The sequence below is a fragment of the Amblyraja radiata genome, chromosome 29 (genome assembly GCF_010909765.2).
Source record: "Amblyraja radiata isolate CabotCenter1 chromosome 29, sAmbRad1.1.pri, whole genome shotgun sequence".
NCBI classification, from domain to species: Eukaryota; Metazoa; Chordata; class Chondrichthyes; order Rajiformes; family Rajidae; genus Amblyraja; species Amblyraja radiata.
The window spans coordinates 11,268,071-11,340,159 of record NC_045984.1 but is presented as its reverse complement, the minus strand read 5'-3'; the positions used below and the strand labels follow the sequence as shown (position 1 = coordinate 11,340,159).

Here is a 72,089-nt window from a genome sequence, read left to right as displayed (position 1 = left end):
CTGGTTCGGCAACTCAAATGAAGGAGGCTGCAGAAAATGGTAGACATTGCCCAGCCCATTACAGGCACTGAACTCCCTGCCATGGAAGGGCTCAATTGGAGGAGCTGCCTCAAAAAAGGTAGCCAACATCATCAAAGACCCACCAACACCACCCTGACCACGCTCTCACTTTGCTGTTACCATCGGGTACAGGCGCCTGAAATCTGTGACCACCAAGCTCAAGAACAGCTTCTTTCCAGCTCTTGAACACTACATAAGATTAAAGGTAGACAAAAGTGCTGGAGAAACTGAGCGGGTGCAGCAGTATCCATGGAGCGAAGGAAATAGGCAACGCTTCGGGCTGAAACCCTTCTTTGGACCCCAAGTCTACTTCATCCGACGGAAGATCCACCTCTTCAAAAGATGAAACACTACATAAGATTAACCTCAGTAATCATGAACGTCTATGGACTATATCATTGGTTGCGTTTGGGATTTTAGACAATAGACAATAGACAATAGGTGGAGTAGGCCATTCGGCCCTTCGAGCCAGCTAATGTGATCATGGCTGATTTTAGTTTTGCAGTATTATGGTTGCCTAGTATTACAGTTATTAATTCACTGTATTTTTAACTTTTATGTATTATTTGTGTGCCATTGGAAAATGGGACTAGTCTGGATGGGACATCTTAATCAGCAATTAAGCAATTAAATTTGGGCCGATGAACCTGGTTCCGTGTTGTGCGACCCATAACTCTATGAAGATCATAGGAGCGCAAAGTTTTGTCATTGAGGTAGGTTTTTTATGGCATCTTGGAGCAAGGGGAGAGCAATCCGTAAAAATAATTCAAGTGCTTCGACGGGGCAGGCGACTCGTTAGATCTGCTTCTGTTGATAATGTCCATATCTGGTGCTGTGAATCAGAATCTCTCCTCTGATGAGGCAGTTGGATGTAAACAAAACGATTGTTTAACATCAACGGATGCAGAAAATCCAAATAAGGTAAACCGGCTATTGAAAGATTTGACTATTGCTTGCCCTGGCAGCAAGATCTAACTTGCCACGATTTGGAATCCATCCATACTACCGATGAAAATGGGACTCAAATTAATTGCAGGGGAATTTTGCAGCGTCATTGATACAAGCATAGGTTATTTTCAACATCTACTAAATCTAATGAGGATGAGTCAGGATATGTGTAGGAAGGAACTGCAGATGCAGGTTTAAACCAAAGATAGATGCAAAACGCTAGAGTAACTCAGCGGGACAGGCAGCATCTCTGGAGAGAAGGAATGGGCAAGGTTTCGGGTCGCGACCCTTCTTCAGATCCGAACTTCTTCAGGTCTGAAGAAGGGTCTCGACCCGAAACGTCACCCATTCCTTCTCTCCAGAGATGCTGCCTGTCCCGCTGAGTAACTGCAGCTTTTTGTATCTATCATCAGTCAGGGTATGTTTAGAAATAATTTGCTATCGGAACACTTGTAGAACATTGAACATTGAGGTCACAGGCAAACTGGAGAAACAGCACCTCATACACTGCTTGGGTAGCTAACGACCGAATGGTATGAACATTGAATTTTCCCATTTCAAGTAATAACAACCCCCCCCACTTCCCCAACTCACTCAAATGCACATCCATCCCATCACTCCCCCATCTTCCACCATCCCAATCACCTTGCTCCTTCTCCCCCCCCCCCCCATAACTCCTTTCCTATCCCCGAGTCCCAAATTTATTTTTATACCGTCCTTCCCCCACGCCTTCTCACCCCTACTGCCCATATCCCTCCCTCTGTCCTTACATTTCATTCCTCCTCTTCTTTCCTTCTCTGACACCCTTCTGTCTCCTTTTCACCTCTCACCTTTGTCACCAGGGCAGCACGGTGGTGCAGCGGTAGAGTTGCTGCCTTACAGTGCTTGCAGCGCCGGAGTTGGATCCCGACTACGGGTGCTGTCTGTATGGAATTTGTACGTTCTCCCCGTGACCGTGTGGGTTTTCTCTGAGATATTCGTTCCTCCTACATTTCAAAGACATACAGTTTATAGGTTAATTGGCTTGATATAAAATGTAAATTGTCCCGAGTGTGTATTGGGTAGCGTTAATGTGTGGGGATCGTTGGTCGGTGCGGACTCGATGGGCAGAAGGGCCTTTCTGCACTGTATCTCAAAACTAAACTAAACTATCTCGACCCATCTGCCGATCACCACCTCTCCCCCCTTTCTGATCACGTGTAATCTGCCTATCATTTGGCCCAAACCCCCCCCTATCTTTTACAGCCTGTTCCCCCCCTATCCATCACCTGTCATTTCCCTCCACAATGCTGCTTGACCTTCTGAGTTCCTCCAGCACTTTGCTTTTTTTTGTCCAGGATTCCAATATCATCACTTTCTTAGCAAAATGAAACAAGGGCTCGACCCGAAACGTCACCCATTCCTTCTCTCCAGAGATGCTGCCTGTCCCGCCGAGCTTTTACTCCAGCTTTTTGTGTCTGTCTTCGGTTTAAACCAGCATCTGCAGTGCCCTCTTACACATGGCATTTTGCATGTCAGTGGAGGAAGGAACTGCAGGTGTGTTTAAGAAGAGACTGCAGATGCTGGAAAATCGAAGGTAGACAAAGGTGCTGGAGAAACTCAGCGGGTGCAACAGCAGCTAAGGAGCGAAGGAAACTGCAGATGTTGGTTTACACCGAAGATAGACACAAAATGCTGGAGTAACTCATGGGTTAGGCAGCATCCCTGGAGATAAGGAATAAGTGACATTTCGGCTAGGACCCTTCTTTAGACCTGAAGGGTCTCCTATTGCTTTTCTCCAGAGATGCTGTCTGACCCGCTGAGTTAGTACAGCACTTTGTGCCTATGTCCAATGTCGATGTTACACTTTCCAAAGGTTTTAGACATGTCAGCATATTAGTACTGAAGTTAATTGAAGGCAGTGTAACTTAACAGTTTCGCATTCATTCAGAAGCAATGCTGAGGCTAGTCAAAACAAGGAACTGCATACACAAAATGCTAGAGTAACTCAGCATGTCAGGCAGCATATCTGGAGAACATGTACAGGTGACCAAGTAATTGTTTGGTGTTCATGCTTGGTTTGAATTCAGTTGAAATGTGTCATTCCTACAAGAGCTATTTTTAAATGTATTGATGTATTATGTGGCATCTTAAAGCACTTTAGAAACGTGACCGCAACTCTGTGCAAAAGACTTTCAAATCATATCACATATTTTGCAAAATATACAGTGTGAAGGAGGGTCTCGACCCGAAACGGCACCTGTCCATGTTCTCCAGATATGCTGCCGGACCCGTTGAGTTACTCCAGTACTACGTTTCCTTTCACATATTTTTGTTCTATTTATAACTAATCATATTGTTCTTTCATTGAAAGTATCGCCCTCCAGATACTAGTATGACCCATTAACAGAAATCCTTCTGGCGAAAACTGGAATTTGTTAATAGCTGATCATTCTCTGCAGAGTATAGCCCCAATCTCCAGCATGTTATCATGCAGTTTGCCTGTAATTAATCACCTAAATCTCCAAACAAAACCCTCAGTGTGGTGTTAATTGGTGAACCTGAAAAGGTGAGATTAAGGCGTGCCAAGTGTAGAAGTGGACAGATGGTTTCAGAGTTTCACAATGTGATGTCTGCGAGCTACCAAATTAAATTGGCTTTGTTTATATCTGTTAAATAGATTCGGCCATATTTCTTGGCATTCCTTGGAGCTGAATTATAAGCCATCTGCATCATCCTTATACATAATTGCCCCTAACAATGGTGTATCACCCAGACCTAAACAGCAACACAAGCTGGGGTCACAGTTACTCCTGCACTGTTGAAGCTGGGTGGAGGCTCGCGGCTGGTGGCAGCGTCATTATAATGTTGTGAGTGTCCGGAGGGAGATGGGTTACAGTTTATGTAGGAAGGAACTGCAGATGCTGGTTTACCTAAAGAATATGTGTGTTATGATTGTGTTTATAGTTTGTTTGGTTGTTTGGTTGTTTGCCTTCTGCACAAAAGTCCGTGAGCATTGCCACTTTCATTTCACTGCACATCTCGTATGTGTATGTGACAAATAAACTTGACTTGACTTGACTTGACTTGCCCCGAAGGTAGACACAAAATGCTGCAATAACTCAGCAGGTCAGGCAGCATCTGTGGAGAAATGGAATAGGTGACGTTTCGGGTCAAGATTCGAGGGGGTTATAGTTCATTATTGTCATGCGTACCGAGGGTACAGTGAAAAGCTTTTTGTTGCGTGCTATCAAGTCGGCTTTCTGCTTTCTTTTGGTCAGTGCGCATATGACACCCTCAACGTTGAGAGCAAAGAAACGTTGATTGAAAAAAAAAACAACTATCACAGTGATGGCAATTTATTTAGTTTAGTTTATTATTGCCACTTGTACCAAGATACAATGAAAGTTTTTTTTGTTGCATGTTATCCAGTCAGTGAAAATATTATACATGATTCCAATCAAGCCGTCCACAGTGTACAGATACAGGATAAAGGGTATAATGTTTAGAGCAATGCTTAATTATAGTTCAAAAGTCTCCATCGAGGCAGATGGGAGAGAGACACAAAATGCTCGAGTAACTCAGCGGGACAGGCAGCATCTCTGGAGAGAAGGAATGGGAGACGTTTCAGTTGAAACCCTTCTTCAGGCTGAGTAAATTGGCTTTGTTTATATTTGATGGGCGGTCAGGACTGCTCTCGAGCTGTTGAGAGGTCGGTCCAGTTGCCTGGTAACATGGGCGGCATGGTGGCACAGTGGTAGAATTGCTGCCTCACAGCGCCAGAGACTCTGATTTGATCCTGACTACGGGTGCTGTCCTCTTCGGAGTTTGGACTTTCTCCCCGTGACCTGTGTAGGTTTTCTCCGGGATCTTAGTTTTCGTCCCACACTCCGGGCGTACAGGTTTGTAGGTTAATTGGCTTGGTTTAATTGTAAATTGTCCCTAATGTGTGTAGGATAGGGTTAGTGTGCGGGGGATCGCTGGCTGGTGTGGACTCAGTGGGCCGAAGGGCCTGTTTCCTTCCTGTATCTCTAAACTTTTTTTTTGTGGTTTTAAAAAAAAAATTCAAAAAATAAAAAGTCTAGAGATACAGCAAGGAAGCAGGCCCTTCGGCCCACCGATCCACACCAGCCAGCAATCCCCTCACACTAACACTATCCTACACAGGTAGACAAAAATGCTGGAGAAGCTCAGCGGGAGCGACAGCATCTATGGAGCGAAGGAAATAGGCAAAGTTTCGGGCCGAAACGTTGCCTATTTCCTTCGCTCCATAGATGCTGCCGCACCCGCTGAGTTTCTCCAGCATTTTTGTCTACCTTCGATTTTCCAGCATCTGCAGTTCCTTCTTGAACACTATCCTACACACATTAGGGACAATTTATCTCTTTCTCTAAACTAAACTAAACTAAGAAACTGTCCCTGACAAAAGGAGATATCCCTTCATGACAAAGTGCGTTACGACCAATGAAGCCATGTGAGTGGTGCAGCAAGGATATAGGCCTGTCGGCCCATCGAATCTCCTTCGACCATCTGAAACATTCGCTGTTTAGCTTTGTTTGGTTATTGTCTTTTGTGCAGAGATTCACTAAAAAGCTCGTTCTGCATGTTATTCGGTCAGATCATGAATATAATAACATCCTCTTCTGGAATAGCATGCGGAGAGCCGCCACGTTCCAGCTCCACCTTGCGGCTGACAGGCCTCTGGAAATTATCACCTTGACAGAAAGAGATTCACAATTTCATATTTTTGCACTTTTAGGCTCGGTGTCCTGGAGACACAGCTGTGAACAATGGGGTAACAGATTTTTAAATCGCAAGCTCCTGCAAACAGCAACTAAATCAATGGCCAAATCATCTGTTTTAAGTATCCGTATATAGATAAATGATGGATCACCAATGACTCACGACAATGCAATATGTCACTTATAAAGACACAAAGTGCTGGAGTAACTCAGTAGGTCAGGCAGCATCCATGGGGAAAGTGGATAGGTGATGTTTCGGGTCGGGACCCTTTGTCCCGACCAGAAACAACACCTATCCACGTCTCCAAGGATGTTTCCCAACACACTGAGTTACTCTTGCACTTTGTGTATTTTTTTGTAAAGCAACATCAGCAGTTCATTGCTTCAGGTCTTATGATTAATAACCAAGTTACCATTCAGTATGGTGTAAACAATGGTTGCTTTATTTTTTAGCGCCACACCCTAGATAGGAAGCAGGCTCAGAACTGGACTGAAAGGGGGAATATCCAGTGTCATTAAACGTGAAATGTAGCAACACAACATAACAATAGCATCACAACACTGAACGAGGCGAATCTGTAACTAACTGAGAAGCTGAGAAAATAATGGAGACACAAGGAAATGCAGAAGTGTCCCCCCTCTCTCCAGAGATGCTGCCTGATGGGTTGTTTTACTCCAGCACTTTGCGTTTTATCCACTGCTGATTACACAATGTTCAAAGCCATTCACCACAAATGAAGCAGCCCATGTCTACATTCAGTAAGGCCTAAACAATATTCAGGCTTGGGCGATGAATGACAAGTTCCCTTTGTGTCATTGAATTGCCACGTGAAGACCATTGCCAGCAATAGAGATTCTAATCATCTACTCTTGGCATACGATGGCCTTGCCATTGTTGAGTTTCCCACCATCATTATGCTCAGCTGGACTGGTTACATGAATACAGTGGTTGTAAGAGCGGCACGGCGGTGCAGCAGTAGAGTCGCTGCCTTACAGCGCCAGAGTTACAGCCAGTGAAGGGCGCTCAGCATCGTCAAGGACTGCTGTCACCCCAACCATAGACTGTTTACCCTCCTACCATCCGGGAGGCGCTACAGGTCTCTACGTTGCCAGACCAGCAGGTCCAGGAACAGCTTCTTCCCTGCGGCTGTTACATTATTCACCACTGTACCTCGGCGATTGCCAACCACCCCCCCCCCCGGACACTCCTTCCACCAGGAAAAAAATAATTGCACTACAATGACTGTATGCACGTAAATATATTTATTTATTGCTCATATTCTATGTCGCTCTTCTCGGGAGATGCTAACTGCATTTTGTTGTCTCTGTACTGTACACTGCACAATGACAATAAATTTGAATCTGAATCTAAATCAGAATCAGAGGCCCAGATTCGATCCCGGCTACAGGTGCTGTCTGTATGGAATTTGTACGTTCTCCCCATGACCTGCGCAGGTTTTCACTGGGTGCTCTGGTTTCCTCCCACGCTCCAAAGGTGTACAGGTTTGTAGATTAATTGGCTTGGTAAAATTGTAAATTGTCCATAGTGTGTGTAGGATATTGCTAGTGTGCGGGGATCGCTTGTCAGTGCGGACTCGTTGGGCGTGTTTCCCGCGCTGTATCTCTAAACTAAACTAAGCATATTGGAGGTACACAAAAATGCTGGAGAAACTCAGCGGGTGCAGTAGCATCTATGGAGCGAAGGAAATAGGCACCGTTTCGTCCCGAAACTTTGCCTATTTCCTTCGCTCCATAGATACTGCTGCACCCGCTGAGTTTCTCCAGCATTTTTGTGTACCTTCGATTTACCAGCATCTGCAGTTCCTTCTTAAGCATATTGGAGGTTAGACATCCTGCAGAGTGAGCTTGGCTCTTCTCCGTCATCTATAAGGCACAAGTCAGGAGCAAAATGGGATTCTCTCCGTTGGTCTGGATGGATGCAAACTCTAACAACACTCAAGAAGCTTGACACCATCCAGGAGAAATCAGTCCACTTAATTGTTCATGCCCTCGACCAGCCTGTGCTCTTATTCCCTCCACAATCAGCAGTGTGCCCCACCTATAGTTAAACTCCGATAATCTTTCCTTTTACAAAAGGAAACAAAAATATCCCACTGGTTTACATGTTTCATGGATTACACAAGGAACTGCAGATGCTGGAATCTTGAGTAAAATCAGGAGGACCCTGTCAGTTGCATACGAGCAGAAACCGTCTCAGAAGCAGTGATGGTGAATTTTTCATTTTCTGAGAATGCGGCTCAACGGGCCCTTAAAGTGTGATAAAGCACATATAAATATATAAATAATCAAAAACACAATAAATTAATAACTTTCATATGTTAATTGTGCAAAGTCCATAGTGTATTCAAAGTCACAGTTCATAGAAGGTCACAGTTGCTGAGGTTAGTGTTCAAGTGCCTGATGGTTGCTGGAAAAAGGCTGTTCTTGAACCTTGATCACTTGAACTTAGTGGTCATGGTTTTCAGGCTCCTGTACCTTCATCAATGAATGCATTGTTGCATATCTAATTGGCTGATAATTGGTACATCCAGGTTAATGAATTGCCAATGGGAAAACCGTGTGTTTTTTCCTGGTGGATGTGATTGAGGAGATTATAAAACAACACCATAACAAATGCCAGCAAAAGAGGAACTAATGCCAACTTCCTTCGACTCACTTCCACATCGAAACTCTGAATACACTTTCACATACATGAAGAAGACACTTTGGCCGAGATATTGGGCCAATAATATTATTTATATAGCTGAACTTCAATCTCTGCTTTGGTTAAAATGTTATGTCAGAGAAGGAATCAAAACTGTTGCTATTGGATACTCAATGGCAGTCACATAATATTATTCAAACCATTTACGTAGTCTGATGCCATTCTGAAGAAGGGTCTCGACCCGGAACGTCACCTGTTCCTTCGCTCCATAGATGCTGCCTCACCTGCTGAGTCACGCCAGCATTTTTGTCTACCAACCACTTTATTAACGATGAGGTTATGAGAATAAATGATTGAACTGTACATAACAACTTTTATTTATTCTCTTTAAAAAAATCATAGAACATAGAACAGTACAAGATACAAGATACATTTATTTGCCATTTGGTACAGTGATATGTGTGATCGCCATACAGCCATACGAATAATAAAGAGCACAGAACACGATAGTTTTTTAAACACAGACATCCCCACACAGCGGGATCAAAGTTTCCCACTGTGAGGGAAGGCTCCAAAATCCTCTGTTGTCATCCCGTGGTCGGGGAGGCTCCCGAACCCCCGCTGTCGCCGCTACGGGCGGCCCGATGTTCAGGCCCGCTCACCGTGGTGATGGAAGTCCGACGTCGGGACTGGAGGACATCCTCCGCGGCTTGGACATCTGAAACGGCCACCTCCTACTGGAGTCCGCGGCTCCCGAAGTCCACAGGCCGCGCTGGGTGGAGATTCAAGGCTGGCGGCCCTCGGCAAAGGGCCCAGGATTCCGCGATGTTGAAGTCAGGGCCGCCTGCGTTGGAAGCTCTTCAAACCACAGCTCCGCGATGTTGAAGCAGCAGGCCCAACACTCCGGGGCTTCAAACGGCGATCCCAGGTAAGGCATCGCCCGCTCCGCGTTGAATCCAGCGCTGCGCCGCCGCTGCTGGTGCTCTGGTCCGGTCCCTGGCAGGAAAGGCTGCTCCAATCCAGTTGGTAGGCCACGAGAGGGGGGGGGGGGGGGCGGGCGAGGACGCCACTCGGAGAATAGTCGCGTCTTCGCCAGGAAGTGACCGTGAAACGGTTTCCCCCTTACCCTACCCCTCTCCCCAACAAAGAAAAGCTAAAGAAACTAAAGAAACATTCTTTAAACATAGCTAAAAATTAAAAAGAGATAGAAAAACAAACAGACTGTAGGCAGAGGCTGCCTTCAATGCGGCGCCCCCAGTGGCCAAGCACAGGAATAGGCTTTTTGACCTACTGAGTCCATGCTGAACATATAAAACCAATCGTGTGTAGGAAGGAACTGCAGATGCCGGTTTACACCAAAGATAGACACAAAATTCTGCAATAACTCAGCGGGTCAGGCAGCATCTCCGGAGAAAAGGAATAGGTGACGTTTTGGGTCGAGACCCCTCTTCAGACTCCTTTGCCTCCATTCTTTCAAAGTTTAGTTAGTTTTAGTTAGTTAATTAGGTTTTCATAAAACAAATTTATCCTTCCATTCTCTACATATCCATGTGCCTTTTAAAAGTTTCTTAAATGTCACCATTTTATCTTCCTCCACCATCTCCTTTGGCAGCTGTTCCAGGCACCCACCGCACTCTGTGTAAAAACTGGGTTAGCACGCCTCTTTTTTAAAAAGTGCTGCTTAGTGGTTCAGGCAGCACCCCTGGAGAACGTGGATTGGTGATGTTTTGGATCGGAACCCTTCTTCTGACTGATTGTAGTGGGGCGATGAGAGGGGGGGAGGGGGGTGAAGCTGGAAGAGAAATGGAGGCAGGACAAGGCCTAACAGGTGATAGGTAGATACAGGTGATGGTGGGTTGGCCAGATGGTTGGACAAACCAGAGGTGAAAAGACAAAAAATGTGAGATAAGGATAGACGAGGCCAGAAATGAGAGAGCAATGGAAGCACATCTCTTCCCTGTGGCCCAGCTGGATTGGCATCCATTTCTCCCCTTCCCCCTTCCCGTCCCCTTCCACCTATATTCCTTCCTCTTGCTTCACAATTTGCACCTTCACAATTCACACCAGCTCCTCGTCCCCCCCCCATTCCCCCACAGGGGGAATAAGGTTCTGACTCTCTACCCTATCAATGCCTCATAACTTCATATACTTCTATCAGCCCCCCCCCCCCCCCCTTCAATCTCTGATATACTGTGATTTCAATGGGTTTAGCTTAGAAGTAAGGTCAACTGCCATTATCTTATGCCAAATTTCCTCGTCTAGCCAGCTTAACCTCGTATTTTGTCCTATGGGTAGGTTTACTTATTTAGTGAGAAATCCCATCCTCAAATTTCATAATTAGAATATCAGCATTGAAAATTTAGTGCAAGTGGGTACAGTTGACCCACAGTTGGGTTTACTGGACTTGTTTCCAAATTAGGAGAGAAATGGGTTTTTAATGTAAATTCAACTAAATAAACCTGGAGCAAAAGCTCATCAGCAACAATGGTGAGGATGTGAATTTAGAAAAAACATGCAACTGATTCAGTCATGTCCTTTAGGGAGGGTGGTTTGTCACCCTTACATGGCCTGTCCTGTATATATGACCAAGAAGCCTGGCAGTATGTGGATGACCCTGAAAAGCCCTCTCAAACGATTTAGCAAGTTACACCCCTTGAGTAAATCAAAGAAGATAACAGTTCCTTGCTTGCCAGAACCCAGAGACCTTGAACTGTTTAGATCAGGAGTTTTATGTGACTCATTTTCCAATGATCATCGTATCCCCGAATATCTAGAACTTTCTCTCCCCTGAAAATTCAGGTGAGTAGTGGGTAGCTATTTTTTTTCTAGAATGTTCTAGATTGGCTTGTGTGCAAACCATAACTAGAATAGGCCAAGCCAGAGTCACAGGACTGGGATGTCAGGACAATAATCTACAGATTATTAGGACAGCACAGTGAAGCAGCGGTAGTGGTGCTGCCTTACAACTCTAGAGACCCCGGTTCGATCCTGACTATGGATGCTGTCAGTACTGAGTTTGCACGTTCTCCCCGTGACTGCGTGGGTTTTCTCCGGGAGCTCTGGTTTCCTCCTACACTCTGAAGACCAAGGAGCTCATTGTAGACTTCAGGAAGTCCAGGGGCGGCACGCACACCCCCATCCACATTAACGGGACGGAGGTGGAACGTGTTTCTAGCTTCAGGTTCCTGGGTGTTAACGTCTCCGATGACCTCTCTTGGACCCACAATACCTCAACTCTGATCAAGAAGGCTCACCAGCGTCTCTTCTTCCTGAGGAGACTGAAGAAGGTCCATCTGTCTCCTCAGATCCTGGTGAACTGCACCATCGAGAGCATCCTTACCAACTGTATCACAGTATGGTAACTGTTCTGTTTCCGACCGGAAGGCATTGCAGAGGGTGGTGAAAATTGCCCAACGCATCACCGGTTCCTCGCTCCCCTCCATTGAGTCTGTCCAAAGCAAGCGTTGTCTGCGGAGGGCACTCAGCATCCCCAAGGACTGCTCTCACCCCAACCATGGACTGTTTACCCTCCTACCATCCGGGAGGCGCTACAGGTCTCTCCGTTGCCGGACCAGCAGGTCCAGGAACAGCTTCTTCCCGGCGGCTGTCACTCTACTCAACAACGTACCTCGGTGACTGCCAATCACCCCCCCCCCCGGACACTCCTCCCACAGGAAAAACACTATGTCTGTATATATGCTAATGTAAATATTTATTCAAATCATATGCTATGTCGCTCTTCCAGGGAGATGCTAAATGCATTTCGTTGTCTCTGTACTGTACATGGACAATGACAATTAAAGATGAATCTGAATCTGAATCTGAATCTCTATACAGGTTAGTAGGTTAATTGGCTTCGGTAAAAGTGTAAATTGCCCCTCGTGTGTGTAGGATAGTGCCAGCGTATGGGGTGACCGCTGGTCAGCGCGGACTCGATGGGCCGAAGGATCTGTTTCTGTACTGTATCTCTGAAGTCTAAATAAATAAGTCCAAATAAGTTCAAAGCGTTAACAGTTTTGTGTAGGAATTGAAATAATTAAATGTAATGTCAATTATTAAATAGAATATAAACCAATCCACATGTGGAACTTCCGAGAAGAACTGACGCAAAACCTATTGTTTAAGAAGGAACTGCATCACGGTGCTCCGGTGGCTGAGACCGCGTTCTGGCGGCGGCGGCGGCCTGAGGCCGGGGTTCGGCCGCGGGCCAGTGGACGACGTCGTCAACAGCTGCGTCCGCTGGACTGGAGGGCGGCAGCTTCGACCACCCCGGGCCGCGGTGTTTGAACCGGCCAGTTCGCGGAGCGCGGTGAGCCGCAGGACTGATTTACCATCGCCCGGTGGGGTATCGCCTCAGCGCAGAGGGAGAAGAGGAGGGAAGAGACTGCAGCCCTAAGATTTTTGCCTCCATCACAGTGAGGAGGTGCTTGGTGGACTCACTGTGGTGGATGTTAATTTGTGTTTACTGTCTGTTCTGTTGTCTATTATTGTATTATTGTATGTATGACTGCAGGCACGAAATTTCGTTCAGACTGAAAGGTCTGAATGACAATAAAAGAAATTCAATTCAATTCAATTCAATTCAGAGGAACTGCAGATGCTGGAAAATCGAAGGCACACAAAAATGCTGGAGAAACTCAGCGGGTGCAGCAGCATCTATGGAGCGAAGGAAATAGGATTCCTTGAAGAAGGATTTCGGTCCGAAACGTTGCCTATTTCCTTCGCTCCATAGATGCTGCTGCACCCGCTGAGTTTCTCCAGCATTTTTGTAACGCAAAACTTATATTGCCAGTGGGATAATTTTGATAAAAGGTAGTTCTCTAAACTATTTCCTTCCTGCATTGAACCTGTATAATCAGTAACAGACCAAGCAACGATTCTAATCTAATTTGATCGAAGGACAAAACATTGGATCGTATGGCAGTGTTTTATGAGTGTTGTGCAACAATAAATTGATTTGAGATGAAGTGAATCAAGTTGGTGAGTGTCTCCTGGTCAATCCATGTTGATTGTGAGATCTGGCAGTTTTCAGTACTTGGGGCAGCACAGTGGCGCAGCGGTAGAGTTGCTGCCTCACAACAGCAGAGACCCAGGTTCGATCCTGACTATGGGTGCTGTCTGCACTTATGCCCCTGTCCCACTTAGGAAACCTGAATGGAAACCTCTGTAGACTTTGCGCCCCACCCAAGGTTTCCGTGCGGTTCCCGGAGGTTGCAGGTGGTTGCCGGAGGTTGCAGGTAGTGGAAGCAGGTAGGGAGACTGACAAAAACCTCAGGGAACTGCACGGAAACCTTGGGTGGGGCGCAAAGTCTCCAGAGGTTTCCGTTCAGGTTACCTAGTGGGACAGGGGCATTAGTCTGTAAGTTCTCAGGGTTTCCTCCAGGTGCTCCACACACTAAAGGCGTACAGGTTTGTAGGTTACATTGCAAATTGTTCCTAGTGCGTAGGATAGTGCTAGAGTATGGGGTGATTGCTGGTCAGCACGGACTTGGTGGACCATAGGACCTGTTTCTGCGCTGTATCTCTAAAGAAAAATCTAAAGTTCTGTTGTGAGAACTTGAACCAGGTAATCCTCAAACGCCCATCATTAGACATATGTATCCAATTAAACTCACAGCGCCTCTGCAGGGGTTAGATTGAGAGCTTGGTGCCGTGGTTGGGTGACTGTGTTGTTATTTGTGCATGCATGGGAAGAAGTCAAGTCAAGTTCATTGTCATACTCAACAGTATTCAAGATTCAAGAGAGTTTATTGTCATGTGTCCCAGATAGGACAATTAAATTCTTGCTTTGTTTCAGCACAAGTGAATATTGTAGGCATAAATAAACACAGAACAGATCAGTGTGACCATATACCATTGAATATATATATATACACACATAAATAAGCAGATAAAGATAAAGTGCAATGGGCTATTAATGTTCAGAGTTTTGTTTGAGTTGAGTTTAGTAGCCTGATGGCTGTGGGGATGTAGCTGGTAGCTGTTCCTGAACCTGGATGTTGCAGATTTCAGGCTCCTGTACCGTCTACCTGAAGGCAGCGGGGAGATGAGTGAGTGGCCATGATGGTATGGATCCTTGATGATGTTGGCAGCCTTTTCGAGGCGACGACTATGATAGATCCCCTCGATGGTAGGGAGGTCAGAGCCGATGATGGACTGGGCAGTGTTTACAACTTTTTGTAGTCTTTTCCGCTCCTGGGCGCTCAAGTTGCCGAACCAAGTCACGATGCAACCGGTCAGCATGCTCTCTACTGTGCACCTGTAGAATATTGAGAGAGTCCTCCTTGACATACCGACTCTCCGTAATCTTCTCAGGAAGTAGAGGCGCTGATGAGCTTTCATGCTTTCTGTGGTGCATCTGTAGAAGTTTGGAATAGTCGTTGGAGACACGCTGAATTTCTTCATAGTTTTATTTGGGAGTGGCTCTGCCACAAACAGCAAGAAATTGCATAGAGTTGTGCATGTAGCCCAGTCCATCGCACAGACCAAACCCCCCCATCAATGATTTAATCTACACAGCCTCAGAAAAGCAGCCAAAAAAATCAAAGATAGACACAAAATGCTGGAGTAACTCAGTGGGACAGGCAGCATCTCTGGAGAGAAGGAAAGGGTGACTGAAGGGTCTCGACCCGAAACGCCACCCATTTCTTCTCTCCAGAGATGCTGCCTGTCCCGCTGAGTTACTCCAGCATTTTGTGCCTATCTTCGATTTAAACCAGCATCTGCAGTTCTTTCCTAAACAAAGTCAAAGAGTTGTGCCACCCCGGTCAGTCCTTCTTCTCCCGGCTGCTGTCAGGGGGAAGATACAGAATTTTGAAAGCACGAACCACCAGACTCAGGAACAGATTCTTCCCCTTTGTTATCAGGCTTCTGAATGGTCCTTCCATAAGCTAGGATACTGTCTGATTCATCTGTAGCCCATTGCAGACATTGGACTTGGTCTCTGGAACTGGTCACAATTAGACCACTGGTCCATCTTCCATGTTAGAAATGTTGACCTCGCTGTCATCGTCCGTCCTGAAAAGGACGCAAGCTTCCGGCGACAATTAGTGGGAGCCATCACTTGTTGCGATAGATGATGGTGGTAGCAGAATTAGCTCAGGATACTTCCAGTTTCCAGCATCGCAACATGCACGCTACTGCTATGGGGCCTCTGGAACTGGTGTACAAACAATGTTGAGAATTATATTCTGGAATCTGGATTTTTCCCTCTGCTCTATCTATTGGTGGGTTGATTATATTTATGCATCGTATTATCTGATTTGTTTGGAGAGCATGCAAAACAAAGTATTTTGCTGTACCTCGATACATGTGACAATAATAAAACCAAACCTATAGAACGATGAGGTACAGGTACAATCAAAGTCTTGCTTGTAGAGACATCACAGGAATATCTCAGACAATACATAAAAACATTAACTAAACATAAATTACACACAATATTTCTAAAGTAAAGAAGACTGTGCAAAACAAAATGTGTACCCTTATAAAATTTGCACCCTTCCCCCTCAACCCGTCCCCTTTAGTGCAACCTGAAACTTCACCAACCATGTTCTCCAGAGATGCTGCCTGACCCGCTGAGTTACTCCAGCACTTTGTATCTTTTTTTGGTTCAGGAACCTGATTTACAATATGTTGTACAGGTTGGCACTTTGTTGCAGCCTGTAATTGCATTTCTAATGCGCATTTAGTTTAGTTTAGTTTAGAGACACAGCGTGGAAACAGGCCCTTCGGCCCACGGAGTCTGTGCCGAACAGCTCTGCCTGTACACTAGCACTATCCCACATATTAGGGACAATTGCAATCTTTACCAAAGCCAATTAACCTACATACTTGTATGTCTTTGTCGTGTGGGAGGAAACCGGAGCGCACAGAGAAAACCCACAATCATGGGGAGAACGTATAAACTCCGTACAGACAGCACTCGTAGTCAGCATTGAACCCGGGTCTCTGGCACTGTAAGGCAGCGACTCTACCGCTGCGCCACCGTGGCGCCCTTGGTCTTTACATATTTATTACTCACCTATAACAATGGTTATGGCAAGATTGCTGGGCAATTATGTCGTAACTTTAGTAATTAGGTCCATGTCTATATCAGGGCATGAACAGTGGTGACATGTATTTGGGTCAAAGATGATAAATATTACATGGAACCTCCTCAGTTCTCCTGCAGGTGACCAGTAAATTTTATTATACTCATCAGTCGAACCTTCTTCATGGACTTTTGTGTCATGCTCCAAAATATTATGCATAAAATCCCATTCACGTCTGTGTGCCAAAATGAGGAAACTGTTATTTTTGTTAGAAATAACACTTCCTCCTTTTGAATTTCACGCGGTTGGGAAATATTGTAGTGTACAAAGTGTCTAAGGTGTTTTAGTTTGGCTTATTTTTATTCTTGTTACGTAAAATAGCTTTACCCTGACCCTGTTGTAATTTTTTATGTGCTATACGTAAAATTCCTGTGTGTGTTATTTTTAACAAGCAGGGTATCATGTTTGCGCCATTCAAGTGAAATTATTTCAAGGGACTGCAGATGCTGGGATCTTGAGCATAAAACAAACTGCTGGAGGAACTCAGCAGGCCAGGCAGCATCTGTGGAGGGAAATGGACAGAGAGCGTTGCGGCTCTCAAATTTGAAGTAAGAGAAGTATAGCAGGACTGAACCATAGATCCCGACCCAATACGTTGAGTCTGAAGAAGGTTCCCAACATGAAACATCACCTATCCATGTCGTCCAGAGATGTTGTCTCACCCGCTGACTTACCCCGGTACTTTCTGTCTTTTTTTGTAAACCAGCCCCTGCAGTTCCTTGTGTCAGTTCAGTTCAATATATTTGTGAGCTTGAAGTGAGAAAAAGAATAGTGGACCGATCAGCTTTAGGCTGTGCTTCCTAAAGATATAAGTAATGCCTTTAGCTACCAAAGGTACCATCCCTTTTAAAAATTAGTTTTAATGCAATATCAAATATAACAGGCATTTAACCTGTTTAGTTAAAATTAATGAGGTGAAATGTGTTGGAACATAGACCTGCACCAACTCATGCCAGCGGGGCATATGGAGTACACAATAAAAGCAGCATACAAGACTGCTGCTCATTGGCAGGCAGAGCCTGCCTCTTGCCTTAGTGTTCCCCAAAATGAGGAAAAAGCCTTCCTTTGTTTAGTCTGGATATAGCTCAAATATGCAGTAAAACTAATACTGGCAGCAGTTTTCTGCCTTCTCTTTTGGCCAGCTTCACAGAACTGGCCCCGGCTGTACAACAACAGCATCAATGTTTAGTAGTTTGCTTCTCGTAATACTTGCTGGCTCAACCAAAGGATTACTCAAGATCACCCCCCCCCCCCCCCCCCCCCCCCCCCCCCATCCACCCCGCCCCTCCCCCATTACATGGTGTGCCCGTGAATCATATTGGGCATGGTTCTCAGAATGGACTGAGTTTTGGGAGGTGGATAAAGATGAGGAAGTTTGCTGTAATCAACACATTTGTCAGCCCTTTAATGCATTAGCTAGAATCTAAAGGCATGTGTCCACTTAAATACGGGAGTGGGCACAGTTGGAGCAAAAATGATTGCAGCCTTTCACAATCTGTATAATCTTGGCAGTGACATGAAATTCGTTTTTCTGCCATGCTTATCAAAGAACTTTGAAGTGTTCTGCTGTACATTCCGATCAAGGCAAATCTAAGCATTTCTCTTTTCAAGGTCAAACAACATCTGTAAAGATAGGCTGTAAAGATAGGCTGGTGTAATGATTGCATTAACTTCCCTTTTCTCTTTACCTGTCCAATGTAAATTTGCTCCATTTTATATTTCTATACTTTGGTAAAACTGATGGAAGCTTTTTTGAGTTTTTAACCTTCCTTTGAAAAATTGAATGTAGTCTAAGACTCATACAGCACAGAAACAGGCCCTTTGGCCCAACCCATTCATGCTGACCAAAATGTCCATCCAACCTAGTCTTATTTGCATGCATTTGACACATATCCTTCAAAATCTTTCCTACCCGTGAATCTATCCAAATGTATAATCAAGCAGAAGACTTGCTGCCTTACAATGCCAAAGACCCTGGTTCAATCCTGACTACGGGTGGCGACTGCACAGAGTGTGTACGTTCTCCCTGTGACCGTGAGGGTTTTCTCCAGGTGCCCTGGTTTCCTCCCAAACTCCAAGAATGTACAGGTTTGTAGGTTAGTTGGCTTCTGTACATTGTAACTTGTGTACTTGCTAGTGTATGGGATGATCGCTGAACAGCACGGATTCGGTGGGCCGAAAGGGCTTGTTTCTGCACTGAATCTCTAAAGTTTAATGCATGAATTGTACTTGGCACAACCAATACCTCTGGCAGCTCTTTCCATCTACTCACCACCGTGTGTGAAAATGTTGCCCCTCACATCCCTTTTTTCTTCATCCCTTTTTTAATAGTTGAGGTGTCTGCCCACCATGTATTGATGCAAGGCCATTCCCCCCCTCTCCCCCCCCCCCCCCCCCCCCCCCACACACACACACAATAAGTGTGAAGAAGGGTCCTGACCCAAAACATCACCCATCCATGTTCTCCAGAGATGCTGCCTGACCCACTAAGTTAAGGGCCTGTCCCACGAGCATGCGACTCAATGCGGCAAGCACGACCTAAGCGACTCCATGCGGCAAGAGCGACCTAACCAGAAGCGGGGGCCGCGCGGAGGTTGAGTGAGTGACATGAAGTGCGAGTGAAGTCCGTGGGAAGTTCGCGCGTGACGTACGGCGTTGAGGCGGCTGCGGGCCGGCAGGCCGTTGCCGTGCGGAATTTTTGCACACGGTCAGTTTTTCAGAGCCCCACCCGCGCGATGTCGGGACCAGCTCCGCACAACTCCATACGGCTCCGGCGATCGAAGTGGGACCAGCCCCGCGAGGCCGTACGGCTCAAGCGACCACGTTAGGTAGCGCTTGCCACATGGAGTCGCTTAGGTCGCACTTGTCGCTTGGAGTCGCATGCTCGTGGGACAGGACCTTTACTCTAGCTCTTTGTGTCTTTTTTTCCTCCATGTTTCTCTATGACATTCTGCGGACTGTGCCTTAGGTTGCAGTATGAACTTCAGTGTTGCACTATTGTGATTACCTAGTTTTACCATTATTAATTTATTATATTGTTGATTATTACATCTTTATCGGTGTTATAAGGTCATAAGACCATAAGTGAAAGGAATAGAATTAGACCATTCGGTCCATCAAGTCCACTCCGCCATTCAATCATGGCGGATCTATCTCTCCCTCCTAACCTCATTCTCCTGCCTTCTCCCCATAACCTCTGACACCCGTACTAATCAAAAATCTATTTATCTCTGCCTTAAATATATCAACTGACGGCATCTACAGCCTTCTGTGGCAAAGAATTCCACAGATTCACCACCCTTTGAGTAAAGATATTTCCCCTCTCCTTCTTTAAAGAACATCCTTTAATTCTGAGGCTATGACCCCTAGTCCTAGACTCCCCCACTAGTGGAAACATCCTCTCCACATCCACTCTATCCAAGCCTTTCACTATCCTGTATGTTTCAATGAGGTCCCCCCTTATCGCGTCTACAGGCGAGCAAGAACGTCATTGTTCTGTTGCCAGTACATATGATGGTTGCTCTAAATATGTGCTTGGCTGATTGAAAATGGTGATGCACAACCCGAAGATTGCAGTGGTGTCACTCAATGTTCAACAGTGGGATCAGCTGTTACTTCCCCAAGCATTTGCTTACAGGTTCTAAATCTGTAACTCAGCAGTTTATGGATGAAAATGTCACCATTACATTGCAACAACCATGTTGAACTGGTCATTGACCGAGATGCAAGGTGATAATAAAGTAACTAACGTGGGATAACTATCCAAACACATTTCCACCAGCGGCAGGGCCTTATTTCACTCCCAGGTGGAAATTTGACTTAGGATGGCACAGTGGCGCAGCTGGTAAAGCTGTTGCCTCACAGTGCCAGAGGCCCAGGTTCGATCCTGACCTCGGGTGCTGTCTGTGTGGAGTTTGCACAAATTCTGTAAACCTTTCATTCATGCATGTTCCATGTAAATCCAAAGTAAATTCTTTGGCAAGAGAACATAGCTCCTGCAGCAAGTTTATCCAGTTTCTAGAAGCAAAGGTGTCATTGCTTATGTATTCCACAAGAATGAAGAGACAGCATTAATTTTCAAAAGATTATTGTTTTAAATTGTAGTCCTGACCTCGGGGCGTAAGAACGCCATTCTTCTATATTTCCAAGTATTATAGTTGCTATTATGAAACCGACTCTCAAGTTCACTGCTGTGTATGGACAGAATAGGTGCGGCATAGTGGCACAATGGTAGAGTTGCTGCCTTACAGTGCTAGGGACCCGGCTTAGATCCTGACTACAGGCGCTGTCTGAGTGAAGTTTGTACGTTCTCCCTGTGACCATGTGGGTTTTCTCCGGGTGCTATGGTTTCCTTTCCCATTTCAAAGACATACAGGTTTGTGGGTTAATTGGCTTTGATACAAATTGTCCCTGGTGTGTAGGATAGGGCGAGGATCACTGGTCAGCATGGACTGCAGAAATTAAAGAGGCTGAGTCTGCAGAGTTGCAGGGAACCAAGGTTTCCAGCGGCAGAACAGAAAACGGACTAGTAAAGTACCAGACAACAGCGAACCATAAAGAGGCAGCCATGCCTAACCTGCTACCACCCTTCTGCAGCCAAACAACGGCAAATCAAGTGGAAGCAAAAGGCTGCGAGGAGAAGTCTGGTTCAATGACATACACTCGATAACCACAGGATTAACAGCAAAGAGGATCTTGTGCAGGCTGTCAAGATTGGAAGAATTCACGATAGGATATACGGAAGAATGGCTTCTGAAAGGGGAAGTTGGGAGACCACATGCCGGTTTTCATTGGTCGGCTGGTGTGGAGAGAATTAGTAGCTTCAAAATCTGTTAACATCTTGGGTGGCTTTCACAACCCATAGATGTAATCACAAAGCAGACAAGCCCTCACCTCAGCTTTTTCCATAAGTTTAAGGGGATTAAGGGCATGTGGAGTTTTTTCTGGTGCCAAAACATGGCGATGGGTGCAAGAATTTCACTGTGCCGGGCATACATGACAAGAAAGAACCATTGAAAGTTGGGGGACATTGGAGATGACCATGCAGTAAGATGGAGACACTGCTCCTGCAACACTGCTAGTTGTGTCGGGATGGATGGGGTAGCAATGAATAGAGAGCAGGGACTTTTTAATGGCAAAGTAAGAGATGGAGAATTCAAGGTAGGTCTGGCGGTGGTGGTCAAAGTCGAAACAATTAACAGTAAGATGTATGGAAAGAATGACTTCAGAAAGGGGAAGTAGGGAGACCACGCTCCGGTTTTTATTTGGTAGTTCGGTGGTGAAAGTCCATTGGACTTTCAAACTGCTAATTCTCTCCACCACTGCCCGATCAAATAAACACGGGTGCATGGTCTCCCCTCTTCCCCTTTTTGAAGTCATTCTTCCATGTACCTTACTGTTAATTGTTTTGACTTCCACTGATGCACTGTAGAAACTAACCTAACTGGTTTTATCATGCCGCACTAGATGTTCTGGAGCAAGAGGATTTGGCTGTGATGTCCATAGTGGAGAGATTATTCTTTCCTTGGAAGTGGTGACGCAGGTTGATAGGTGGTCGAAAAGGCTTTTGGCATATTGGGCTTCATCGGTTAGAGTATTGAGTATAAGGCACAAAACGTCACCCATTCCTTCTCTCCAGAGATGCTGCCTGTCCCGCTGAGTTTAACCAGCTTTTTGTGTCTATATTGAGTATAGTAGGTGGGAGGTCATGTTGCAGTTATGTAAGACGTTGGTGAGACCGCATTTGGAGTATTGTGTTCAGTTCTGGACATAGAAAAGATGTTGTTAAGCTGGAAAGGTTGCAGGGAAGATTCATGAGGATGTTGCCAGGACTCCGGGGCATGAGCTATAGGGGGAGGTTGAGCAGGCTGGGACTGTGTTCTTTGGAGTGCAGGAGGATGAGGGATGATCTTATAGAAGTATAGTTTGGGTAGACACACAGAGTCTCTTGCCCAGAGTAGAGGAATTGAGAACCAGAGGACACAGGTTTAGGTTGAGAGGAAGGTGGCGGGGGGAGGGAGGGGGAGGGGGGGGTTAATAGGGACCTGAGGGATAACTTTTTCACACAAAGGGTGGTGGGTGTATGGAATGAGCTGCTGGAGTTGGGGGGGGGGGGGGGGGCATGTACTATTGCAATATTTAAGAAACATTTAGATAGGTATATGGATAGGATAGGTTTAGAGGGATATGGGTCAAACACAGGCAGGTGGGACTAGTGCAGATGTGGTATGTTGGTCGGTGTGGGATAGTTGGGCCGATGGGCCCGTTTCCATGCTGTGTGACTCTATTAAGAAGTGCTAAGTTAGGTACCAGAGTCATCGTCAAACAGGATGGAAAAATGCCCCCAACTATTTGAATAATGGACATCAGGATGTCTGACCACTGAGATGTGACTTCAAAATATTTGCACACTTTGACAAGCCCTTCTTTTAAAATGCCCCAAAACAGACCTTGCTTGAGAAAGATAAATTCCTGCAGATGCTGGAAATCCGAAACAAAAACACTCGGCAAAGTCAGGCAGCATCTGTGGAGGGAGAAACTGAGTTAAAGTTTCAGGTTGCAGACTCTGTCGAAGCGTCTCAAACCGTAATCATCAACTCTTAGTTATTTCTGCACCGCTGCTATCCGACCTGCTGAGTGTTTCCAGCTGCTTTTTCTTTTGCTTCGTATTGTTTTGTTGAAGAGCAGCCTCACAAGGGGTGTTCCTTGGTGAATTAGTGGAGCGGGGACATCTTTCTACCGGTTTGTCACCGCCTGTTGTTCGCTGTCGTCTGCTGCAAGCAGCTGGCAGTGACTCAGCCTTCAGTTTTGTCAGTTTATGAGGCATGGACTCACCGTGTGCTCGGCGCTTAAACTGCATGTTTTTACTGACAAGACATTTACTACATTCTTATTACTCACAGTAGTCATAGGCTTGATCAAACACTTGATCATGGGTAGAACGACCCCTTACTCATCACATAACCTCCAGTAACATTCTATCCAAGTGAGCAAATCCTACCATAGAAACTCCCAGAAATTAATCTCCTGGACCACCCTCCGCTGAGTTATGTTTTGCCCCCACCCCAATGTTTCTACATTTTAGTTCAAACATTAAAAGCCAAGTAACCCACAAACCGGATGGCAGTGGGAGGGCGCCATTTCTGCCTTGCGTAAAAGACTCTGTGCACTGAAATGTTTTTATTTGTTGGCGGGCGTGGCGTGTACTTCATGCACTGTGCAGATTTTATGGACGAGTCCTTGTTTCAGAAGTTTGCACACTATGTACAACGGCAGCGGGCGAATGCAAACTGAGCAATGTGAAAAATGCGCTTGTGTGAGGCATCAATGCCAGGAACAGTAACGCCTTTCCTGGTTCCCCAAAGTGCTGACTTTAACATGACAGTAACTCTGAGTCACTGAGGACATTGTTTAAACTAATCATAAACGTTGTTAGATAGTGGACTAAGCGTGCAAACATTAATATTTCCCCCCCCTGTTTAAACGTACAGAGAAATAATCTAACAATATTTATTCGTGCAATTGCCAAACTCCAAAGTTAAGCATTGCCGATTATTTTGACCATATTAGGAGTGCAGACGTAAAAAGACCAGGAAATCAGAATTGCGGGAGAAAAATATTTATACAAAATCCATAATTAATTTGGAATTAGTTATTTTGGTTTTTGGAAGTGTGTAATGTGTGACGTCCCTGGTAAGGATACACAGAATACAAGAAGTGCGTTGGTAATCTCCAAGGTGTGTGGTGTTGGTGGAAACTGTTGTTGTGACACTAGCCCTACCACGCAACCGCGTAACTATGCCCTTTCCCGAGAGACGGCGAAGCGTCCAGGGCGCCGCTATACAACGCTAGCCTCCCCCTGCTCCGATTAGACACGAGCTAAAAAGGCATCGGGTTCTGCTTGGCGGTGCAGGAACCGCGATTTCTGGGAGAAAAAAACAACTTTGCACGGCGGCGGCTTAAAAAACTGTGATTCATTGATGGTTGTCCCTGCCGGTGATGTCAGCGGGGCGTTATTTCTATCGAATAAGTCCGTGCATTTGAAACTCCCACCACACCCGCCTGCCGGCGTCATATCTACTCCTTAAATACCAAGACCGGTCTTCAGTCGAAGGCTTAAAGCAGCAACTGCAGAACGATATACATCTGCCCGACCTTAAAGGAATTTACAATTTGAACCTCTGACTAAAGGAACTTATTTTTGAAGTGAAGACATTGCTAAGAATAAACCCGGTAAGCGATGTCGTAGCTGGGATTAAATTGAGCCGTTTTGTGGAACATTAATCAGGTTAATGGATAAGGCTTCGACAAGGGTGCAGAGTAAAGTTGTGCACTCCAAGAATAGTCCAGATGTAATTGAGACTCCAAATACGGTATTCAGATTATTTAATGTACGTGAGGTGTTGCTATATGTTATAATCGCTGATTTTTAATATGCAGCCGCATTGAGAAGGTCTAATTTCTGTGCATGTTGTATTATACTGTGTTTTCTGAATGGACTCCCAACTTTACTACGTTATTAGATTTAACCCGGTGCATTTTCTCACGTTAGGATCAGCTTGCTGCTTGCAACACGAAATGTTAGGAAGTTTTTAGAGAATGAAATGCTCATATATAGTCAATCGTCGTTCGCTTGGATGTGCAGTACCGCAATTTATCAGAAGGTAGCGCTGTTGATCGCGTGGAGAGAGATTTCTGTTAGGACACCCACCCCCACAGCCTGCAAACGGATCTGGCTTTCTTTATGTATTAGTTAATGGTCACGATACACAGAGAATAAATATTAGAATATTTATAACGCTGGTTTAATACAAACTGGAATAATTGCAATGCAATCACTAAAGTTGGAGAATTGGCTGGGGGGATTCGTTTTTTTTTTAATGCTTAACAACAGTGAGTGAGATTGCATCTAAATAAAACACTTCCAAACTAAGTCAGCTGAGTTAAAGCTGCAGCATGCCGGCTACATGCGGTGCAAAGGCATTGTTTGTTCGCCAAATGTTGCCATCGGATGTGAGTTTTTAAGCATTTGTGAAACCTCACAGCTAATAATCGAAGAGCGAAAATATTGTTTAACTTGCATCTGCAAACATTGTCAATTATGATTTTTTTTTTAAAGATAAAGTTTTTTGCTTTTTTTTTTGCCTAAGTATTTTGGTTATAACCCCACCCGCCTGCTCACTTCCTTCTGGGACTGGTGCAGACACGTTTGATTGATTCGCCGGCACGATGCGGAGCTATTCTTATTTTGGGGGGTTAAATATTTAATTGAAAATCGAGCTTTTCAGCAGTCGGTTCTGGATTCCAGCCCGTCTCTTGCGGGGAGGGGGTGGAGGAGCATGTGAATAGTGCTATAGTAAGGAACTGCAGATACTGGGTTTACACCGAAGATAGACACAAAATGCTGGAGTAACTCCACGAATCCCACAGTATCTCCGGAGAGAAGGAATGGGTGACGTTTCAGATCGAGACCCTTCCTCAGTTTGAGGTCCTGATTAATTTTACTGATTGTATACCTCGTTGTCACCTTCCCCATGGCTAAAATTAACCATTCTACATTTCCTTGATCAAATCATCTCCTTTCGTGTTGCAAGCAGCAACCGTCAGCTGGCTCTTTAATGACATACTTTTGCGGAGTTGCCAGAATTTTTTTTTTTAACAATGGGTTGGCTCTGGCGGAACACCAGCTTGACCCTAGTTTGTTCTGGGCTGGTTGCGTCTTTCAGCCCAGGTACATAGTGCTTGGAGGGAGGGGTGGTGAATAGCGCGGTCTCTTTAATGAAATACTTTTGCGGAGTTGCCAAAAGAAAAACGATTTTAACAATCGTCTGGCCCTCGCGGAAGAAGATCAGGCCGTCTGAAGAAGGGTCTGGACCCGAAACGTCACCCACTCCTTCTCTGCAGAGACGCTGCCTGTCCCGCTGAGTTACTCCAGCATTTTGTGTCTTATCTCCGGTGTAAACCGGCAACTGCAGTTCCTTCCTGCACATCAGGCTGACTGACCCTTTGGTTTCTTCTCGACTCATTGCGTCTTTTAGTTCAGAGACACGGTGTGTATATATGTGTGTGTGTGTGTGTGCGCTTGGAGAGAAGGAGGGGGGCAGGGAAGGAAGGAGGGAAGGCAGGAACTCCAAGGCGGGCGTCGCAGACTTTTCTGAATGGTTGAAACTGACGAGCGGTTGTCCCGCCCCGGCGCCGACGTCACAATAGACCGGCGCCTGATTGGCTGGTGCCTGGGAACAGGTGGATACTTTTTGGAATGTCGAGGCGTCGCGGGGGCGCTGATTGGCTGACGCGGTGTTTTCTTTGTTGCAGACGTTCTATGAGTGTATTCTCCCGGGGACGCGGCGGCGGCGGAGTCAGAGTTAACCTCGCAGGCAGTCGGCAGGGCTGAGAGAAAGCAGCACGGCGTTTAGACCTCTCCGGACAAACCACTTGTGTGTGTGCTTTTCTTGTTAACCCACCACCAACCCCTCCATCTTTCGAAGACAAAAGAAAAAACCATCACCTTCACACGGACAAATCCAGATACATACACCGCACACGAATCGTCGATTTATCTGTTTCAGCAGGAAAACGCCGAGATTTTTTTTGTTTCCGCAACGCTAAGGGCGCCACAATATTGCATGATTCCTTTAAGAGTCTAAGGGACTTTCTTTTGTGACTCGAAGATCGATCAGAGGTAATCTAATGGACCATACAAGCACCAGGAGCTGTTCCAGAGCCCCGACTTGTGAGGCCCATCAAAACGAGCCTTCAATGCGTGTAGTCATCCATACTACGACCGGAGCCCAGTATGATCTTTCTGTTCCAGTAGACGAAACGGTGGAAGGACTCAAACGGAGGTTGTCACAGCGCTTAAAGGTTGCCAAGGAGCGCCTCGTCCTCTTGCACAAAGAAACGTACGTACATCTCTTTGTTCTGAGCGAAGCCACGGAACCCCAATCGGAGTTTCTGTGACCGGCTTCTCCGTCGAGCTGTAGCCTTTCAGAACTCCGTTTTACTTTGATCGTTTGTTAGCAAGTAAGCCTTGTAAACTTTATATTCCGATGTACTTTTGAACTCATTCGCGAAGCTTGTGCTTTGAACTCTATGTATGGTTAAATGACCTTTCATATTGGAAGTGCGTTCCTGCTTTATTAAAAATTATAATGTGTGCTTTTTTTAAATATTTGTTTTAGGCGGTTAAATTCTGGAAAACTGCAGGATCACGGTATAATAGAAGGAAGCAAATTAACTCTTGTCCCCACTGTGGAGGCTGGACTAATGGTAAGATCGACGTCTGACCCGGTTTATACAACATCAATGCATTTTATGTCTGGTGACACATTTGAGAGGAAACGTTTGCTTTCGTTAATTCTTTTTTTTTTCTCTCTTTCTCCCTTTAAGTCTCAAGCTTCACGGCCGGAACAATCAGTGATGCAGGCTTTGGAAAGCTTAACGGAAACTCAGGTAAAAATTAATTGACAGCCTTGAGCACAGTGTTTGCGACACAGCATTGTGTAGCTCGCTGAGTGGTACGCGTGGCCGCTTTATTGATATTTTACTGATGAAATTCTGAGTACAACACATTACAAGAAAATAACAATTAAGCTTCCTATGATGCCGGTGTTGTATTTTTGGTGTGGGTTTTATTTGGATTGCGGAGAGTGAGTTTATGCATTATGGTCGGTTATAATATTAAAACAAATATATATATATACATTAATTAATTAAATATACAATGGGCTCGTTATGATATTGTAGAGTTGATGATTTTTACACTGTTACATTGCAGTCTCACGCTCAATTAGATTCGGATAGTTCATGTCTAGTTTTAAATGTGAGATCCGGCATAGTTGGCCTAAATGTATTGTAAATCGAGTTCCCCAAACCTCAGAAGGCCAGACTTAGTCCTCTTTGTATTATTCGCGGCTGTGCGTGTTTCATATAACATTTGGGAGTTCCTTGGCGACAGGCTGGGTGTTTAAGCCACACAGAGAATATTGTTCAGAGCCGACTCCTCCTCTCTTCCCCCACCCCCTCCTCCCTCGGTGACGCCAGTAAGACCTCCTACCGAAGCATGACCCGATCGTGAAAAGCCTCTCTCTTTGAACGCGATTTCCTGAACCGTGCAATTCACCTTTCACCCCCTTAAATTCCCGGGCCCTGTACATTTTTATCCTAATTACATCCATTGTTCTCCCTGATCTCCTTTTTGTGAAGTTGCAACCAGCCTTGCTAGAGCTGCGAAATAACTCGCCCGGCCCTGGTAACCATTGTGTGTGACATTGGATTTCTGTGCTTCTGCCGACTCTCAATGGCTAACTTGTGCAGAGCCTTTCCATTCAGAGCGTGACGGAGTCTTTTAAACCTGATACTATCGGGCAGCGGTGAACAAAATGCACCGCTGAAACTTTTAACTCGCGTAGAACTTCCTGCTTCGCCCGATACCTTGTCTGGTCTAACCGGACACAGCGAGAGTGGGGAGGGGCAATTGTGACTGCTCAGCTGACTGGTTACACAAGTCACAGAAAGCGTCTCAAACGCTTCTGAGGTGCTTTAGCCCACCCTCTCGTTTCACCTGGTCCATCGGAGAAGGGTACACAGGAGCCCGTGAACATGGGCGCTTGTGTGTGTTCCTGATCAGTGGCCATAATTTAGGCTGACGTTCCATGAAGGAGCCAACAAATAAAATCGTTTTTAAGAGCGCCTAAGCCGGCTGCAAGAACTCATTCTAATGTTGGTAGGAGCATCAGGAAGTAAGAGAAAGACTTATCGGCCTCTACATATAATTACCTCACAGACTCCCCGTTTCAGGAAGTAGTCCTTGAGTAATGAGATACAATGAAGCCTCCACCAGCTACATATTCTGGTTCTGTTAAGCAATAGTCTCCTGTTGAGATTTCTAGAATGGACATTTTAGGGAGCTTGCTGCAGATTTCTAGACAGTTAAAGCACATTAAATTCAAAGCGTATCAGGTCAGGCTGAAATACCCACAGAATTTCTAGCGCCCTTTTTAAAATTATTAATAATGTTTTATTTATGTGTTTAATTAGGATTTCCAGGGCTAACTGATTAACAGTGGAACAGGATGAATGAGTGAATGCAAATGGCATTGAATGCAGCCAGGGCCCTTTAATCATATGTAAATTATTGTGATGCATATGGGATGTACATGGGTATGTTTTACATTGCTTGAAGGTCAGATCATTTATCATTCTGAGCCTGGCAGTATTCACTTGAAAAGTACTATTTATATTAATAGCTCCATTGATCAGGCAGTCGCTGAATCGGTTCCATCCTGCAACTCCTATGCTCAGAATGACCAGGCATTGGAGATAAGCATGTTTCCTGGATTTCCTGGGGAGTATATTTTTAAAACCGGAAATCCTGTGTTCTCTGCAATTGATCTTTCGTAGAAAGGTGCAGGAAGTACGTTTCTTGTCATCACAGAGGGTTAAAAGCAACTAACTCTTGCTCGTAAGGACTCTGTGGATGACGTCATGTGTCTGCTGATGGGCTTATACAAGCCATATTATCCCACCTTGCCCAAGATGATAATTTCCTGAAATTATTACATCTGTAGTAGCTACATTACAGCCAGCCAATCTACTACCCCCCCCTCCCCAGCCAGCATGTTCGTGGATTTGATGGATCAGAGTCAAAAGAAGATTAAACTCCAGTTGAAGTTCTGTTATCAAACAAGCTGACAATAATTCCCCCTCCTCCTCCTCTCCCCTTGGGAATGGCAGGCGCTGTGAAAATTCATAATCCGGAATTGCAGAGACATCATAGTGACGTAGGCTGAAGCTGCATCACACTTGACGAATGAGAAACGCATACTGTGTTGTCAAACATATTTGTGGTAGAAGGCAGCAAGTGCCTTCAGACTGAACGGGACTCTCAAAGCAGTGATGTGCTAGTTACAGAATGTTCCAATTGATGTGTTTTTATTAAATAAAACAAAAATCCCCCAGATTTAAATGGAGTAAAACATATTAATTTTTATATTATTTATATTTGTATTGTTGGCTCCTGGCTGTCGAATGGCCAAAGCATTTCCTCGAAATGTTAACGTTATGGCATGAGTTATTTTGCTGTGACGTCTGCATCCTCGAGAAGGAGCCAATGTCTCCTTAATCAAGACTAGGCATCCAGCTCAGTTACAAATGTGATCAAGCTAGCTGAGTCAAACCGTGGTGTAATCGGGTATACAGATCCAGTTACATTCCAATGCGTATGATGAGTGGGTACAAGATTTTAAAGCATCTATTTATATCTGAGAGTAAATGGCTCGGTGTACAAATATACAGATAAGCACCCAATTAAACATAATCTTGTTCAATAATTTTGTCAGTGCTGTGGGCGAGTTCATTAAACCAGTCCTTGGAATTTAGCACATGGCTGGCCTGGAGAGCATTACAGTTTTTTTTTTAACTGACTAATAACAATCCCACAAAACTGCCTGTTGCCCCGGCTTAACGGAATACCTTCCGGCCCCCATTGCTGTCAGTGAGTTTGTTTTACTTTTTCATTTATTTCTCTTACTGTAAGAAGGCAGCTTTTCCGCTTGACTGGAAAATGCCAAGAGATGGTTTGTTTTGCAAGCCAGTCAAATAAGTCCAAGGAACAACAGATTGTGTTAGTTTAAGGTTAGGGGGAAGAGGTTTACTTTGTGTTTAAACAAAAAAAAGGAAGGGAAACTTTCGCAGACAAATACACAAATGGGCAGAGTGATGGTGGCCAGTAAGTCTGATCAGTGCTGGCAGTTAAGCTACCAATTTAAAAAAAAAAAAAAGCTCTGTTTAAGGCCAGACTAAGAATAGAAATTAATCAAGTAAAATACTAAATCCATTGGAAGCTTTATTCTGCACACTGCATTCATGGAATTAGACTGAAGGATATGATTTCATAACCACTCTGTGGCCTTCACTAAATAACATGGTTTTTTTTTGTCCTTGCTCCTCCTGTGTCCATGGTGAGGAACCATTTTTTAGCAGCCAGACTATAAATGAAACACGAGTCTGTGCCTTTCAATGAGAAACAATTGATTGTTTTTCCAAAAACTTGAAGCATTGGAAAGCTTTTTTATCAAACACAAACAGATTTTACATAAGATAGGAATGGATCCTTCAGCCCTGCTAGATTGCACCATCGTCTGGTTAATTGGATCATTCCTCGTCTCTATCTTATTTCCACTTAGTTTAATATTCTGAATGCATGTTACTTAAACCACTGTACCATTTGTTTCAAGATGCAATAATAATAATGCTGTCATTTGAGTGTGGTATTCTTATCTTTATAACTTTGATGTGGTTGACTTCACCATCTTTATCTAAACCAGTCTTATTTTGTTCATTGGGTGGAATCCATCCTATCTCTTTCACTCCTTCCTTCAAAGATAGTTCTATTTCACCAACTCCATTCCACCACCGATGCCTGTTCTTTAAGTACCAGGGCACCAGCCACACAAATTCTCTCCCTAAATTCCTTCTCTCCTATCCTTCCCATCCATGTGAGATGTAGCTTAAAGCTCGCTTGTCCGAACATTTCCGTAAATGACTGGATATCAAAGTTACAATCAATAATGTTGATGTGAAGTGCGTTAGGACATTTTACAATATTAAAAATACTGTATTAATGCGTGTGCAGTAAATCTGGTTTAATGTGTATTGCAGTTAGTCATTTGACCAGATGAAGATTATTGTTGAAGATGACTCCCTCATTAAACAGGAGTTGAGTTTAAGACACTAAGTATAGAACTTAATTCTTAAATCTAGAGGAAGCTTTCATTTTGCGCAGAATTAGACTGAAGGATGTGATTTCATATCCTTTCTTTGGGCTTTTGAAAATAACATGAGATTTTTGTCTCCACTCTTCTATGTTCATGGCGAAGGAACTATTTTAGCAGCCATTATATGAATGAAAAATGAATCTGTGCTTTAAAAAAAAATATATATACGTGGGCTGATGTCTTTTTCTCTTAATGATGACAAGGGAGTGGAAAACTCGAACTAAATCGTGGCATTTAAAAATAGAGGCTGCATTTTAAATTGCCCACTGCAGAGTTAAGATGCACATAGACAGAATGCAAGTGACACACACACACACACACACACACACACACACACACACACACACACACACATCTGAGCAACAACACCTGAAGAACTCATTGATATTTCTTTGCTAAATACAAAACTGATCTTAAACCTGATACTGAAGTCCTGACCTGGTTTAAACGAGTGTCAAACTGAACAGCAGACATGAGGACCCACTGTCACACTGTTAGATTTCTATGCCCGGACCTTTATTTTGCTCCATCTTCCCGTTCAGAGTAAGCCTTTGGAACAGCCACCTTTGTCTCATTTGCTAATTAGTGTGTATTCTGTAGAACAGAGCTCCGATTTGAGTGTCCTTTTATTCTTTTCATGTCCACTCCATCGTGCACTCTCTGTAAACTCTACATTTTAATACACGGTGGGTGCTATACATTTTAATTGAATTAACATCGGGCAAACCCCCCTCCCCCCCCAAAACAAGTCCATTCACCACACCACGAGCCATTGAAATGGCATTGTGTCCTTGCAGCTGAGGGGCTTTTGTGGCAACGCATTTTTAGACTTTAGAAAGGTATCTATATATGGCGGTGAGAAGTACATGTGAAGCTCTTTTGTTTTTTTTATTGTGCGTGGGCGAGTCTGTAATGCCTGGTGGCTTTGCATCTGAGACGGATGGAGAATCTGCAGTCGTGACGCCTGGGACTCTGATACCGCACATCTTTTATGAGTGAAGTGGATTTTGGTCGTGACTGAGTAGGTTGCAGGGGACCACCTTCGAGATCCAATTAATGCTGTGGCTGTTGCTGCGGTTTTTTTTTTTGTACAAATGCAGCTGGAAAGAATGAGTGGGCATGGTAACAAGAGTTCCAAGAAATTGATTAAGAAATGAGAACGGCTACCTTGCCCCCTTTGAGGTTAAAAAAGCATTGGTACGTGTTGCCATTTTAGTTCTTTTCTAAACCTTTGAAATATGCCAGGGTAGGCAGGTTCTTTATTATGGTTTCGGGTTACAAAGTGCATAACACCCAACTCTTTCATGGTTCTTGTTTCGCAAGCTGGGAAAGAAAACTAATATGATTTGTAAATTGATAGTGTGCCGAAGGAAGATAGACTTTAGCACTTGGTGCTGAGATGTTCTGAGGCGTGTTGCGCAGTTGCATACAGATGAATATTGCAATACATGGCTGCAAATGAGTTTCTGTGAACTGTAGGGACCTCTATAAATGGATCTGTCAGCATTGCATTTTCAACGTCTGTACTTGAGCAGGCCTGTCGTGTGGTGACTACTAGTATATGCCTCTCAGCTTTTTTCAATTTGATCACCTTTTGAAGCAATTTGCAGTTAAAGGGAGATGGGAATTTGGGCTGCAGCTAACAAATAAAAAAGAAATTGACTAAGGCAGAAAAATCTCTCTTTTAAATGTGTAGCTACTGCACTCGCATCTCCTGTGATAAAGTGCATTTTGCTTCTTTTAATAAAGAACTTGCCATTTGTTCATTCAATTCTAGAATAGAGTTATGGATAGAATATTGATATATGTTGCTACTTACATATGCTATAATATATATGCTATAATGTGCCTACTTGCATATTATTGTATGGAGCTAGAATGACCCTAACATGAAAGATCCACAGTAACAATTCATTCATTTTTTTTTAAAGTGCTTTTGAAATTTTTTTTAACTGATGGTTATATGTTTGATATAAGGAAAATATTCTTTAGTATGGACCTGCTACCAATTAGAAATTGATTGTTGTCTTTAAAACTAGTTAGCTGCTGCTTGTCGTTGCATATGATGGATTTGTGTGTCTGTGCATATGTTGCTGCATGGCTTCTATAAAAGGAAAGGTGCAGGATGGTCAAAGTCCGTATCTTGAGCTTCAAAGAGACTCCACTTAGTCTTTGGCAGCTGGTAGGTTGAAAAATGGAGGATGACTTTCAAAGATGTTTGGGGGGTGGAATTGAGATGGGTCCTGTTTCTTATCGGCTGGGATTTGTATAGTTCTGATACTTAATCAATACATCCTAGGATACTTAAGATTTGCAGCATGCTTAGAATCCTAAGAAGGCTTCCTCCTGCCCCTGCTGGGTGATGCGGGGGAGGGGAGGAGGAGGAAATAGGTGCAGGAGGAGGCCATTTGGCCCTTCGAGCCAGCACTGCCGAAATAAGGAAAGGGAAAGGAAAGAAAGAGTGAGCCACATATCCCGTGGGACTTTTACATTGAGAAGATGAGATGTGGATTTTGATTTAGCTGCAGAGACTGAATGACTGAGTTTAGTCCAGGTCAGGTCACTTGGGCTCTGCAGCCCTTTGCTAACGTGGAATTAAAATTAAATATTTTGAGTAAAGACACTTGCAGTTCAATCGGCACTTGGTTTGGTGGTGCAGGATTCAATTTTACTGTTCCAAAAGTAGGTGGGAAAGTTGAACTCTAAAGGCAGGGTTAGTATTCTTCATTGATTAAGATACCTGCATATTTCCTGAGCTATTTTCTAGACGGCATATACAGACTTTGAAAAGGCCTCTTAAAAGAGCTAAGAAAGTAAAAGGTATCTAGCCTTAAAAGAGTGAGCACCTTTTTGTGTTCCAGCATTGTGGCTAGATGCCATTTGCATTGTTGCACTAGGCTTCACAAACCTTTTAAGTTCTGCATCCAGAGTATAGTGATCAGTGAAACACCCATTCAGTCTGGCTCACTTGATTTGTTCCTGATAATCCAGTGATTGTGTCATTGCCACAAGGACATCAGTAGGTCCATAACCCCGTTCAATAACTTTTCCTTTTCCTTATTCTCTTGCTTGTTAGATATCTGGTTTAAATTTGATTGTGTAATTTGTCATTATTTCAGTCACTTTTGTTTGTTGAGTGGAAAGATTATGAAAGTGATGTATGTTTTCCGAACTTAACTTGAAAATGTCCTTACTAAATCCCCTTGTGACATCACTGATGATATTATTGCTTAATCATTTTGGACGAAGGAGTTCAATTTGTGTGAGGTGGAGGCAAAGGTGTACTTCAGCACCTTAAATGGAATAAAAGCAAATGTGCTTTTTATTTTGGTCTGCATAGGGGAAGCTTCCTGCATCTGTCCTGTGAAGATCCATTAGCATTATATTTGTTTCAATGAGATTGCTTATCATTCTCCTAACCCAAGAGAGCATTGGGTGTTCTGCTGACCATATTGGATAAATCCCCTTCCTAGGATTCGATGGGTATCTACTTCTAGTAAGGAGGTCGGATCTGAAGCCAGTACTCCAGGTGGTCTCACCAGGGACCAAAACAAATGCATTAAAATCATTTATGAATTTATTACCAGAATTATGTCTAAAAATAGCCAGATGCCCACCTTTTAATTAAGAGGAACAGTTTCAAAGCAGAAGTTAAAATGACTTTATTGTTCATGTTTTGGGGAAGTCTTTCTCCAATGCCAGAAGAACAATGTTGGGTTAGAACAGAAAGTGACATCCACACTCTGGTTGGAAGTTTGTGCACATAATTCAAGATGCGGTGAGTTCACCACGGAAGGCCTTGGTGGAGAGAAATGTTGACTTCCCACATTTGGCTTGTCGGAAGAGAATTTGTGGAAGAAAACGTATTTGTTGCTCTTTCTGGAGCTGCATAATGTTGAGAGATAGTTGTGAATGAAATCTGTGCAGTTGGTTGAATTACATGATGATTAAATTTGATTTAACTTTGGCATGTTTGCTAAGGGATGGATTAGACTATTTCCACTTCCGCCCCAATGCTAATACTTCTGGAAAGTGGTTATATGAAAAATCTGAGTGGGAATGTCAGGGTCTTCCAAATGTTGGAGTGAATGTTAGCTTTGTCTTAATGTCGCAGCTTAACTTGATTATAGTTTTACCAATTTTTCCACCAAAAAAACAAATATGGAAGAAAATGCAGGCTATCGGACTTTACTAGCTTTAACTTGCACTAAATGTTATTCCCTTATCATGTATCTATATACTGTAAATGGCTCATTGTAATCATGTATTGTCTTTCACTGTACCTTGGTCGGTACGCATGACAATAAACTCTAAACTGAATATCGGCAAACCAGGATCTGAACATTAAGGCTTTTTTAAATCAGACTGCTTAGAAGACATCCTACTGAACTAAGATTAATCGCTAGTATCATTTCTTACGTCTTCGCCCCCTTCCTATAAACTTGGTATTTTCAGAATGTCTTTTTGGAAGTAGTTCAGGCTCTTGCAGAGATCATTGTTTTACTTCCAAATGTTGAATACAGCCCTTGAATTCAGGCAGCCCTCCTCCACAAAGGGAGGAAGGAATGTGCTTTGAAACCTTGCCTCTCCTCTGGTGAAGTTTTTGGATATACACCTGCATTGGGCCTCATCATCTTTGGATGCCTGACAAAATGCTGAGAGTTTGCTCTGGCAGAGCAGATTATGTATCTGATTTTTCAGCCATCTGCTCCCCCCCCCCCTTCGCCCCTAACAATCAGGTGACCAGACTTGCAAGATGGAGATGAATTGCCATCAGATGGTGGAAATTCTTTAGATTCCCTGCCAGCTCAACCGCGCGCGCGCACACTCACTCACTCACTCCACTCACTCACTCACTCACTCACTCACTCACTCACTCACTCACACACACACACACACACACACACACACACACACACACACACACACACACACACACACACACACTCTCTCTGAATGTAGGGCAGTTGTATAAGTGTTGTGGAGAGGGGGGCTAAGTGCTCTTAGAAAGGCAGTCGCAGTGGAAAAAAAACCGTTTGTATGGACAGAGAGCCATTTGGCATTATCTCTTGAGACCGGTGGTCGGTCCTCATTGAAAGCTCCTTGTGTGCAGACTGTACTGACGTGGGCACGAACCAGACCATTCAATCTTTTGCAGAATGCACTCCTGCCCTCCCCACCATTCCCAGCCCCTCCGACCCCATTTATATCCTGCAGCTCCCGTCGGCACGTGAATACAATTCCAAATTAGACATGTAAATATACACAGCTGGTGTAAATAAGTGGCGACTCGACTGGGTATATCAGCTAAATCAGCTCGTCACCCCAACCGGTCGGTGTAGCTTCGGCACTGAGCTGCTGCAAGCTCGCTGCATCCAGGCATTGGGTAATTTAAATAGACATGAAGCACAGATGTCTAAAACAGCTATGCACGCCTTTTAACTCCCTTGAGTATGGGCCGTATATGCTAGGCAGCAGCACGCAAGCGATTTTGACATTAAAGTATACAAATTTAATTACCGTCATGAATATTAGGCAAAGCTGAAGAACAGAAAATCGCGGAAGGATGCAAATCTGTGCGGCTGTTTCCCTGAAGCAGAAAATTAAATGAAGATTAAAAGGCACCCTTTGTTACCTCTTGATGTTGGAAGAGATTTGCTCTCATCAGTCCCGATCTTGTAAAACGCATTACTTTGGCTAATCTGTTTTTTTTTGTTAAAAAGGAAATAAATTGTTTCCCATGTTAGATCTTGGGTTAACTGGTCCAGTGGATGAGCGAGGTTACTGTGGTGTGAGGGGAGGGAAAGGTTAGTTCTTGGTTACTGTTCGCTGATCCTTAAGGGAAGCTTTTCTCCATCCGAGCGCAAGGAAAGGAAATGGGTCATTTTGCCCCTCGAGCCAGGTCTGCCATTGAATTAAGATCCTTGCTGATCTGACTGGCCTCATGCTCCATTTTCATGCCTGCGACCCATGACCTCCCTCCAGATAAAGGATCACCCTATCTTGGCCTTGAATAATCAACGACTCGGCGCAGAGATTTCTGGATATTTGTGGTTGCCCAAGAAATTCCTCCTCCTCTGTCTTAAACAAAAATAGCCCTTATCCCGAAACAATGTCCCATGGTTTGAGATTCCCCAAGGGAGAAATATCCTCTGAGCGTTCTGGATGCTACTCGAATACTGCGGGCGTAGCTCGTTTGGCTTCCCTTTGTTCTGTGGCTGAGTGCTCTGTCTGAGCGGCTAATGGTACGGCAAAGGCAAGCTGCCCTTTGCCACTGTACTCTTAATGTGAAGTGGCTCCCTTCAGGAGAGCTGGCAAAGGTTTGTGAGCATCAAAGGTATCCTTCCCCCACATAACATTGATTTTTTTAAATTTTATTTTTTTAATCAGCGGTCCTAATTTTAACTTTTCTGAGGTAGAAATTTCACTGCATTCATTCAATAGCTGCGAGCAGTTCTTGAGTGCCAACAAAATGTAGCTGAATCTGCAGCCAGTCAGTGGGGGGACTGGGAGCATTGTCATTGGATTTGTACATCAAGGACTGGGGTAACTCCTTGAATATTAAATGTGTGTGCAATTTGGAGCTTTAAGAGAGAATGAAGGTGGAAAATGTGCCACGCATACATTTTAAGGTTTAACGTGTCGTCTTCGTCAATTATCTCTGAAACTGATGCAAGAATAATTTGTTTATTGCCATGAACCTTGAGCTTCATTGATTTGCTTCACCAGCTCAGTAAAGGATTGCCACTTTAGCGTAGCCTTTAGACTCCTTGCAGCGGGACTCCTTTGTGAAGCTGGCAGTTAAATTATTGCTGCCTTTGATGTATTATTGCCGGTAGTGCAGCAGTATTTTGTGCTGCATTCTGCACTTTTAAAAAAATATTTGTATACCGTCTTAAAAGCGTTTTGTATACTATTTTAAAACAGTTGGGAAATGCTTTTATGACATAAAATATCAACTCGCGAAGCAATTCAGTTAAACGCTTAATTCCACGAGAACAATTGAGCTCATTCAAATCTGGTCTTCCAATAAAAGTTATCTACAAACTTGGCTGAAAGCTTTTCTTTCTGCACAAAGTCCACAATATTTGTTTATTTTCCTTTGCAATTGGCTAAATCTGAAGTGGGGGTGGGAGGGAGGGGGCTGCACTTTGAATATTTGTGCTGTGCTGTTCTCATCTCCTTCACGGTGCATCTAAAGCACTTTACAACCTTTCTGATGCTGCCACTATTGAATTATTCCCGGGTAGCAGTCCGCATGCTTTGATGGCCAGTGTTTTTATGATGACCATAATATTTGTACTGGTTACATGAACTGGGAGGAAAATATATTGGCCAGGTCATTTGGGGCAGCACAGAGGCACAGCGGTAAGGTTGCTGCCTTGCAGCACCGGAGACCCAGGTTCGATCCTGACCACGGGTGCTTTCCTCTATGGACTTTGTCCATTCTCCCTATGACCATGCGCGTTTTCTCCAGGTGCTCCGGTTTCCTGGAGCTGGTGTACGGGTGGGTGATTGCTGGGTCGGTCTGGGCCGAAGGGCCTGTTTCCATGCTGTACCACTAAGCGGAACTAAACTAAACACTTGGGACTAACTCCATTGTATTTCCGAGACATTTTGTTTTGTAAGCACACACGGGAAGGTTACGAGCAGCTTCGGAGCTTTACATGTGCCTGCTCTTTTTTCCTTACAGGTCAATGACTTTCTGTCGGGACGGTCACCTCTGACCCTTGCCCTGCGGGTAGGCGACCACATGATGTTTGTTCAGCTGCAGTTGGCGGCGCAGCAGGCTGGCAGCCAGCTCCAGCACCGGCATGTCATTGCCAGCCGGGAGAGCAGCAGCAGCGGAGGTACAGCGGCGGTGGCAGCAGCAGCAGCGGCAGCAGCAGCAGCAGCGGCGGCGGCAGCAGTGGCGGCACCAGCGCCCAGCTTTGCCAACACTCAAGGACTTCACAGGCAAGCGGTGGGAGCCTCGAACTGTAACCACATAGCAGCCTGCCAGCCAGCGATGGCCATTCCGGCCCCCACACCCCCTGCCCCCGCCACCACCTGCTTCAGCCCTGCTCGCCCGTCATCGGTCACCGCTGGATCCTTCCGCTCACACGGGGCCAACACGTCGACGAGCGGCCACAACATCGCTGCTTCTTCTTGTACTGAGGTACGGTAAACCTACACCGGCGGAAGGTCAAAGATTGCGTTCCCACGAAGCACTAGTTTAGTTTAGATAGACACTAAAAGCTGGAGTAACTCAGCGGGTCAGGCAGCAGCTTTGGAGAGAAGGAGTGGGTGACGTTTTTTCGGGTCGAGATGTTTCTTTACACTGAGAGTCAGGGGAAGGGGAAACGAGAGATATAGACAGTGATATAGAACAAATGGCCATTGTTAGCTGTTTGGTAGGCGAGAACGAGTTTGGTTTAGTTTAGAGATACTGCGCGGAAACAGGCCCTTCGGCCCACCGAGTTCGTGCCGGACAACAATTCCTGCACGCTTACACTGCCCTATACACGCTAGGGACAGTTTACTGTTATACCAAGCCTATTAACCTACAAACCTGTGCGTCTTTGGAGAGTGGGAGGAAACCGGAAATCCTGGAGAAAACCCACGTAGGTCTTGGAGAGAACGTACAAACTCCATACAGACACACCCGTAGTCGGGATTCAAAACTGCGTCTCTGGCGCTGTAAGGCAGCAGCCGTTGCGTCACTGGGCGGCCCGGCACGTATATACGGTCATACAGCACGGAAACGGGCCCTGAGGCCCAATACCTCCGTGTCAACCAAGGTCCCCCATCTAACCGAAGCCAGTCTCATTTGGCCCATATCCAGCTAAGTCCTCTGGAAAATCCGCGTGTGTAGACACCGTACATTGGTGATGGAGCATTAACCTGAACTGTGACCTTCAGTCCTTCAGTCAATTGTCCACAAAAATGCAGGCAACAAGAGGCACCTATAGAACTGCAACCTCATCTCTTCTGGGAGGTGTTGGTTGATACAGAGGTTGGGTGGGGGGGCTGGGAGAATAGGCTGCCTTTATTAATAGAGAATCGGTTACTCCAAAAGAAAATCAGAGGGGAAATCCAGCAACATTGTTAACTGTAAATCTTAATTCATGTCTACCCACTCCCCTAGCTCTTTATTTCAAATGTGTAGCAATGTATTAACATTATGCATCAAGTAACTGGCTGATATTAATGCATTGGACCTGAGTGTTTGATAACTGTTCACCCTTTAATTCATTGATCTTAAAAGGAAATATAAACCATTTCTGCTACATTTACCTCCACTTCAGTATTCAAAAGGCGTGGCAAAATGTCTAATTGATGCTTTTTGCTGATAGCCAGGTTCTTGGCTGTGGTGGTTCTTGGCTGTGGTGTCCTTTGGGCATTGTCAGCTACCTTTATGCTTTGCCTGCCAAAAGCATTAACTTAGTTGAAATTAAGATAATTTATTATGGAGCTGGGTTGTCCCCGATTAGTTGTAATGACCAGCTCCGATGGGTCTATGAGAGAATAGAATTGCTTCAACTGGTGATGTATAGTTTGCATTAGTGTAGGCGTGCCCTGTTAATCGGTCCAATTAACCATTGTGCACTTGAGACAGTCCGAAACGATCAGGAGGCAAAGGCGGTATGGGTTAGGTAGAGCAATACAATCGTCCACATTGTAGCCAGGGCCGGAAATGTTCCCTTCAGCAAGACGAAGGGATGCATACCATCGGTCAGCTTATCTGTGGGCCTTGTGTTCTCCAGGCTTCCTGTCTTGCATTCCATTAGAGGCATTGTATCAGTGGCCCTGCAGGCCACAAAAAAAGATAATTTGCCGAGCGAGGGATCGCGAGCGAAAATTGCACGTTGAATATTGGTTCCATGAAGACATTAATTTAGAAATGCAGCGTGGAAGCAGGTCCTTCGGCCCACCGAGTCCATGCCGACCAGTGATTTCAGCAAATCGCCGGCCAGCAACATGGAAATGTTGCATTTCCTTTCAGCGCATCATTCTGTAAATAGTCATTCGGCATGGAAACAGGCCCTTCAGCCCAACTTGCACATGCTTACCAGGATGCTCCATAACGTTAATCCCACCTGCCCTTGTTTGGCCCATATCTTTCCTTTCCCCTCCATTTACCTGTTGAAATGTCTTTTAAATGTTGTTGTGGTACCTGCCTCTCGACTATCTCCTCTGGCAACTTGTCCCATGTATCCTCTACCCCATTAGTGTGTGTGTGTGGGGGGGGGGGGGGTTGGGGAGTGCCTCCCTGCTTCCTATTTAATATTTCCCCTCCCACCTTACACACATGTTCCCTGGTTCTTGATTTCTCTAGTCTGGGTAAACGACTCTGCATCTTATGGGGGGGGTTACTTTGTGGAATTATAAAACAATGCAGGGTGGAACAATAGACGGGGCACTGCTTGCGTTAATGCTGAGTGTGTGTTATTAGTTCTCTTATCTGGACAATGTTGACATTGAATAACTCTTTTCTCAGGGTGACTGCAGTACAAGAAACACTAGTCCCACTGCTTCGGGCAAGTCTCGGAAACCAGGTGCCATCATCGAGAGCTTTGTCAACCATGCCCCTGGGGTTTTCTCAGGAACCTTCTCAGGTAATTCAAAGCGCACTGCTTTTGTTCAAATCCTTTTCAGCGGCGAAAGTGCATTAAAGTTGTCAAATGGTGAGGCGGGTCGGCAGCAGAGAGGGTTTGAAAACTCTCCTCTGCAAAGCAATTGTATTGCTTGTTCGTTCGCGCTCCTGGACATCTCCCCAGATATTTCCCGGCTGGTGTCTCCGGCCATTGGAATTCAACAAGTTCCTCAGAGCAGTGGAAGGAAGGAGCTCTGGTTTAGACTCCTTTTGGGGCTGTGGAGTAGTGTTGCTGCCTCATAGCGCCAGAGACCCCAGGTTCGATCATGACCGCGGGTACTGTGTGCGGACTTTGTACGTTCTCCCTGTGAGGGCATGTGGGTTTTCTCCGGGTGCTCCGATTACCTCCCGCACTCCAAAGACGTACAGGTTTGTAGGTTAATTGGCTTTGGGAAAATTGTCCCTAGTGTGCAGGATAGTTTGACCTGGTGGGTACGGGATGATCGCTGATCGGCGCGGACTTGGTGGACCAAAGGGCCTGTTTCCGCGCTGTATTTCCTAGTCTAATGTAATAAGAGAGCATTTTTGGGGCCTTCTGCAAATTTCCTCGATATGCTAACGCCATTAGCCGTGAATGGTAACGGCATCAAAGGTCATGGGGAGAAGGCAGGCGAATGGAGGTCAGAGGGAAAAATGTGCGGTGGTCGGTGCAGACTCGTTGGGCCGAAGGGCCAGCTCTCCGCGCTGTGTCTCTATAAACTAAACTAAACGGAATCCGCTCTTCAACAGGCACTTTGCACCCAAACTGCCAGGACAGCACTGGAAGGCCCCGCCGTGATATCACCACCATCCTGCAGATCCTGAACGACCTGCTGAGCGCCACCCGTCACTACCAGGGGATGCCGCAGTCCCTGGCCCAGCTGCGCTGCCAGACGCAGTGCGCCCCCAGCCCCCCTTCACCTTCGCCTTCTCCACCGTCCCCCGGCTGCGCCAACAAAACTACCTCCGAAGACACAGCCCAGCAACCACTGCATTCCCTTGTCCAGTGCCAGAGCCAGATCAGGATGTGCAAGTCAAATGGTAAGTCATCCGGTGGCTGGGTGGGCTGCAGAGGGCCTGGTTGGGGTGGAGGGGGGGAGGGAGGCACAAACACATCGAAGTGACTCCAGGTCAGGCAGCATCTCTGGAGAAAAGGAATGGGTGACGTTTAGGGTCGAGGCCCTTTGTTAAGAGTCAAACGAACTAAAACTCAAACAGACGAAAAAGTTGCTTCCTCAAAACCTGGCGTCCTGTGCACCAAATCTTGCAGTCAATTCACTTTCTTACAGCAAAGCTGGTGAAATTATTGCATTTGTATAGCGACTTTCATGAGTTTGACCTCGCAGAGCACCAGCTAAGTATTTGAGGGACATGCTCACTTTGCAACGGAGAAGGCACATAGCCTGAATATGCAAATTAAATATTTCCCTTTTTCTTCAATAGTAATTTTATTTTATTTTTTTAATCCACACTTCCCACTGATAGAGACTTGTTGAGCTTTTCTGTTGAGTTTTGCCTACCGTTTGTACATGTGTTGCCATTATCCAGCGTGTGGTTCATGGCTTATTGCCGCATGTACTGAGCTACAGTGAAATTCTTGTTTGCATATAGTGCAGTAAAGTATTATCATGCATAAACGCAACTTTAGATTGTGTACAAAGTGTACAGAAGTGTACTGAGATAAAATCCCCTTTTTGTCGAGAGTTGATGTACAAAAGTGTTTTGAGCAGGAATTGAGGAATGAATCATTTTTGGAAAAGCGCAGGACCCTTTCCATCTTTCTTGATCTTGTCGGTGACGAATTGCTCATTCTAACATCCTAATCCAGCACTGGTCTGAGAATTCCTGCTCCTTCATTTGAGGACCTTCTAAGGTTGGAAAGCTTGATGTTCATGGTCATCGTAAAAACAGATTGCACCGTTGGGGAGTGGGAAAGAGCAGCCAAAAACAGAATGTAAAATATATATAGAAAAAAAGTAAGCTTTTTCCCCAGTCCATGGCGTATGATTTTTCATAGAGCAAATGGGACTGGCTGTAAATGGCTTCCCCATTAGGCATTGAGCCATGTTGAGAGAAACTTGAGGTTTTGTCTGTGTTCAGCTCCTGGTTCTTTCTCTCTTGCATACTGACAATGAAACTTGGCCAGCGTATGCACTACTGATAATTACTGCGGCAACTAAGTTTCCAAGGGGGAAACAGAATTGGGGGAATATAATCAGCCCCAGTAGTGTTAATAGCTGCTGAAGATGGAGTGAAGAGAAGATTACAGGCTGAGGTAGTGGTGAAGGACCCCAGTCGGGTGTCTAAAGGACTGAGGGCTGACTGGGTTTGGTGGCGATGGTAGGGGGGGGTTTTGGCACCGAATATAGCCAATCACTTTAAATGTTAAAGTGGCTCGACAGGGGCATAATGCACTTGAGAGCAGGATGTTTTTAAACTTTAAACTTTAGAGATACAGCGTGAAAACAGGTCCTTCGGCCCAACGTGTCAATGCTGGCCAGCGATCGCCCCTTACATTAGCACTATCCGACACACGAGGGACAATTTACAATTTCACCGAAGCCAATTAACCTACCAACCTGTACGTCTTTAGAGCATGGGAACAAACCAGAGCACCTGGAAAAAAACCTAAGGGGTCACAGGGAGAAGATACAAACCCTGCACTGACAGCACCCATTGTCGGGATCGAACCCCGGTTCTCTGGTGCTGTAAGGCCCCAACCTCACCGCTGTGCCACTGTGCCGCCCGGTGCACCACAGTGTTCACACAAATGTTCTCTCCTTGATGGTTCTCATTTCGGAGCACTCTTACCCAGAGGCGATGTGAAGCTGAGAGAGAGCGCTGGCCAATAATGCTTTTCTTGTGCTGCAACAGCTGTTGATAAAGTCAGAGCGGATAGAACAGCCGTCACTTGGGAGCTGCAGGAATTAACGGGGATGGGTACCTCGGGAACGCAGTAGCATTACTTTGGCCGTAAATTGGATCTGTCTGTACCTGGGCTGTTTCATTTCTATTCAAGGCTTCAGCAGCTTGTGAAGGCTTCTCTGCTCTCCAAGTGTAATTATCAGCTTTTTGAAACATCTGTCACATAAAGTGAGAAGAGGGCCTCTTAATGTGTTTTGCTGACTTCATGCTTCATTCAGTGCAAACCATGGAGAATAAATACAGAAATTTATGAAAGGGAATTTGTTGGATTTCCCCCCCCCTCCCCCCTTCTATGAGGAGCCTTTTGTATTTTTTTTTTCTCTCTCGCTTGCTATTTAAAGACCCAAACAAGGCGTGCACTATTGAGACAAACGTTGAGATAGCTGACATTGTAGTCGATGAGGTCAGCTATTTGGAAGGGAATGAGGAAATTGCAGTAGAGGCCATTGACTGCGGCGCACACGGCCATGAATAATTTAAATCTCCTTGAAATAGTTTACAATGATGCTTTTGCAGTCAAAGCAGGAGTGTAGTCACAGCCATGCACTTGTTTTCCCCTCTTTATTTATAGAAATAATTCTGAGCCTAATTATTTCTTGGTATCAAAGCACATTCATTGGATTTTCTCCACTGTGGCTCGAATCTAAAATCGGTTCATGCTCCGACCACCTCCTCGTTTTCTTTCGGTGCCGGCTCTCGAGTGTTAGACTTGTCGGCATTGTGTGTATATGGTGGAGCTGAAGGCACTTCCATCGAAGCTGTTCTGTAACTTTTGATCCCTCGCACTTCCTATGAAACTTCCCGGCTTCTCCATCTCTCCTGATCCGGAATGAAGATCCATTTATATCAATATTAAAACTAGCTCCAAAATACACATCTATACCCGACAGCTTGTCTCGCAGTCAACAGTCCATCACTCACTAGAATGCTCAAAACTGTCCAATAATTGAATGCTGTTGCTGTATTTGAAGAAGATTCTGTTGATTTATCTTCTCCTCGTGAAAGAATCCGGTCGTCTTTCAGGATGATCCTTTCTCTCTCTCTCTCTCTCTCTTGCCACCTCTCTCCCTTCGTCCATTGCCTTTTCTCCCTCTCACTTGCCCTCCCCTTGCCCTCTCTCTTGCCATCCCTCCTCTCCTCTCCCTCTCTCTCCCTTGCTATCTCTCATCTCTCTCGACATGCTATGAACCTTGCATCTTTTGAGCTTCTACCTATCCTGCCTTCCATCGATATTTAATTCAAACCAAGTCCACCATTTTCCTTGAATCAATTCTTTGAGATCTCAAGCCGCTGGAACATTCTGCCAATCTTGCAGCTTTCTTCTGCAACCTTTTGTGTGTTTAAAAGAAACAAGTGCCTGTGTGTGACCTTGACACCACTTCCTCTATTAAACGAGTTCTGTCTGCTCCAGGTGCAATGAACAGTGGCTTTTCTTTCTGCTCTTGCTCCACTACAAGACAAAAGATTGATTTGGTGTTTCTTTGTTTGAACAATTGGAGGGCGATGTACCACTGGAAATAGTTTATTAATGATTGAGATAGCTTGTAATGGCCCCAGTTACCACACCCTAAGAATGCACAAACTAATCAGCTTCAATAAAGTGGGTTATATCTCGCTTTGCTGCAATTGGCAGCAAAATGTGTGACTAGAAGGTGGAGTTGCTGCCTTATAGCATCAGAGACCCGGGTTCAATCCTGACTATGGGTGCTGTCTGAATGGAGTTTGTACAGTCTCCCCGTGATCTGCGTGGGTTTTCTCTGGGAGCTCCGGTCTCCTCCCACACTCCCAAGGACGTACAGGTTTGTAGGTTAATTGACCTCTGTAAATTGTAAATTGTCCCTAGTGTGTGTAGGATGGTGTCAGTGTGTGGGGATCGCTGGTCGGCACGGACTTGCCAAGAGCTGTGTGTCCATTCAAAAGACAATTGTGGAAATTGTAGTTATTGCAGGCCGAGGCGGGCATGGAGTGAGTCCGACCAAAGTGCTGGCCGTGAAGGTGAAAGATCTGTCCCAAAATAAATCAGAGAAGATTGGGATGTGGGAGGTGGTCTTGGTGTCAATGGACCTTTAACAGCTTGGTCTTGAATGTTGCCAAACCATGGGTATTGCACCGTGTAAGAAGGAACTGCAGATGCTGGTTTAAACCAAAGATAGACACAAAAAGCTGGAGTAACTCATCGGGACAGGCAGCATCTCTGGAGAGAAGGAATGGGTGACATTTCGGGTCGAGACCCTTCTTCAGACTGGTTAGGGATAAAGGAAACGGGAGATATAGACGGTGATGTGGAGAGATAAAGAACAATGAATGAAAGATATGCAAACTGCAGGCACCTTGCTCACACTTGAAGGACTGTAATAATAGAATAAGGAAGAGGAAGTAGCCCCTTTTGCACGAAAAAGGATCGGTTATTTGCCTGAAATTCATCCAGTAGAAAGATTATTGCCTGCACTTTAAAATGCAACCAATTTAGTGTCTAGTTTGCATTTCTTGTGCCAGCAAAGTTTTTATTTGTGTGCATAAAGTCGTGCATGGTAGGAGGTGGGGGGGGGGGGGGGGGGGAAACAGTGAAGCACTATTCATTGGCTTGTTTCTGACAGATGTGGAGAGCCTGCAGGGGATGGGCTCATTGGTTGGTATTTGCATTAATGCCACCCACGCAGACAGGCAGAGACGTTGGAGAAGGTAGCGCGCACAAGGTGGGGTGCGGGGGTGGAGGAGGTTGTGGGTGGCAGCGACAGGAAGTGCGCAGCCTCTGCGTTCAGCTCCCTTGTGGTTTCCCCCTCGTATCTTTAGTCCAGGTCTTCAGTTCCAACACCTGTTAACTTCAACAGGATTTGGTGTAACTTGTAACCACGCAGAGCCCCCTTGGATATTTTGAGCGTTTTTAGCAAGAGGTGTACTCGGTAGAGGACAAAAATGTAATAAAGGCCTAATTGCCGCTGATAACTTCCTTCCCATTTCACCCTCGCCACCATTCATATATTCATGGGCACGCACATTGGGTTTTGCACTAATCGCGTAGACCTATTTTTTTTTCCCCCTGCATTCTGATGTTTTAAAAAAAAAACATAATTATTGAGGATTGTTTTGGCTGCTGCTTGTCATTGAGAAATGTCTATAGTTTCATGTAGATCGCTGATAGACTCTAGGATCCTGTTGTCAGGTGTTGGATTCAGTTGTGCACTGCCAGGCATTTATAAATCTGCGGTGGCCCGAAAGGAAGTCTCCGTTTTAGCAATACTTCAATTGACGCTCTCTTCTCCGAAGGAAGCGGGAGCTGTTTGCATCTGGAGTGGCCGTATATAATTTAGCGTTAATGCACTTTGTGGCCCGGGGTGGGAGGTTCAGCGCCTGGAGCACTACTTTGAGGTTTATCTGGTGAACTTGGCTGAACATTCTGTTCATCCAGTTTTCCTGACATACCTTGGGATAGTGCTCCACAGTCACCCTGTATGACATATGTAAATCAAGATCATATCTGCCACTGCAGCTGGGTGCAAGAGATCTTGTGGCACATAAGGTGACACAATTTCTTAACTAAAACTAAAATTAAATTTATTTGACATTCTAAACTCAAAATGCACAACTTGGATGCTGATTGGTTCTTGCTGCCCATTAATTGTTTGTGGCATTTGCAAAAGGGCAGCGAATCATAATTACTCTGAAATAAAAAAGGAAAATGCATTCGTTTTCCATTGACTTTGAGAAAAGAGTAATTAAGAAACAAATTTTATAATTCAGGGAAGCTTTTACAAAGAGTTTCTTTGTTGAATTATTTACTGATCAACCCTCCTGGTCTGTATTGATTCAGCTGGTTTATCTACTGAACCTCAGACATCTGGTAGACCCCGGGAGTCATTTCCAACCAAAGGGTCTACCAGACGTCTGAGGTTCAGTTTGGAAAACGAATGCATGGTTTATATAAGGTAGACAAAAATGCTGGAGAAACTCAGCGGGTGAGGCAGCATCTATGGGTCGAGACCTCGACCCGAAACGTCACCTATTCCTTCGCTCCATAGATGCTGCCTCACCCGCTGAGTTTCTCCAGCATTCTTGTCAACCTTCGATTTTCCAGCATCTGCAGTTACATCTTAAACAATGATTATATAATTTCACTTCTCGCTGCTAAAACTTGCAACCATTTGGAAATGGGTATTATGATCTGACCTCCTGCCAACCAACTAAAAACACATCGAGAAGTATCAAGGTGCTGTGGGCTCTTTGAATTTCCATTAACTTATGAAAGAAAGATCTATAGGAGCCACAGGGATAACCTTTAGCTCTCTGTTCCCATGGTAATGAATGAATGCACTCTCACTGATGTTTAATCAATACAATTCCCATGAGTTTCTAATGCCGGATTGATCTTGTCCAATGTACTGGCATTATTTAATTCCATTCAGTGGGGTGTAGCAAGATCTTTTGAAATGACTTGGTTTTTCAATGACTAATTCTCCCTCATTTACAGCTGGCTTTTAGCCCTTTTTGAGTTAGTTGGGTCCAATATATTCCACTGAGATTAAAGGTAAATACTGAAAAGCAGCCCGATCTTTAGCAGCAAGTCAGCAGAATGGAGACCCATCCGAAGGTTCTGGGCTGTGAACTAAAACACAAAATTCTGCATTCTGTATCTTCCCCTTTTGCTCTATCCGAGTGAGTACTTGAGTTTGACTTGTGTGGTATTATCTGGTCCGTTTGGGTAGTACGCAAAAGAAAGCTATCACTGTTCCTCAGTACATGCAACAATGATAAATCCATTCCTAAAAACAACAGTTTGAGTTTTATTAAGTTTATTTATGAAAACCACATTTACTGGCCCCCTTGAATTGCCCTTGAGAAGGTAATGATGGGTCACTACCTTGAGTTTTTGTTATCCTCCTGGTGAAGGTTCTCCCACGGTGCTGTTGGAGTGGGGGGGGGGTTCAGGATTTTCACCCAGTGGCAGAGAAGGGGCAGCAATACAAGTCGGGACAGGGTCCATTTTGGAGTATTATTCGCAACTGCTGAATATTGGCCATCGCAGTTATGGAGGCCGCATGTTTAGGAAGCTCATCGATATAGCTTTGGCCGATAAATGCAATGCATTTTAGTCCACATTGCAGCCAAGTCCAAAGCATATTGATAGTGTAATGATGATTTTAACAAAAACTTTAGTATTGTGATTTTGTTCTGTGACATGCAATTCTGACTCGCAGGTAGGTGTTTTGTAAGAGACCTGGCTAATTACAATAATTAAGCTGGGTTTGGAGGTTGTCGCTGTTTATTTGCACACTCGATGGCTGACATCATGAATGGCTTCTTTCATTGCAGGCGAACGACTGCGACAGACGGAGAACCGTGCTACGCGTTGCAAGGTGGAGCGCCTGCAGCTGCTGATGCAACAGAAGAGGATGCGCAGGAAGGCTCGGAGAGACGCCAGGGCGCCGTACCAGTGGCTGCCGAACCGCAAGTCCAGCCGGACTAACAGCAACAGCAGCGTGTCGAGCGATGGCAGCCTAGACTTGGACTTTGAGGACGCTGTGTGGAAGCCTGAAGTCAAAGCTGACATCAAGTCTGAATTTGTCGTGGCGTAGACCCACCTTGGCAAGGGGCGTAAAGAGCAGGACGTTTTTTTATTTCGGCGACCAAAATGTACTCTGAGCAAACTTCTAGTGGTTGCACGTGGAATATACAGAAGAAGGGGAGAGAGAGAGAGAAAGAGTGTGAGAAAAGAGAGAGCTTAAAGTGTGGTCTCCTGAAATCAGGACTGTACATCTGAAAAAAAAACATTTAGTTACCACAAAACACGGACGCTGCCTGCAGTTCAAGTTGGGGGAAAGTAAAGTCACATGATTAAGTGGATCTAACAAACAATGGTTGGCGTGTCTGCAGTAACAACAAATGGCTGCCTTACAAAATGGTCAATCATGACGGAGATTGGAGAAGACTCGGCATGTCCGGACATGAGAATGCCTTTTCTCTTGATGATAAAAGCTGCACCGTAAAGCTGCTTGTTGCCATGGTTGCACTGGTTTTTTCACGCAAAGGTAGCAGGCCCGCCCGCTGCTGTCGCTAATAATTTAAAACAAATGCCTCCCTTGCCTCTCTGAGAAGGAGGGCAGTCAATACCTTTTATCAGAAAGGAAAGAAATGATAATAAGAAACATAATACTGTATGTAGCATTGTTCACCAACACTCTGAAAGCATTTAGTTACTGAAATTTTGCACAATTATTGACAGCGTGACAACAGGTAGCTTTCGTTCGAGCAGGTTTGTCCAGTGTTGACTGCACACACACCCCACCCCCCCACCCCCGCCCCGCGGTGACGTGTCTGTTGACCCTATGGAAACGGTTGACTTTGGAGACAAAGGCAGTGGGAGTTGTTTGTTCTGCAGCCTATTTCCGATGCCCGGTTTCAGACTGGAAAGGGTTTAAGTTGCTGATGCGGGTGGAGAGGGTGCCAACAACTTAGCTCACCTTCACCCTGCTGTTCAGGGATGGGAGGGGCATGGAATCTCTACACAGTGAGGCAAAATATAAACACCCTCTTTTTGTTTTATTGGTAGTTTTTTTTCATACAGAACTGAGCCAGATCATTTTAGAGGTAGACTTGTGGTACAGTACTAGCTGATGTAGACTGTAGATAAATTGCAAGATCCAATATCTCTCTAATTGCTTTCTGCAAACCACATCTCGGACTTACCAGTAAGTAGATGGAAGCTTTATTCTGACTTCAGTACAGTGCAGAACAGGTGATGGCCATTGACTTAGTCCTGGGAGCACAGGTAATTAGTATACTGCAGATCTTGGCATTGGCAGAAAATTTCCCACTCTGCTTAACCCAATGCAAGTGTTATTGCTTTAGCCCAATGGTACAAGTTTAAAAAAAAAATTTTTAAGTGTAATTCCGCTCCAATCTTTTTTTTGTTAGGTAATAAATTTGCATTTTGTTGTGCATGTGTGTGTGTGAAAAACAGACCGAAGAGCATGTATAAGGGGGTTGGTGGGATGGGGAGGGGTTGTGTGTTTTTTGATCAAAACTTGTTGCATAAGTAAGCCTCTTGCATATCCTCTTGAAAAGTCAGTACCTGGAGCGAGGGTCTGTTTTGGCAAACAGCCCCGCGATGTCAAACTGCAAAGATTAGTTTCGAGCTCCGCGGTGGGGCCCGGTTTGAAATGAAGTTTAAATGTGTGCCGGTTATTTGGCCCTGGTGAAAAAAATGCAGTGCGTGAGGTGTGTTCCTACAATGTCACTGAAACAATCGGCCCTGCTCCCGTTTAGCAATGTCTCCAAGACTACAAATTAAGATTTGAAGCACCCAAGGTCCTACCGTTGCAATACTGTGATGTCTCAACCCAATCTCTTCCTCACCAGTGTCGGGAACACAAGTGCCTTTTTTGATCGTAAAGTCTGCTTCTGTGTCCTTGGCCTCAGCTGGGAGATCTTCCCTCCCCCTGCCCCTGTCCCACACGTGCTCTCACTTAAAGTCTATGGAAAGGCCAGTGCTGTGTCTCTTTCCCCCCCCCACCTGCCCACCCCACACTTCTGTGTCTTCCTAGAGTCTGTGTGCTTTCTCCGTCTTTGTCATTTGAAATGAGACTTGTTTCCGCTTGCTACTGTGCAAAGAGAAATGTTATGACACTCTACTCCATGCTGAATAGGCCGTGCCTCCATTATGTGTGCGACATGACCCTGCAAGGCCATTGTAGTGTATCAAAGGTGTGCCATCTGGACTCGTATTGTCCTGTGTCCTTGTGACTTGAGCACAAGTTATAACGTCCCACTTCTGTTTGTGATCTTCCTGCTCGTATTTACTGTAGGTTTTTTATATATAAACACATATATATATTTAACTGACTTTGTACTGTGTGCTTTCCATTGTGCCCCTATCCTGGTTTTAAACAAAAACGTAAAGAAGCATTAATTCACCAGTTTGTTGGTGGAGATTAAATGTATGAACACCTCATTTAAATATTCTGTATTCTTGTAGCCAATTTAAAAAAAAAGATACAATGTTCTAGCTAGCCTGGTGTAGCACAAATGTGACTGTATTAATTTATAAACCAAAATGGTGACTGTGAACTAGGTATTTATTTGTGCTTTTGAAAGTCTTTTGAGAAGGGGGGGGGGGGGGGTAAGCGACGTCACAGTTTGAACGTGGCCAGGGTTGATGCAATCTCCTCCATGGATTCTGCACCCGTTTCCATTAATTCTAAGCAATACATTTCATTGTGACTTGGAATGGGCCTTGCTGTTCACTTGGGTTTGTTGGGGTTGGTTCAAGGTAACCAAAATATTATTGTCACTTGGGATTTTGCATTTACCTCTGCCTTATACACTTGGCAAGACATGAGGGTTGGCAGATTGTCAACTGAAGCATTGGAATGAAGCAGAAAACAGTAAATTATGTATTGGTATGTAGATAAACTTACATGCATGTATCATTAGGACTTGACAATGGTTTGTGGGACATACAGTAATTGGTTGTTATGTGGTAATCTGAACATGTACAAACTTGTATTAGGTTTTTGTATAGCATTGGAGGGAAAAAAAACAACTCCACAGGTATAAATAATAATAAAAGACCAAATGTTGGTGATAAACATATTTTTCATGTTTGTGTTGCTTTATTATCGCAAATTCTTTATTCTTCAGGTCTCCTCTGCCTGAAATTACTTTGCAAGCAGACCTTACTCTGTTAATTCGATATTGTAGAAGTTATTGTATCCTCTCTAGATATTAGATATTTTTCCTGTATTGGCTACGAATGGATAACCAAAGGCAAAAGTGGCAGCTTAATTTTCCACTGGAGGATACATATGCCACAAAATATCTTATCACCACAATTTTTCTTTTTAGAAACAGCGAATCATAGTTGCTATCAAACAACAAATGCTGGGGAATTCATTAAGCCAGGCGGCATCTGTGTAAAGAGAAGCAACCCACTGTTTGCACCAAAACGTTCTCTCTCAGCAGATGGACACAAAATGTTGGAGTAACTCATCGGGACAGGCAGCTTCTCTGGAGAGAAGTAATGGGTGACGTTTCGAGTCGCGACACTTCTTCGGACTAGCCAGGGGGAAGGGAAACGAGAGATATGGACAGTGATGCAGAAAGATATAGAACAAACTAATGAATGATATGCAACAAAAAAAAGCGATAATAAAGGGAACCGGCCATTGTCAGCTGTTTGCTCGGTGAGAATGGGAACCTGGTGTGACTTGGGTGGGGGAGGGATGGAGAGGGAGGAAGTGCAGGGGTTAATTGAAGTTGGAGAAATCCATATTCATACCACTGGGCTGCAAGCTGCCCAAATGAAATATGAGATGCTTTTCCTCCAACTTGTGATTAGCTTCACACTGACAATGGATGAGGACTAGGACAGAAAGGTCTGTGTGGGAAGGGGAATTGAAGTTTGGCAATCTCTCTCTGCAGATACTGCCTGACCTGCTGATGTTTCCCTGCATTGCACCTTATTTCAGGTTACCAGAAGCTGCTGGGTTTTCTTAGAATTGTAGAGCTACCACAGACATGAGTTGCATCACAGAAGTCATCAAAAAGAAAAACAATGTTATAGCTACAAGTCTGAGTGTTTCTATTCCATGTAATATTGTGACAATTAGGTTTTGGTTCACCTTGTTCCAGTTTCTTGAATGGTTTGATTAAACACTTTATTCTCAAGTAATATCAGACTAATCTATAATTCACCAAGTCTTTGCCCTTGGATACAATGCATCCACACCCCTGTGCCTTAATGAGGAGTACAACTCTACCTTTTTGGCTGGAAAGATCTTGGGATCAGAAAATGTTGAACTGAATGGTTTGGAGTTTGGTCCAAACATGTACTGAACTGCCTTGTGGCAGACTTTTATTTTTCTTTGGAATGCCTTGAACTGGATCCCTACGTCTTACAAATAATCACGCTGCCCTCTCGCTGAGTTTAGTTTAGAGATGCAGTGTGGAACTAGGCCCTTCAGTCCACCGAGTCCAGTCCGTGCCCAACGGCCATCCCCGCACACTAACACTATCCTGCACACACTTGGGACAATTTACGCTTATATACCAAGCCAATTTTAACCTACAAACCTGTACCACTTTGGAGTGCAGGAGGAAACTGAAGATCCCGGAGAAAACTCACGCAGGTCACAGGGAGAACGTACAAACCCCGTACAGATAGCCCCCGTAGTCAGGATCGAACCCAGGTCTACGGCGCTGTAAGGCAGCAACTCTACTGCTGCGCCACTGTGCCGCCTTCATTTAAAAAAAAATCTACAATACTCGTTTGCCTGTTTCAAGGTGGAGGATTCATTTGTCAATTTCCGTGACCATATTTAAAATCCTGATTTTCTTGAATTGGGGAAGCAATGACTGACTTCGTAGTGCTTGTCTTCAGAACATAATGACTAAAAGTTAATCATCATCGAGGACATAGGTTCCCGGTGAAGAGGAAAATAATTAATAGGAATCTGAGGTAGACAAAAATGCTGAAGAAACTCAGCGGGTGAGGCAGGATCTATGGAGCGAAGGAATAGGTGACGTTTCGGGTCGAGACCCTTCTTCAGACTGATGTTGGGGAGGGGGGTGGGAAGAAGAAAGGAAGTGGTGGAGACAGTGGGCTGAGGGAGAGCTGGGAAGGGAAGGGAGAAAGCAAGGACTACCTGAAATTGGAGAAGTAAATGTTCATACTTCTGGGGTGTAAACTACCCAAGCGAATATATGAGGTGCTGCTCCTCCAATTTACGATGGGACTCACTCTGGCCATGGAGGAGGCCCAGGACAGTAAGGTCGGATTAAGAATGTGAGGGGGAGTTGAAGTGCTGAGCCACCGGGAGATCAGGTTGGTTATTACGAACTGAGCGGAAGTGTTGGGCGAAGTGATCGCCAAGCCTACGCTTGGTCTCACCGATGTAGAGCAGCTGACTCCTGGAGCAGTGGATGCAATAGATGAGGTTGGAGGAGGTGCAGCTAAACCTCTGATGCACCTGGAAAGGCTGTTTAGGTCCTTGGATGGAGTTAAGGGGGGAGGTAAAGCGACAAGTGTAGCATTTCCTGCGGTTGCAAGGGAAAATACCAGGGGAGGGAGTGGTTTGGGTGGGAAGGGACGAATTGACCGGGGAGTTACGGAGGGATCGATATGGGAGGAGATTGGAAGATGTGGCCAGTGGCGGGATCCTGTTGGAGATGGGGAAAATGTCAGAGGATTATCCGTTGTATGTGACGGCTGGTAGAGTGGAAGGTGAGGACAAGGGGGACTCTGCCATTGTTACGGGTGGGGGGGGGGGGGGGGGGGGTGGGGGGGGGTGGGGAGTGAGAGCGAGAGCAGAGTTACAGGGTATAGAAGAAACCCTGGTGAGAGCCTCATCTATAGTCGAAGAGAGGAACCCCCGTTCCCTAAAGAATTAGGACATCTCTGATGCCCTGGTTTGGAACACCTCATTCTGGGTGCAGATGCGGCGTAGACGGAGGAATTGGGAGTAGGGGATAGAGTCCTTACAGGAAACAGGGTGGGAAGAAGTGTAGTCCAGATAGGCATGAGAGTCAGTGGGTTTATAGTAGAATGGGAATCTGAGGGGTAACTTTCACACAAAGGGTGGTGGGTGTATTCAACAAGCTGCCAGAGGAGGTAGTTGAGGCTGGGACTATCCCAACGTTTAAGAAACAGTTAGACAGGCACATGGATTGGACAGGTTTAGAGGAATATATGCACCAAATGAAGGCAGGTGGGACATGTTGGCCGGTGTGTGCAAGTTGGGCCAAAGGGCCTGTGTCCACACTATCATTCTATGACAATCTTCCTAATGATAGAATATCTAAATAAGGGTCTCCATTCCTTTAATTAGCAATGAGTGCAACAGGTGAAGGGGTAATACCTAAGCAGCCATTTTCTGTAGCTGCAATTGGTTTTGTGTTGCAGTAAAGAAGAGGAATGGGTCGGAAGGAACTGCAGATGCTGGATAACCACAAAGTGCGAGAGTAACTCGGGTCAGGCAGCATCTTGGAGAGAAAGACGGGTGACATTTCACCTCGGAACCCTTCTTCAGACTGAAAGAAGAATGGGTGGTGATAATCTAGATGTTGGAAGATGCTGGGGTATAGTATTACGATTCCCCACTCTGCTCTAACTGTCAGTGGCATTTAGTAGTACTAATGAAGGCAAGTAGTTAGTGCTTGGGTTAGAAACATAGGCCGTTGAACTTCTCCCCAGGTGAGAGGGGAAAATGTAATAGGAACTATTTCCACGCAGGGTAGTGGGTACATGGAATGATCAGCCAGAGGAGGTAATTGAGGTAGGAACTATGACAACGTCTAAACGGTGGCGCAGCGGTAGAGTTGCTGCCTTACAAAGCTTGCAGCATAAGAGACCCGGATTCAATCCCGCCTCTGGGTGCTGTCTGTACAAAGTTTGTACGTTCTCCCCGTGACCGCGTGGGCTTTCTCTGAGATCTTCGGTTTCCTCCCACACTCCAAAGACATACATGTAGGTTAATTGACTTGGTGTAAGTGTAAATTGTCCCTAGTGTGTGTAGGGTAGTGTTAATGTCCGGGCAACGCTGGTCAGTGCGGAAGGACCTCTTTCTCTCTGTATCTCTAAACTAAACTATGTCTCGCTGTGTCTCTAAACTAAACTAAACTGGTAGGAAAAGCACAGGAGCAAGTGGATCGGCACTGATCCCATCCTTTGGCAAGGACACCAAAGATAAACCTACGGCTCTTCATCCAGATAGTGCCCCTGGTTCCTTTACATCCAGTTGAGAGAGCAAACAAGACTCTGGTTTATCATCTCATCCAACAGCATCCCTTCAGCCCAAAGCTGAAATGTCTTGTGCTGAAGTCACTGGAGTGAGACTTGAACACTCGACCTTCAGTATCAGAGGTGAAGGCGTCTGCATCACTGGTTGTGGAGCCATTATAACAACTAGGTACAAAACTCAAAGATATCTACTTTGGATGGATGGAATCCTTTTGATGCCGATTAAAAATGTACACTCCCGTTCACAATGACTGCCTCCTCGTTTCTAGTGGCCAGGAACTGGCTTATAGCGTTATAGCGCCAGAGACCCTTATACTGCCTTATAGCGCCAGAGACCCGGGTTCAATCATGACTGTGGGTGCTTGTCTGTATGGAGTTTGCTTTCATAGCAAAAGGATTTGAGTATAGGAGCAGGGAGGTTCTACTGCAGTTGTACAGGGTCTTGGTGAGACCACACCTGGAGTATTGCGTACAGTTTTGGTCTCCAAATCTGAGGAAGGACATTATTGCCCTAGAGGGAGTGCAGAGAAGGTTCACCAGACTGATTCCTGGGATGTCAGGACTGCCTTATGAAGAAAGACTGGATAGACTTGGTTTATACTCTCTAGAATTTAGGAGATTGAGAGGGGATCTTATAGAAACTTATAAAATTCTTAAGGGGTTGGACAGGCTAGATGCAGGAAGATTGCTCCCGATGTTGGGGAAGTCCAGGACAAGGGGTCACAGCTTAAGGATAAGGGGGAAATCCTTTAAAACCGAGATGAGAAGAACTTTTTTCACACAGAGAGTGGTGAATCTCTGGAATTCTCTGCCACAGAGGGTAGTTGAGGCCAGTTCATTGGCTATATTTAAGAGGAAGTTCGATGTGGCCCTTGTGGCTAAGGGGATCAGAGGGTATGGAGAGAAGGCAGGTACGGGATACTGAGTTGGATGATCAGCCATGATCATATTGAATGGCGGTGCAGGCTCGAAGGGCCGAATGGCCTACTCCTGCACCTAATTTCTATGTTTCTATGTTTCTATGTTTGTGCATTCTCCCCGTGACCTGCCCGTGAGTTCTTCGGTTTCCTGGTCAGCACGGACTCGATAGGCTGATCCATGCTGTATCTCTAAACTAACCTGAACAGAAACTGCTAGTAATTTGTAGACACAAGAAACTGCAGAAGTTAGTTCACAAAAATACTTTCTGAGTCAGCGGGCAGTATCTCAGGAGAACATAGAAAGGCAAGGTTTTGGGTCAGTGTAGTTTAGCAGGCTGAGATGAAAATGACAGTGGATCAGAATGCGACAGCCCACTTGAAAGTGCCGAGACCCCAGGTTGTCACACACTATAACATCATTGAACATTCATCTCGTATGGGTGGGTAGTTGTTTCAGTGTTATACTTAAGTCTTCAGAAACTGCGGGAATGCTACATAAGCAGTTCGTGATACAAAAACAGAACATGCTCTGAACAATCAGCAAGTCGTGCCAAATCTCTCAAAAGAACAAATGAGTTGTCACACTATTTGTCAATTCATTGTCAAAGCTCAAAACTGGCAGATTTCAATGTGCGGTGCAAACTGATCTGTAACCTGCTGAAAACCTATCACAGCAACTGAAAATAGGATTAGTTTTGTTCTCAAACTGAACTTTAGTTGAGTTTAGATTAAATTAAATTAAATTAAATTTCTTTATTTATATAGCACATTTTTAGTCAACTTGCATTGACCCCAAAGTGCTTCACATAATTACATCCACACACACAGGCAAAGGTGGGTGAAGTGTCTTGCCCAAGGACACACACAGGCAAAGGTGGGTGAAGTGTCTTGCCCAAGGACACAACGACAGTATGCACTCCAAGCGGGATTCGAACCAGCTACCTTCCGGTTGCCAGCCGAACACTTAGCCCATTGTGCCATCTGTCGCATGAGATACAGCATGGAAACAGGGGCTGCAGTCCACTGGATTCAGCTCCTCAGCAACAGAAGGTCTCTGGACTACGATCCTTTCCCACAGAGCCTTTGCATTGTCTGCACCGAGCTTCAGTCACTTGGTCATTGGTTTGGTTTCCTCACCCTTTGGTGCAGGGAGCTCCTGGAGAAATCAACACATTCTCACAGTAATGCTTTGAGCGGCACGGTGGCGCAGCGTTAGAGTTGCTGCCTTTACAGTGCCAAAGACCCGAGTTTGATCCAGACTACGAGTGTTGTCTGCACGGAGTTTGTACGTTCTTCCCGTGATCACATGGGTTTTCCCCAGGTGCTCCAGTTTCCTCCCACGCTCCAAAGACGTACAGGTTTGTAGGTCAATTAGCTTCAGTAAAAATTGTAAATTGTCTCCAGGGTATAGTGTGTGCTAGTTGGTCGGCGCGGAATCCATGTTTCCGCGCTGTATCTCTAAACTAAACTAAACTAAACTACATTTATTCTTTGACATACCCTGGAACTTTGACATGCCCTCTTTTTTTTAAAATAATCAAATTTATTTATTCAAATATTAAATTAATATATACGATACAGTAAAAAACAAAACAGAACCCACCACCATAATACATAACAAACAATAAACCATTATACAACTATCTTACACTCCTTGGCAAGGATGCATTCAACCCTCCGTGGCGCCCAGCGGTCCCGGAAACCCCCCAGGGTGCCCGTGGACAGTGTGTAGTCCACTTCTAGTACCACCCGGGCACGGACGTATCCCCGGAAAAGGGGCAGGCAGCTGGCTCGGGTAGAGCCCTCCACCGTCTGGCGCCGTGACTCGCGGATGGCCAGCTTGGCCAGGCCCAGGAGCAACCCAACCAGGACATCTTCGGGTCAACATGCCCTCTTGGTAGTATTGATACACTCCTGGTGTTTCCCGACTCAATGTTTAAAAAATTGTGTTAGGTCCAAAAAACATCCTATTCCTTGCTGGATACAATTTTTTATTAACACTAGCTAACCTGATGTGCCCTGCCAAGTGAATATTCAAATGTGGTGTGTGATCGGAGCTGTTCAGCTGTTTTCTCTTTATGGTAATTGCTCAAGTGCCAAAGTGATCTGTTGTAGGAAAATGAAGGCAATTGGAGCTGCTTGTAACTTGTTTAAAATCATTCAAAGCCATACCTGCTTGTAAATTCCAGGCTCCAGATCAGAAAAAAACACAGCAGGAAATGACAGACTGATTTCTACAGAACCTGTAATGAAATGTGATAGTTAAAGATCACAGAGAGAAAAGTAGAATACATCTCCTCCAAACTGAAAATTAGTTGAGGCATCTGCAGGTTTGCAAATTTTGAACAAGAAGATAGAACAGTACAGGAACAGGCCCTCCAGTGGGCTATTCCATGCTGGATGTGATGCCAGGTTAAACTAATCCCCTGTGTTTAAGAAGGAACTGCAGATGCTGGAAAATCGAATGTAGACAAAAGTGCTGGAGAAACTCAGCGGGTGCAGCAGCATCTATGGAGCGAAGGAAATAGGCAACGTTTCGGGACGAAACGTTGCCTATTTCCTTCGCTCCATAGATGCTGCTGCACCCGCTGAGTTTCTCCAGCACTTTTGTCAACAAACGAATCCCCTGCACATGTTCCAGGCTTGTCTGGCTGTGCCCTGTCCCTGCCTCTTTTCCAGCTTTCTCGCCTCTTCTACAATAAAGGGGCTGTCCCACTGCGGCAACCTAATCTGCGAGTTTAGACGAGTTTGCCCTCGACTCAAACTCGCAGCATGGTCCTAGGAGGTCCTATGAGGTCACTGGAACTCTCCTTCATGCTCGAGGGAAGTTCCCGAATGCTGGCGGCCTCAGGTAGGCCGCGGATTTTTCAGCATGTTGAGACATTTTCTGCGAGTAAAATTTGGTTGGCATGGTTCTTTTTAACTCGTAGTGCAGTGGAGTGGGGTCACTATTTAGTTACAGGCAGTCGAGGGCAGCCGTAGGCAATCTCCTTCACTGTCCGGGCATTTTAATTGGCTCATTGGAGTTTTCAGGACCCAGGAAAACCGACCGGTATTGTTAAATGCCCGCTAAACTTTATTATACTTCTTAAAAGTGTCTCCACTCCTTCTCCCCCCCCCCTTCTTCCCTTCTCTCTCTTTCTCTCCCCTTCTCTCCCCCCCTCTCTCTCTCTCTCCCCTTCTTCCCCCTCCGCGCTCTCTAAAGGACTTACCGTACACTGTGCGACAGTCTTTCTTTCCTCTTCATCGTGGGTGTGAATTTCAGACAGCGCTCCCCCGATTTCCCTGGCCCCCGCCTTTGCAATGTGTTTGTGTGTGTGTGTGTGTGTGGTCGGTCGATCCAGCTCACAGTTACAAGGCAGACGGTCGATCCAGCTCGAGGTTTTCCAGGCGAGTGCCCTCGAGCTTGAAGGTCGAAGACACTCTTCTTAACTTGGGGATTAGGTCGCCTCACTGGGACAGCCCCTTTGGTCTGAAGAAAGGTCCTGACTGTTAACGTTGCCTAGCCACATCATCCAGCGATGCCACTGAGTTACTCCAGCACTTTACGTTTTGCTCAAGACTGCAGCATCTGCAGGTCTTTCTTTCTCCAATACCTGCACCAAATTCATGTTGAGGGAGGATGAGACAATGTGGTTCATCGTTTGATCCAGGTTACCGCAGTCGAAAGTAGAAGAGGTTTGATTTTCCACTATTAGTCGCAGGTGGCCACATTGTCCACATCCATTAAGTTTGACAGAGAGGAGGTGAAATTGTTTCTCTCAGAGGATCACGCAGCTTTGATACGCATTCCCCTCGAAGGGCTGTGGGCGTGGAGTGTTTGAATATTTTTAAGCCGGGGTTGGATAGATTTGTGATCAGCTTCTTGCGTATGGAGTGCACAGCCTAAAGTTATAAGACAACTTGATCTGTTTGATCTTCTGTGCACGCCAGTTTGATTGCATTCGTCGAAACAGGGTGGACCTCGTGAAGGTTGCAATCTCACACCCCAGATATGTGATAAACTAGTGGAGATGTAAGGTTACCTCACTGTGGGTAGACAGGAAGGTGGAGTTAGTGTTACAGTCAGATTAGCCATGACCTGTAGCCCTACTCCTGCTTCCTAATTATGTTGGTATAGAACATGGAACATAGAAAGGTACTACAAAGGAATAGGCCCTTCAGCCCACATGCCCGCGCTGAACAAGGTGCCAAGATAAACTAATCTCATCTGCCTGAACATGACCCATATCTCCTGCATACTTGTTCACCTATCTAAAAGCCTCTTAAACACCACTATTTTATCTTCCTCCACCATCATCCCTGACACCATGTTCCAAGCACCCACCATAAGTTCATAAGTCCATGTGCTCTAGGAGCAGAATTAGGCCATTCGGCCCATCAAGTCTACTCTGCCATTCAATCATGGCTGATCTATCTTTCCCTCTCAACCCATTCTCTTGCCTTTGTCCCGTAACCCCTGACACCCATCCTAATCAATAATCTGTCCTTCTCACTGCGTAAACAACTCTGTGTAAACAACTTGCCCCCGCACCTCTCCTTTAAACTTTGCCCCTTAAAGCTATGCCCTCTAGTTTTTGACATTTCCACCCTGGTCCAGACTGTCTGCCTTATCTATGCCGCTCATCATTTTATATTGCGGCTATACCCAGAGCGGATTCCTTGATACCTCGTCACGCTACGCTGGTGGAATGCAACGCATGTTCCGTTCCTTCGCATTACGTCGGAAATAGGGTGCGCTCTCCGAGCTTTCTGTGTTTTTACCTTCAGTTCTCTCTAAGAAAATAACAATGAGCAGATATCACGGTCTGACTGGTTTATAATGTCTGATTGGGAGAGCCAATTTAGGAAAGATGAGGTCATAAAATAGATGTTGGCTGGTTTATCGCAGAAACATCTGGTCACCATCTTCGAACGAAATGAAGTGTGAATGAAGCTAATCTCAACACTGTCTATCAAACTGCAGTAAGACATTAAACAGAAGACCCTAAGGAGTCGTCGATAGACACAAAAAGCTGGAGTAACTGGGCGGCACGGTGGCGCAGCGGTAGAGTTGCTGCCTTACAGCGCTTGCAGCGCCGGAGACCTGGGTTCGATCCCAACTACGGGTGCTGTCTGTACGTTCTCCTCGTGACAGCGTGGGTTTTCTCCGAGATCTTCGGATTTCTCCCACACTCCAAAGACGTTTGTAGGTTCATTGGTTTGGTATAAGTGTAAATTGTCCCTAGTGTGTCCCTATTGTGTTAATGTGCGTGGATCGCTGGTCGGTGCGGACTCGGTGGGCCAAAGGGCCTGTTTCCGTGCTGTATCTTTAAACTAAACTAAGCTCAGCAGGTGTCAGACAGTATCTCTGGAGAAAAGGAATAGGTGATGTTTTGGGTTGAGGCCCTTCTTCAGATCACTCTGCCTTGCAGTCTGAAGGAAGGTCTCCAGCTTTTTGTGTCCATCTTCGGTTTAAACCAGCATCTACAGGTCTTTCCTACACCAAGTAGTCTGACGTATAGGAGGTAGACAAAAATGCTGGTGAAAATCAGCAGGTGAGACAGCGTCTATTGAGCGAAGGAATAGGCGACGTTTCGGGTCAAGACCCTTCTTCAGACTGATGTATAGGAGTGTATATGATGTATAGGAGTGTGTATGACATATAGGATTGTATTTTCTGCAATGCGCCAACAGAAGATTCCTGTTATATGGACTTAGTTAATTAGTTCGTAAGAGAAGTTAATCCAACTGGTAACATTAGCTTAATGTCTAATGAGACTCGAGAGCCTGAGCAATAGGGAGAGGTTGGGGAGGATCGGACTTTATTCCTTACAGTGCAGGAGACTGAGGGGTGATCTTATGGGGGTGTGTAAAATCATGAAGGGAACAGATAGGGTGAATGCACAGTCTTGTTTTTAAGGAAGAGGAATCAAGAACTGGAGGGTGTAGGTTTATGCCCCTGTCCCACTTAGGAAACCTGAATGGAAACCTCTGGAGACTTTGCGCCCCACCCAAGGTTTCCGTGCGGTTCCCGGAAGTTCCCGGAGGTTTTTGTCTGTCTCCCTACCTGCTTCCACTACCTGCAACCTCCGGCAACCACCTGCAACCTCCGGGAACCGCACAGAAACCTTGGGTGGGGCGCAAAGTCTCCAGAGGTTTCCGTCCAGGTTTCCTAAGTGGGACAGGGGCATTAAGGTGGGAAGGGGAAAGGTTTATTATGAACCTGAGGGGCAACTTTTTCACACAGAGGATAGTGGTAATATGGAAAGAACTGCCAGAGGAAGTAATTGAGGTAGGTAAATAAAGGATTCAATTCAATCAATTCAATTCAATCAATTCAATTACAATAACAACAGTTAAAAGACATTTGGACAGAAATATGGATAGAAAAGGATTAGAGGGATAAGCAAATGGGACCAGCTTAGATGGGTCATCTTTGTTAGCATGGACAAGTTGGGCTGAAGGGCCTCTTAAACGCCACCATTGGATCTGCTTCCACCGCCAATCCTGACAGCAATAACCAGCCCCAAGGGTGTAGGAGAGGGTAGAATCTGGGTGTTAGGATAGTTGATGAAATTGTGGGGAGAATGGGTTATATGGAAAGTGAATGAGATTGTTCCCCCGATCCGGTATGGTATGAGTGTCAGAGGTTATGGGGAGAAGGTAGGAGAATGGGGTTAGGAGGGAGAGATAGATCAGGCCTGATTGAACGGCGGAGTAGGCTTGATAGGCCAAATGGTATAATTCTACTCCTATCACTTATGAACTTATGAGTGAGGTAAAATGGCCTCCACCTACATCATGAGTTAACCTTGTGAGATAAGGAGAAAGAGCATGCTGAGAATATGATTAAAAAAAACCCTACAAGCTCTTTCTTTATAAACACTTCAATAACTGTTTTAGTAAACACAACGGGGGTCGGTGCAGAATATTAAATATTTAATGGTTTAAATGCATTTAATTCATTTTTGGCATGCAGGCTCCTCCAGAAAGGACAGCATTAATTGCTTCTTTCTCAAACAAGGTCAATGTTAAATATTACTTCAACAGAACTAAATGTTAGTGCCACTTACTCGCTGTACAACTTGAGAAGCCTTTAAGATTAGTTTTTCAATTATTATTTAACTTGCACCTTTTTCCTTTTCTCCTTCCTATTTTAGGAATGCTTCCATTTTAAGTTCCACACTTCACAGCAAAATGATCGCGGTGAAAACCAAAAATCAAAAAGCTATCACTGCAGGTACTGGAGAACTAAAATGAACTATAGAACATACAGGAAAAACACAGCAGGTTAGGTCGCATCTATGAGAAGAGAAACAGAGTCAATGTTTCAGACTGAAAATCATTTGCTAAATCAGAGTCATGGAGTCGTACAGCATGGAAACAGGCCGATCAATATGCCCCATCCACGCAGGCCCCACCTGCCCGTGTTTGGCCTATCTCCCCCTGAACCTATCCTATCCATGTACCTGCCACATGTCTTTTAAGTTTAGTTTAGTTTAGTTTAGAGATGCAGCGTGGAAACAGGCCCTCGAGTCCGCACATTAACACTGTCCTACACAAACTGGGGACAATTTTACACATACAGTACACCAAGCCAATTAACCTGCATACCTGTACATCTTTGGAGTGTGGGAGGAAACCGAAGATCTCGGAGAAAACCCACGCAGGTCGCGGGGGAGAACGTACAAACTCTATACAGGCAACACCGTAGTCGGGATTGAACCCGGGTCTCCGGCGCTGCAAGTGCTGTAAGGCAGCAGCTCTACTGCTGCACCACTGTGCTGCCCTGTGTTGTTATAGCACCTGCCAAAAGCTATCTCTTCTGGCATCTCATTACATATATACCCACCACCTTCTGTGAGAGAGAATAACCCCGCAGGTTCCTATTACATGCCTGTCCAAATTTCTTTTGAATACCCTTCTATAGCTTCAGCTGGCAATTTATTCCAGATACAGACTGCTCTCTGAGTGGGATTGTTGCCCCTGAGGTCCTTCTTAAATCTCACCCCTCTTGCCTTAAACCTATGCCCTCTAGTTTTAGAATCCTCTACCCTGGGAAAAAGACTGTGAGCATTCAATTTATCCATGCCTCCCATGATCTTGTACACCTCAATAAGGTCAACTCTCAGCCCCCTATGGCCCAAAGATAAAAAGTCCCAGCCTATCCAGTCTCTCCCTTATCAATAGTTTTGTTGGAACTTTCTATCCTCACCACAACCTTGCTCTCCCACCTATATTTGTGCCATCACAACCTTGGCCACAGGTAACTTCGACATCGACTATGAGTGGAAATGATTGAGGTAGAAGCTCTGTTCCCCAGAGTACCCCACTGTTATGACTTGCAATCCTGAAACTAATTAATTTACCCTGATTCTGCTTTCTTTTGGTCAGTGCATATATGACACCCTCGACATTGAGAGGAAAGAAACGTTGAGAGAAAAAAAACAACTGTAATGCCTATGGCAATTTGTTTAGTTTATTTTAGTTTATGGTTGTCATATGTACTGAGGTACAGTGAAAAACATTTATTTGTTGCGTGCCAACCAGTCAACAAAGAGATTACACTCAAGCCGTCCACAGGATAAAGGGTATAATATTTAGTGCGAATTAAAGTCCAATTAAAGATATTTTGAAGGTCTCCAATGAGGTCGGTGGGAGGTCAGGACCACTCTCTAGTTGGTTAGAGCACAGTTCAGTTACCTGATAAAAGCTGGGAAGAAACTGTCCCTGAATCTGGAGGTATACGCTTTCAAACTTCTGTATCTCGGGAGAACCTAACGGGAGAGGGGAGAAGAGGGGGTGACCAGGTTCTGGTTCTTATTTACCAATATTTAAACAAAAGTAAGAGGCATAACTCAACTATACCAGAACATTTATCCATAGGTATGAGCGGAAAGTTTAAATTCTTCTTTGTGTGTTTGAGAGGGAAAAATAGATCAGCCATGATTGGCGGAGACTCGATGGGACAAATGACCTAATTCTGCTCCTATGATCTTATAGTTGCATGAGACATGAATCTGAAGACTCATGCAAGTCTTATGATCTTATAGTTGCATGAGACATGAAACTGTGACCCGACATTCCCTCAGGTGCTGTGAAAAATCCCATAGCTCTGAAGAGCAGGGTTGTGATGAATGTCACACTCATTGTCTTCCCTTTTCCACATGTTGACTGACTTGCTAAGATTTTCCAGTGGTTTGTGTCTCTAGTTCAGGAGAGTGGGTGTCCTGGCTAAATTCCTTCACCGTTTTAGCTATAAACAGACTTTTTGATTGTTGTCATATTTCCCTTTGAGGGAGCATGATGTCTGCAAATTGCCACATCCCATAAATAACAGCAATGACTGCACTTCAAAAGTAACTTGGAATATCCTGAGGAAGTGAGTCGTTCTTTTGTTTATAATCTAGTTATGCAAACAGAAGACGTCGTTCATTCTACCTGCCTTTGGCAACAATACGTCTGAGACAGATCCTGTCCCCATCGGACCTCTTTAGAATTGGCATCGGTATTGGTTTAATATTGTCCCATATGCCGAGATACCGAGAAACGTTTGTTTAAGAAGGAACTGCAGATGCTGGAAAATCGAAGGTACACAAGAAAGCTGGAGAAACTCAGCGGGTGCAGCAGCATCTATGGAGCGAAGGAAATAGGCAATGTTTCGGGCCGAAACCCTTCTTCAGACTGATGGGGGGTGGGGGGGCAGGGAGACTGATGGGGGGTGGGGGGGGGCGGGGAGAAGAAAGGAAAAAGGAGGAGGAGCACGAAGGCAGGAGGATGGGAGGAGACAGCAGGAGGGCTGAGGAAGGGGGGAGACAGCAAGGACTAACAGAATTGGGAGAATTCAATGTTCATGCCCCCAGGATGCAGACTCCCCAAGCGGAATATGAGGTGCTGTTCCTCCAATTTCCAGTGTTGCTCGCTCTGGCCATGGAGGAGACCCAGGACAGAGAGGTCAGATACGGAGTGGGAGGGGGAGTTGAAGTGCTGAGCCACCGGGAGGTCAGGTTGGTTATTGCGGACCGAGCGGAGGTATTCAGCGAAACGATCGCCCAACCTCCGCTTGGTCTCACCGATATAGATCTGCTGACATCTAGAGCAGCGGATGCAATAGATGAGGTTGGAGGAGATGACAGAGGTTTCACAACTGCCTCCACCACACCTCAATGAGGAGTGATCTTATAGAGGTGTACAAAATCATGAGAGGAATAGATCAAGGTTTCTTGCCTGAAGTAGGGGAACCGAGAACCAGAGGACATAAGTTTAAGGTGAGGGCCCTCCCCCCTCACCTTAAACAATAGATGTTCACTGTTGCATCACCTCTAAACCAAATTAATGCCAAAATAAAGATTTAATAGGAACCTGAGGGGTAATGTTTTCATACTAAGAGTGGTGGGTGTATGGAACGAGCTGCCGGAGGAGATAGTTGAAGCAGGTGCTATTGCGACTTTTAAGAAACATTTAGATAGGTAGATGGATAGAACTGGTTTAGAGGGATATGGGCCAAACGCTGGCAGGTGGGACTAGTGTAGATGAGGCATGTTGGCCAGTGTGAGCAAGTTGGGCCGAAGAGCTTGTTTCCATATTGCATGACTCTATGACTCTCTGACACTCTTCAAATCTTCTCCTGCATACGATGCTGATATCTTGCAATGTTACTGTCTTTGGTCGACTGGGGATATTTCACCGGAAAATGAATGAAAGATTGTTTTAAATCCCGAGCTTCAGGTGATGGCCATGAACTGATCGAGTTCATGTGAGTTCATGAAGTTGTGAGTTTATAATTTCATACAGGCTACACAGGACCGTGATCCTGGCCCTCCTTGTCTCGTTACTCCTCTCAAAAATACTGGAAAACGGTTAGTAATTCAAAATAACAACGAGGGTACGAGGGCACTTTACAATTATGATGAATGTTTGCATGTTAAAAAAAAAATAGCAAAATTAACTGTTTCACTTTTAGGCAGATTGCTCTGTGGTTGTTTAATTTTTTTTTTTAAATTTAGCTTAGAGATACAGCGCGGAAACAGGCCTTGCGGCCCACCTAGTCCATGCCGACCAGCTATCCCCGCACATTAACACTATCCTACACACTAGGGACAATTTACATTTATACCAAGCCAATTAACCTACAAACCTGTACGTCTTTGGTGTGTGGGAGGAAACCGAAGATTTCAGAGAAAACCCGTGCGGATCACGGGGAGAACGTACAAGGTCTTTACAGGCAAGCGCCTGCAGTCAGGATCAAACACGGGTCTCTGGTGCTGTAAGGCAGTAGCTCTACTGCTGCACCACCCTGATACATTCTACACCATTTCAACAAGGGGCATTATATAAGATACCATTCTCTCCTCTTTGTGTGCATAAATTAAAAAAGGAACAGGAGTTGTCCACTCAGCCTCTCAAACCTGCCCCACCAATCAGTATGATCATGGCTGATCTACCCCAGGCATTGCGTCCCATTCTGTAAAGCACAAAGTGCTGGAGTCACTCAGTGGATCAGGCAGCCTCTCTGGAGGACATGGATAGACAATGTTTTCAGTCGGGGCCTTCTTCAAACCATGAAGAAGGATCATGACCCAAAACATCACCCATCCATGTCCTACAGAGATATTACCTGACCCGCTGAGTTACTCTAGCATTTTGTGTTAAGATTGTCCTTTATTTTTCTAAACAGCGTAAACTTAGGATGTATTTCTTTAGCCACTTGTGAGAGGACTATCCTCTTGCCTCACCCATGTGCCCAGTGATTAATTTTGGACAGCCTCCCTAGCAAATATATCCTTTCCTAAAAGAGAACCAAAACTGTACACAGTTCTCCAGGTAGGGCCTTACCAGTATTCTGAAGCAACATTTCCCTTTTTCTATTCTCCAATCTTCTTTCAATAAAGGCCAATATGCCATTGGGCTTCCTAATCAATCACTAAGTACAGTGACCTGCTAAATATTTGTGATCCATGCTCGTGAACACTTATACCTCTCTGTATTCTGCTCATTTGCAATCTTTCTCTATTTAGATAATAATTTGCCTTTAATTGGTTTCAGTAAAAAAAATTGTAAATTGTCCCCATTGTGTTAGATAGTGCTAGTGTATGGGGGAGATCGCTGGTCGGCACGGACTTGTTGGGCCGATGATCCTGTTTCCATGTTGTGTCCCGAAAATCTGAGGTAACGTCAAGGGATATGGGGAGAAAGCAGGAACGGGGTACTGATTTTGGATGATCAGACATGATCATATTGAATGGCGGTGCAGCTTGAAGGGCTGAAAGGCCTACTCCTGCACCTACTTTCTATGTTTGTAAGTCTCTAGTTTTTCACTCAACAGTTTTTCTGATGAGCCTTAAGATTACACTGAACATGAACAACCTAACGTGTAAGAAGGAACTGCAGATGCTGGTTTATAACTTGAAGATAGACACAAAAAGCTGGAGTTACTCAGCGGGACAGGCAGCATCTCTGGAGTGAGCAAATGGGTGACGTTTCGGCTCAACACCCTTCTTTAGACTCATCCAGGACCAGGAGGATCAGAACAACCTTACTGTCCCTTCAATGTTGTGGACCTTCCCTGGTCAATTTTCATAAATGTTTCCAATTTCTAGAGTCAAAAGCCAAGGGTGTTTTATTGTGATATGAACCCACAAGGGGCAATGG

General features: G+C 45.0%; 1 protein-coding gene and 1 long non-coding RNA gene across 4 annotated transcripts; one reads left to right on the top strand and one right to left on the bottom strand.

The window, feature by feature from the left end:
- Positions 1-20,059: 20,059 nt before the first annotated feature.
- LOC116989303 lies at positions 20,060-31,573 on the bottom strand. The gene is made up of 3 exons (XR_004416211.1): positions 30,870-31,573; positions 22,423-22,431; positions 20,060-20,071 (listed from the first exon to the last, which is right to left on the bottom strand). It is a non-coding gene; the product is annotated as an uncharacterized LOC116989303 (long non-coding RNA).
- On the top strand, positions 24,338-54,392 carry midn (midnolin). 3 transcript variants are annotated; one of them, XM_033046535.1, is made up of 10 exons: positions 24,341-24,731; positions 25,010-25,019; positions 26,802-27,388; positions 27,668-27,755; positions 27,876-27,938; positions 39,957-40,114; positions 40,163-40,421; positions 42,744-42,861; positions 43,629-43,919; positions 51,114-54,392. In XM_033046535.1, the coding sequence occupies exons 3-10, from the start codon at positions 27,177-27,179 to the stop codon at positions 51,374-51,376; spliced, it is 1,452 nt and encodes a 483-aa protein (XP_032902426.1). In that variant the 5' UTR covers positions 24,341-24,731; positions 25,010-25,019; positions 26,802-27,176; the 3' UTR covers positions 51,377-54,392. The 3 variants fall into 3 exon arrangements, with proteins under 3 accessions (XP_032902427.1, XP_032902424.1, XP_032902426.1); XM_033046533.1 differs by having other exon boundaries at positions 24,339-24,731; positions 39,957-40,421; XM_033046536.1 differs by lacking the exon at positions 26,802-27,388 and having other exon boundaries at positions 24,338-24,731; positions 39,957-40,421.
- Positions 54,393-72,089: the final 17,697 nt, after the last annotated feature.

What these genes read in the sequence shown, in the direction of transcription:
- midn (XM_033046533.1), top strand. Translation starts at nt 27,177, where the DNA reads ATGGACCATACAAGCACCAGGAGCTGTTCCAGAGCCCCGACTTGTGAG. An exon ending in AAAGCTTAACGGAAACTCAG is followed by an intron (nt 27,939 to 39,956) that starts GTAAAAATTAAT and finishes TTTTCCTTACAG; the next exon opens with GTCAATGACTTTCTGTCGGG. An exon ending in CAGGATGTGCAAGTCAAATG is followed by an intron (nt 43,920 to 51,113) that starts GTAAGTCATCCG and finishes CTTTCATTGCAG; the next exon opens with GCGAACGACTGCGACAGACG.